Here is a 72,089-nt window from a genome sequence, read left to right on the forward strand (position 1 = left end):
TTGTTATGACGACTTAATAATATCAAATTTTTCGCCGGGCCTGAGGAGTGTGCAAAGTTCGGTGAGTTTTCGTGAATGTTTAGGTACCCAAAATCGCGATCGTTTGCGGAGAATAAAGAAGAAGAATAATAATAATAATAATAATAATAATAATAATAATAATAATAATAATTTTTACAAAAACAATAGGGACCTCGCAGCGGTCGCTGCTCGGGCCCTAATAATAATAATAATAATAATAATAATAATAATTTTTACAAAAACAATAGGGACCTCGCAGCGGTCGCTGCTCGGGCCCTAACTAGAGCTGCGAGCAGCTATAAAGGGCCCTCGCAGCCCGGGCCACGTTGGGGTCCTTGCACGTTGTGGTACTTGCATGTTGGGGTACTGGCACATTGGGGTACTGGCATATTGGAAGCAAAATTTCTTTGAAAATGGCATAATAAACGTTTACATGTAGAATATTTTTTTGCCAGTGTGTGTGTCAAGCTCAACGGGTTTTGGTGATTGTTAAGACCTGCAAAAATCAGCGTCCTTTTTTATTTTTAGGCAATGAGTTGCCCTGATTGGTATTTTTTTGTAAAAGTGTATATACACATCATCGCTCGTTGTACTCATTGCACAATGTTACTTTTATTGTCCAAAGGGGCAATCAAAAATGAATAAAACAAAATGGAAACGTACATACGTTTGGATCGGTGTCAAGCCAGTGAACAATTTGAGTGGTGGAAACTAAAAGAATATTCATAAATGACTTAGTTATCACACTTAGAATGAGTGTACATTTTTTGTACAAAATACCGTATGTGGGGTATTTTTATTTTTTTTTATATAAGCCTCAAGGGCTAGGTGGCGCTGTATTTATAACTGAATGTTGTCATAGAGATACCTTCAGGCCTTGATTATAAGCATACATGTCAAGTGTGGGATTTTTTTTGGAGCATGTACCGTGTAGTTATTAAGCATATCCTTCATTCACGATATTGCTTTTAATGTCCATAGAGGCTATCAAAAATAAATAAAAATATATATATGTTTGGATAAGTCTGATGCCAGTGAACATTTTGAGTGGTGGAAACTAAAAGAATATTCAGAAATGACTTCGTTATCACACTTAGAATGAGTGTACATTTTTTGTACAAAATACCGTATGTGGGGTATTTTTTTTTATTCCTCAAGGGCTAGGTGGCGCTGCATATATAACTGAATGTTGTCACAGAGATAACTTCAGGCCTTGACGATAAACATACATGTCAAGTTTGGGATTTTTTGGAGCATGTACCGGGGAGTTATCAAGCATATCCTTTTTCATTGCGAAACACAAAATTTGATGCCCCGCCCTCATCATATAGTATTTCGAAAAGTCAAAATTTTTCCCCCTGTCGTTGGCTCAGGTCTTGACATGGTCCAGGCCAAGTCTTAACTCAGTCGGATGAAACGTGTAGGAGAAGTGGGCAAAAGTCTGCCCCCTGTGAATGTGCAAAAATCGTAAAAAATGGGACATTCAAAAATTCATAGGTCACTTCCTGTTCATTTTAGCATATGGGTCCAAGAGACTTTTTTGTAGGACTTGGGCTCCCTCATACACCTAAAAATATTCGTCGTTCTTGCTTAAACGTACAACCGGGGCTGCTTTGTTAAAAACTTCTAGGGGGCGCTATTGAGTCAATTTTGTAAAAAATAGCACAATCAACAATAAAATATGGCTCATTTTACCAGGCCAGATGTGTGTGCCAGGTTTCATGAGTTTCTGTGCATGTTTAGACCCTCAAAACTGGCGTTGTTTTCTTGGCGAACAGCGCTTAGCCACGCCTACAGCAATTCGCGAAAACTCACAAACTTCGTGTTGTGACATCATGAAGGCCGAAACCCTCATCTGAGCAAATATGAGGTAGGTCCAGTTAACGTGTTTGGAGAAAAACGTAGAAGAAAATTCGTAAGAAAAAAAATTGCCACTAGGTGGCGCTATCAGTTAGATGAAATATAAGTCAGTAGATGTCTTTAGGGCTGGACTCTCATCAAATGTGTGAAATTTTGAGAAGATAGGATCATCTCGGTCAAGTTAATGCAGCTTTTATTTTCACGAAAAATCTTTAGATTTTGCGGCACCGTAGCGGCCACGCCCTTTGGCGAAAAGTTACAATATTCGGTGTGGGGAGTGATCAACATCTTAAGGCTTTTCTGACCAATTTTCAAATGGATCCCTTCAACAAGCTCAGCACAGTAGCTAAAAACGTAAAGTATGACATTTATTGTAACCACTAGGTGGCGCTATATGTATAACTGAATTTTATCATATAGATGTTTTCAGGCCGTGACTATTACGTTGCCTGAGAAGTTTGAGATTTTTTGGAGCTTGAACATGGGAGTTATTAAGCATTTGCTCTTTCTGGACAAATGAAATTTTAAAGGCAATATTTGATGCCCCGCCCCCGTCATATAGTATTTCAAAAAGGCAAGATGTTTTGCCCAGTTGTTCTCTCAGGTCTTGAGATGATAAATGCCAAGTTTGAAGTCAATTGGATGAAAAATGTTTGCAAAGGGGGAAAAAGCATGACCACAGTGAATGTGCCAAAATAGGCCAAAATTGGACATAAAAAAATTCATAGCTCACTTCCTGTACATTTTAGCTACATGGTCCCAATAGACTTTTTTGTGCGTCTCGGGGTGCTACACGTGCCTGCCAATTTTTGTTGCTCTAGCTCAAACGTGCCGGGCTTGGTTTTTATTTTTCTATGCTAGGGGGCGCTATCGAGTCGCATTGTTATGACGACTTAATAATATCAAATTTTTCGCCGGGCCTGAGGAGTGTGCAAAGTTCGGTGAGTTTTCGTGAATGTTTAGGTACCCAAAATCGCGATCGTTTGCGGAGAATAAATAATAATAATAATAATAATAATAATAATAATAATAATAATAATAACTAGAGCTGCGAGCAGCTATAAAGGGCCCTCGCAGCCCGGGCCACGTTGGGGTCCTTGCACGTTGGGGTACTTGCACGTTGGGGTACTGGCACGTTGGGGTACTGGCATATTGGAAGCAAAATTTCTTTGAAAATGGCATAATAAACGTTTACATGGAGAATATTTTTTTTGCCAGTGTCTGTCAAGCTCAACGGATTTTGGTGATTGTTAAGACCTGCAAAAATCAGCGTCCTTATTTATTTTTAGGCAATGAGTTGCCCTGATTGGTATTTTTTTTGTAAAAGTGTATATACACATCATCGCTCGTTGTACTCATTGCACAATGTTTACTTTTATTGTCCAAAGGGGCAATCAAAAATGAATAAAACAAAATGGAAACGTACATACGTTTGGATCGGTGTGAAGCCAGTGAACAATTTGAGTGGTGGAAACTAAAAGAATATTCATAAATGACTTAGTTATCACACTTAGAATGAGTGTACATTTTTTGTACAAAATACCGTATGTGGGGTATTTTTTTAATTTTTTTTTATATAAGCCTCAACGGCTAGGTGGCGCTGTATTTATAACTGAATGTTGTCATAGAGATACCTTCAGGCCTTGATTATAAGCATACATGTCAAGTGTGGGATTTTTTTTGGAGCATGTACCGTGGAGTTATTAAGCATATCCTTCATTCACGATATTGCTTTTAATGTCCATAGAGGCTATCAAAAATAAATAAAAATATATATATGTTTGGATAAGTCTGATGCCAGTGAACATTTTGAGTGGTGGAAACTAAAAGAATATTCATAAATGACTGAGTTATCACACTTAGAATGAGTTTACATTTTTTGTACAAAATACCGTATGTGGGGTATTTTATTTTCATGCCTCAAGGGCTAGGTGGCGCTGCATATATAACTGAATGTTGTCATAGAGATAACTTCAGGCCTTGACGATAAACATACATGTCAAGTTTGGGATTTTTTGGAGCATGTACCGGGGAGTTATCAAGCATATCCTTTTTCATTGCGAAACACAAATTTTGATGCCACGCCCTCATCATATAGTATTTCGAAAAGTCAAGATTTTCCCCCCTGTCGTTGGCTCAGGTCTTGACATTGTCCAGGTCAAGTCTTAACTCAGTCGGATGAAACGTGGAGAAGAAGTGGGCAAAAGTATGCCCCCTGTGAATGTGCAAAAATCGTCAAAAATGGGACATTCAAAAATTCGTAGCTCACTTCCTGTTCATTTTAGCATATGGGTACAAGAGACTTTTTTGTAGGTCTTGGGCTAAGTAAATCAAAATGGCGGACGTCCTGTTAGGTTTAGCATATGGTTCAAAAAGAGTTTTTTGTACCTCGAGGGCTGTTATACACCTCTACAAATGTTGGTAACTCTATGTGAAACGTACAGCCGGGTATGCTTTGTTAAAGAGGAGTTTTTTAGCTCAAAATGTGATGCCCGGCCCCTGGGGGACTTCCTGTTGGGTTTAGCACAGGGCACCAAGAGACTTTTTTGTACATCTTGGGCTGTTACATATGTCTACAAATTTTCGTAGCTCTAGCTGCTTCGTACAAATGGGAATGCTTCTTTAAGGATATTTTTTTTCCTTTAAAAACAGTGCATGCCATGACAACAGTGTGCGACGAAATACAAAGCTTTCAATAACTTTTCATCTTCAACATCTTAAGATGAATCACACCAAGTTTGAAGATGATCGGATAAACACTGTAGGAGGAGTTCGTTAAAATAAGACCCCAATGAAATGGCCAAAAAAATGGCAACACGTTCCAAAATAAATCAAAATGGTGGACTTCCTGTTAGGTTTAGCATATGGTTCAAAAAGAGTTTTTTGTAGGTCATAGCCTGTTACATATGTGTACCAATTTTCGTAGCTCTAGATTAAACGTACAACCGGCAATGCTTCGTGAAGTAAGAATTTTTAAACTCTAAATTTGATGCGCCGCCACCGTCATATAGTATATCAAAAACTTTTCATTTTTCACAATGATGTTGTCCCAGGTGTTGAGATGGTACATCCCAAGTTTGAAGTCAATCGGGTTAACCGTGTAGGAGAAGCGGGCAAAAGTATGACCCCTGTAAATGTGCAAAAATTGGCAAAAATTGGACATTTAAATACTCATACCTCACTTTCTGTCTATTTTAGGGTACACACTTCAAAGAGGTTTTTGTTCATTGGGATGTGCTACAGGTGCCACACAATTTTCATAGCCGTCGGACAATCGTAGCGGGACAGGGATCCGTTTAACCTATGTAGGGGGCGCTAAGGAGCCATTTTTCTGTTATCATGTATGGCGACTTTAAAATATCAAATTTTTCGCCAGGCCTGATGTGCGTGTAAAGTTTGGTGAGTTTTCGTTCACGTTTAGTGTCTCAAAAATGCGATTGTTTGCGGAGAAGAAAAAGAAGAATAATAAGAAGAATTCCTACAAAAACAATAGGGCCTCGCAGCGGCACCGCCGCCGCCGCTGCTCGGGCCCTAATAATAATAATAATAATAATAATAATAATAATAATAATTTTTACAAAAACAATAGGGACCTCGCAGCGGTCGCTGCTCGGGCCCTAATAATAATAATAATAATAATAATAATAATTCGAACGAAAAACAATAGGGACCTCGCAGCGGTCGCTGCTCGGGCCCTAATAATAATAATAATAATAATAATAATAATAATAATAATTTTTACAAAAACAATAGGGACCTCGCAGCGGTCGCTGCTCGGGCCCTAAATATATATATGTTTGGATAAGTCTGATGCCAGTGAACATTTTGAGTGGTGGAAACTAAAAAAATATTCATAAATGACTTAGTTATCACACTTAGAATGAGTGTACATTTTTTGTACAAAATACCGTATGTGGGGTATTTTTTTTCATGCCTCAAGGGCTAGGTGGCGCTGCATATATAACTGAATGTTTTAATAGAGATAACTTCAGGCCTTGACGATAAACATACATGTCAAGTTTGGGATTTTTTGGAGCATGTACCGGGGAGTTATCAAGCATATCCTTTTTCATTGTGAAACACAAATTTTGATGCCCCGCCCTCATCATATAGTATTTCGAAAAGTCAAAATTTTTCCCCCTGTCGTTGGCTCAGGTCTTGACATGGTCCAGGCCAAGTCTTAACTCAGTCGGATGAAACGTGTAGGAGAAGTGGGCAAAAGTCTGCCCCCTGTGAATGTGCAAAAATCGTCAAAAATGGGACATTCAAAAATTCGTAGCTCACTTCCTGTTCATTTTAGCATATGGGTACAAGAGACTTTTTTGTAGGTCTTGGGCTCCCTCATACACTTAAAAATATTCGGCATTCTTGCTTAAACGTACAACCGGGGCTGCTTCGTTAAAAATTTCGAGGGGGCGCTATTGAGTCATTTTTGTAAAAATAGCACAATCAACAATAAAATATTGCTAATTTTACCAGGCCAGATGTGTGTGCCAAGTTTCAGGAGTTTCTGTGCATGTTTAGACCCTCAAAACCGGCGTTGTTTTCTTGGCGAACAGCGCTTAGCCACGCCTACAGCAATTCGCAAAAACTCACAAACTTCGTGTTGTGACATCATGAAGGCCGAAACCCTCATCTGAGCAAATCTGAGGTAGGTCCAGTTAACGTGTTTGGACAAAAACGTAGAAGAAAATTCGTAAGAAAAAAAAAATGCCACTAGGTGGCGCTATCAGTAAGATTAAATATAAGTTCGTAGATGTCTTTAGAGCTGGACTCTCATCAAATGTGTGAAATTTTGAGAAGATAGGATCATCTCGGTCAAGTTAATGCAGCTTTTATTTTCACGAAAAATCTTCAGACTTTGCGTCACCGTAGCGGCCACGCCCTTTGGCGAAAAGGTACAATATTCGGTGTGGGGCATGATCAACATCTTAAGGCTTTTCTGACCAATTTTCAACTGGATCCCTTCAACGAGCTCAGCACTGTAGCTAAAAACGTAAAGTATGACATTTATTGTTACCACTAGGTGGCGCTATATGTATAACTGAATTTTATCATATAGATGTTTTCAGGCCGTGACTATTACGTTGCCTGAGAAGTTTGAGATTTTTCGGAGCTTGAACATGGGAGTTATTAAGCATTTGCTCTTTCTGGACAAATGAAATTTTAAAGGCAATATTTGATGCTCCGCCTCCGTCGTATAGTATTTCGAAAAGGCAAGATGTTTTGCCCAGCTGTTCTCTTAGGTCTTGAGATGATAAATGCCAAGTTTGAAGTCAATTGGATGAAAAATGTTTGCAAAGGGGGAAAAAGCATGACCACAGTGAATGTGCCAAAATAGGCCAAAATTGGACATTAAAAAATTCATAGCTCACTTCCTGTACATTTTAGCTACATGGTCCCAATAGACTTTTTTGTGCGTCTCGGGGTGCTACACGTGCCTGCCAATTTTCGTTGCTCTAGCTCAAACGTGTCGGGCTTGGTTTTTATTTTTCTACGCTAGGGGGCGCTATAGAGTCGCGTTGTTATGACGCCTTCATAATATCAAATTTTTCGCCGGACCTGAGGAGTGTGCAAAGTTTGGTGAGTTTTCGTGAATATTTAGGTACCCAAAATCGCGATTGTTTGCGGAGAATAAAGAAGAAGAAGAAGAATAACTAGAGCTGCGAGCAGCTATAAAGGGCCCTCGCAGCCCGGGCCACGTTGGGGTACTTGCACGTTGGGGAACTTGCACGTTGGGGTAGTCGCACGTTGGGGTACTGGCACATTATGAGCAAAATTTCTTTGAACATGGCATGACAAACCTTTACATGTGATTTTTTTTTTGCCAGGTGTGATGTGTGTGACAAGCTCAATGTGTTTTGGTGATTGTCAAGATGTGCAAAAATCAGCTTCATTTTTTATTTTTAGGGAATGAGTTGACCTGACTGTTTTTTTTTTTGCAAAAGTATGTATACCCATCATCGCTTGTACTCATTGCACAATGTTGCTTTTATTGTCCATAGAGGCGATCAAAAAAAATGAAACTGAATAAAAAAACTACTGTTGTTTGGATCGGTCTGATACCAGTGAACATCTTGAGTAGTGGAAAGTAAAAGAATATTCATAAATGACTTAGTTATAACACTTACGAGTTCACAAATTTTGTTCAAAATACCGTGTGTTTTTTTTTTTTTTAATGCCTCAAGGACTAGGTGGCGCAGTATTTATCACTGAATTTTGTCATAGAGATACCTTCAGGCCTTGACTATAAATATACATGTTAAGTGTGGGATTTTTTGGAGCATGTACCGGGGAGTTATTCAGCATATCCTTCATTCACGTTACTGCTTTTAACGTCAATAGAGGCTATCAAAAATAAATAAAACTAAATAAAAAATACGTATGTTTGGATAGGTCTGATGCTAGTGAAAATTTTGAGTGGTGGAAAGTAAAAGAATATTCATAAATGACTTAGTTATCACACTTAGAATGAGTTTACATTTTTTGTACAAAATACCGTATGTGGGGTATTTTTTTGTTTTGCCTCAAGGGCTAGGTGGCGCTGCATATATAACTGAATGGTGTCATAGAGATACCTTCAGGCCTTGACTATGAGCATACATGTCAAGTTTGGGATTTTTTGGAGGATGTACTGGGAAGTTATTAAGCATATCCTTTTTCAGTTCGAAACACAAAGTATGATGTCCCGCCTTCATCATATAGTATTTCGAAAAGTCAAGATTTTCCCCCCTGTCGTTGGCTCAGGTCTTGACATGGTCCAGGTCAAGTCTGAAGTCAGTCGGATGAAACGTGTAGGAGAAGTGGGCAAAAGTATGCCCCCTGTAAATGTGCAAATATCGTCAAAAATGGGACATTCAAAAATTCGTAGCTCACTTCCTGTTCATTTTAGCATGTAGGCCCAAGAGACTTTTTTGTAGGTCTTGGGCTCCCTCATACACCTAAAAATATTCGTCGTTCTTGCTTAAACGTACAACCGGGGCTGCTTCGTTAAAAATTTCTAGGGGGCGCTATTGAGTCATTTTTGTAAAAATAGCACAATCAACAATAAAATATTGCTCATTTTACCAGGCCAGATGTGTGTGCCAAGTTTCATGAGTTTCTGTGCATGTTTAGACCCTCAAAACTGGCGTTGTTTTCTTGGCGAACAGCGCTTAGCCACGCCCACAGCAATTCGCGAAAACTCACAAACTTCGTGTTGTGACATCATGAAGGCCGAAACCCTCAACATTTGTCACACTTAGAATGAGTGTACATTTTTTGTACAAAATACCGTATGTGGGGTATTATTTTTTATATATATATATATATATATATATATATATATATATATATATGCCTCAAGGGCTAGGTGGCGCTGTATTTATAACTGAATTTTGTCATAGAGATACCTTCACGCCTTGACTATAAATATACATGTCAAGTTTGGGATTTTTTGAAGCATGCACCGGGGAGTTATTAAGCATATCCTTCATTCACGATATTGCTTTTAATGTCCACAGAGGCTATCAAAAATAAATAAAAATATATATATGTTTGGATAAGTCTGATGCCAGTGAACATTTTGAGTGGTGGAAACTAAAAGAATATTCATAAATGACTTAGTTATCACACTTAGAATGAGTTTACATTTTTTGTACAAAATACCGTATGTGGGGTATTTTTTTTTTATGCCTCAAGGGCTAGGTGGCGCTGCATATATAACTGAATGTTGTCATAGAGATACTTTCAGGCCTTGATGATAAACATACATGTCAAGTTTGGGATTTTTTGGAGCATGTACCGGGGAGTTATTAAGCATATCCTTTTTCAGTGCGAAACACAAATTTTGATGCCCCGCCTTCATCATATAGTATTTCGAAAAGTCAAGATTTTTCCCCCTGTCGTTGGCTCAGGTCTTGACATGGTCCAGGTCAAGTCTGAAGTCAGTCGGATGAAACGTGTAGGAGAAGTGGGCAAAAGTATGCCCCCTGTAAATGTGCAAAAATCGTCAAAAATGGGACATTCAAAAATTCGTAGCTCACTTCCTGTTCCTTTTAGCATATGGGTCCAAGTGACTTTTTTGTAGGTCTTGGGCTTCCTAATACACCTAAAAGATTTTGTAGCTCTTGCTTAAACGTACAACTGGGGCTGTTTCGTTAAAGATTTCTAGGGGGCGCTATTGAGTCATTTTTGTAAAAATAGCACAATCAACAATAAAATATTGCTCATTTTACCAGGCCAGATGTGTGTGCCAAGTTTCATGAGTTTCTGTGCATGTTTAGACCCTCAAAACTGGCGTTGTTTTCTTGGCGAACAGCGCTTAGCCACGCCCACAGCAATTCGCGAAAACTCACAAACTTCGTGTTGTGACATCATGAAGGCCGAAACCCTCAACATTTGTCACACTTAGAATGAGTGTACATTTTTTGTACAAAATACCGTATGTGGGGTATTATTTTTTTTATATATATATATATATATATATATATATATATATATGCCTCAAGGGCTAGGTGGCGCTGTATTTATAACTGAATTTTGTCATAGAGATACCTTCACGCCTTGACTATAAATATACATGTCAAGTTTGGGATTTTTTGAAGCATGCACCGGGGAGTTATTAAGCATATCCTTCATTCACGATATTGCTTTTAATGTCCACAGAGGCTATCAAAAATAAATAAAAATATATATATGTTTGGATAAGTCTGATGCCAGTGAACATTTTGAGTGGTGGAAACTAAAAGAATATTCATAAATGACTTAGTTATCACACTTAGAATGAGTTTACATTTTTTGTACAAAATACCGTATGTGGGGTATTTTTTTTTTATGCCTCAAGGGCTAGGTGGCGCTGCATATATAACTGAATGTTGTCATAGAGATACTTTCAGGCCTTGATGATAAACATACATGTCAAGTTTGGGATTTTTTGGAGCATGTACCGGGGAGTTATTAAGCATATCCTTTTTCAGTGCGAAACACAAATTTTGATGCCCCGCCTTCATCATATAGTATTTCGAAAAGTCAAGATTTTTCCCCCTGTCGTTGGCTCAGGTCTTGACATGGTCCAGGTCAAGTCTGAAGTCAGTCGGATGAAACGTGTAGGAGAAGTGGGCAAAAGTATGCCCCCTGTAAATGTGCAAAAATCGTCAAAAATGGGACATTCAAAAATTCGTAGCTCACTTCCTGTTCCTTTTAGCATATGGGTCCAAGTGACTTTTTTGTAGGTCTTGGGCTTCCTAATACACCTAAAAGATTTTGTAGCTCTTGCTTAAACGTACAACTGGGGCTGTTTCGTTAAAGATTCCTAGGGGGCGCTATTGAGTCATTTTTGTAAAAATAGCACAATCGACGATAAAAAATTGCTCATTTTGCCAGGCCAGCTGTGTGTGCCAGGTTTCGTGTGTTTCTGTGGCAGTTTAGGCCCTCAAAATTGGCGTTAAAGGGGCAATCAAAAATGAATAAAACAAAATGGAAACGTACATACGTTTGGATCGGTGTGAAGCCAGTGAACAATTTGAGTGGTGGAAACTAAAAGAATATTCATAAATGACTTAGTTATCACACTTAGAATGAGTGTACATTTTTTGTACAAAATACCGTATGTGGGGTATTTTTTTTTTCATGCCTCAAGGGCTAGGTGGCGCTGCATATATAACTGAATGTTGTCATAGAGATAACTTCAGGCCTTGACGATAAACATACATGTCAAGTTTGGGATTTTTTGGAGCATGTACCGGGGAGTTATCAAGCATATCCTTTTTCATTGCGAAACACACATTTTGATGCCCCGCCCTCATCATATAGTATTTCGAAAAGTCAAAATTTTTCCCCCTGTCGTTGGCTCAGGTCTTGACATGGTCCAGGCCAAGTCTTAACTCAGTCGGATGAAACGTGTAGGAGAAGTGGGCAAAAGTCTGCCCCCTGTGAATTTGCAAAAATCGTCAAAAATGGGACATTCAAAAATTCGTAGCTCACTACCTGTTCATTTTAGCATATGGGTACAAGAGACCTTTTTGTAGGTCTTGAGCTCCCACATACACCTAAAAATATTCGTCGTTCTTGCTTAAACGTACAACCGGGGCTGCTTCGTTAAAAACTTCTAGGGGGCGCTATTGAGTCATTTTTTTAAAAATAGGACAATACATGATAAAATATTGCTCATTTTGCCAGGCCAGATGTGTGTGCCAAGTTTCATGAGTTTCTGCGCATGTTTAGACCATCAAAACTGGCGTTGTTTTCTTGGCGAACAGTGCTTAGCCACGCCCACAGTGATTCGCGAAAACTCACAAACTTCGTGTTGTGACATCATGAAGGCCGAAACCCTCATCTGAGCAAATATGAGGTTGGTCCAGTTAACGTGTTTGGAGAAAAAATGTACAAGAAAATTCGTAAGAAAAAAAATTGCCACTAGGTGGCGCTATCAGTAAGATGAAATATAAGTTCGTAGATGTCTTTAGGGCTGGACTCTCATCATATGTGTGAAATTTTGAGAAGATAGGATCACCTCGGTCAAGTTCATGCAGCTTTTATTGTCACGAAAAATCTTCAGACTTTGCGGCACCGTAGCGGCCACGCCCTTTGGCGAAAAGTTACAATATTCGGTGTGGGGCATGATCAACATCTTAAGGCTTTTCTGACCAATTTTCAACTGGATCCCTACAACGAGCTCAGCGCAGTAGCTAAAAACGTAAAGTATGACATTTATTGTTACCACTAGGTGGTGCTATATGCATAACTGAATTTTATCATACAGATGTTTTCAGGCCGTGACTATTACGTTGCCTGAGAAGTTTGAGATTTTTTGGAGCTTGAACATGGGAGTTATTAAGCATTTGCTCTTTCTGGACAAATGAAATTTTAAAGACAATATTTGATGCCCCGCCCCCATCATATAGTATTTCTAAAAGGCAAGACTTTTTGCCCAGTTGTTCTCTCAGGTCTTGAGATGATAAATGCCAAGTTTGATATGAATTGGATGAAAAATGTTTGCAGAGGGGGAAAAAGCATGACCACAGTGAATGTGCCAAAATAGGCCAAAATTGGACATAAAAAAATTCATAGCTCATTTCCTGTACATTTTAGCTACATGGTCCCAATAGACTTTTTTGTGCGTCTCGGGGTGCTACACGTGCCTGCCAATTTTCGTTGCTCTAGCTCAAACGTGCCAGGCTTGGTTTTTATTTTTCTACGCTAGGGGGCGCTATAGAGTCGCGTTGTTATGACGACTTCATAATATAAAATTTTTCGCCGGGCCTGAGGAGTGTGCAAAGTTTGGTGAGTTTTCGTGAATGTTTAGGTCCTCAAAAATGCGATCGTTTACGGAGAAGAAGAAGAAGAAGAATAATAATAACTAGAGCTGCGAGCAGCTATAAAGGGCCCTCGCAGCCCGGGCCACGTTGGGGTACTTGCACGTTGGGGTACTTGCACGTTGGGGTACTGGCACGTTGGGGTACTGGCAAGTTTAGGTACGGCACATTGGAAGCAGAATTTCTTTGAAAATGGCATGATAAACCTTGACATGTGGATTTTTTTTTTTTTTGTAAAAATACCGTTAAGTTGGTGTATTTTTTTTTTATGCCTCTAGGGCTAGGTGGCGCTGTATATATAATGGAATGTTGTCATAGGGATACCTTCAAGCCTTGACTCTAAACATACATGTCAAGTGTGGGATTTTTTTGGAGCATGTACCGTGGAGTTATTAAGCATATCCTTCATTCACGATATTGCTTTTAATGTCCATTAGAGGCTATCAAAAATAAATAAAAAAGTACATGTTTGGATAAGTCTAATGCCAGTGAACATTTTGAGTGGTGGAAAGTAAAAGAATATTCATAAATGACTTAGTTATCACACTTAGAATGAGTTTACATTTTTTGTACAAAATACCGTATGTGGGGTATTTTTTTGTTTTGCCTCAAGGGCGAGGTGGCGCTGCATATATAACTGAATGTTGTCATAGAGATACCTTCAGGCCTTGACGATAAACATACATGTCAAGTTTGGGATTTTTTGGAGCATGTATCGGGGAGTTATTAAGCATATCCTTTTTCAGTGCGAAACACAAATTTTGATGCCCCGCGCTCATCATATAGTATTTCCAAAAGTCAAGATTTTTCCGTCTGTTGTTGGCTCAGGTCTTGGCATGGTCCAGGTCAAGTCATAAGTCAGTCGGATAAAACATGTAGGAGAAGTGGGCAAAAGTATGCCCCCTGAAAATGTGCAAAAATCGTCAAAAATGGGACATTCAAAAATTCGTACCTCACTTCCTGTTCATTTTAGCATATGGGTCCAAGAGACTTTTTTGTAGGTCTTTGGCTCCCTCATACACGTAAAAATTTTCGTAGATCTTGCTTAAACGTAGAATCGGGGCTGCTTCGTTAAAAATTTCTAGGGGGCGCTATTGAGTCATTTTTGTAAAAATAGTACAATCAACAATAAAATATTGTTCATTTTACCAGGCCAGATGTGTGTGCCAAGTTTCATGAGTTTCTGCGCATGTTTAGACCCTCAAAACTGGCGTTGTTTTCTTGGCGAACAGTGCTTAGCCACGCCCACAGCGATTCGCGAAAACTCACAAACTTCGAGTTGTGACATCATGAAGGCCGAAACTAGGGGTGTTAAAAAAAAATCGATTCGGCGATATATCGCGATACTACATCGCGCGATTCTCGAATCGATTCAATAATCGGCAGAATCGATTTTTTTTTTTTTTTTTTTTTTTTTTTTTTTTTTTTTTTTTTTTTTAGGATTCACACCTTGAGCATGGAAGAATGTTATATGAACGGCACATTAAGCCTTAATATTTTTATTTTAATGCTGTTCAAATGTGAAACAGATTGCAAACTGTTTGTGTACAGTAGCTCACGGTTATAAGCCTCAAGTTTTAGATGAATATATTCATACAAATCTTACAGTGTACATGTACAAATTTACTGATAGTATTTTCTAAATTTGAATGGAAAAAAATCGCAACAATCGACTTATAAATTCGTATCGGGATTAATCGGTATCGAATCGTGACCATTCGTATCGGGATTAATCGGTATCGAATCGAATCGTGACCTGTGAATCGTGATACGAATCGAATCGTCAGGTACTAGGCAATTCACACCCCTAGCCGAAACCCTCATCTGAGCAAATATGAGGTTGGTCCAGTTAACGTGTTTGGAGAAAAATGTACAAGAAAATTCGTAAGAAAAAAAATTGCCACTAGGTGGCGCTATCAGTAAGATGAAATATAAGTTCGTAGATGTCTTAAGGGCTGGACTCTCATCAAATGTGTGAAATTTTGAGAAGATAGGATCATCTCGGTCAAGTTCATGCAGCTTTTATTGTCACGAAAAATTTTCGGACTTTGCGTCACCGTAGCGGCCACGCCCTTTGGCGAAAAGGTACAATATTCGGTGTGGGGCATGATCAACATCTTAAGGCTTTTCTGACCAATTTTCAACTGGATCCCTTCAACGAGCTCGGCACAGTAGCTAAAAACGTAAAGTATGACATTTATTGTTACCACTAGGTGGCGCTATATGTATAACTGAATTTTATCACATAGATGCTTTCAGGCCGTGACTATTACGTTGCCTGAGAAGTTTGAGATTTTTTGGAGCTTGAACATGGGAGTTATCACACTTAGAATGAGTTGACATTTTTTGTACAAAATACCGTATGTGGGGTATTTTTTTTTCACGCCTGAAGGGCGAGGTGGCGCTGCATATATAACTGAATTTTGTCATAGAGATACCTTCAGGCTTTGACTATAAACATACATGTCAAGTTTGGGATTTTTTGGAGCATGTACCGGGGAGTTATTAAGCATATCCTTTTTCAGTGCGAAACACAAAATTTGATGCCCCGCCCTCATCATATAGTATTTCCAAAAGTCAAGATTTTTCTGCCTGTAGTTGGCTCAGGTCTTGACATGGTCCAGGTCAAGTCTAAAGTCAGTCGGATGAAATGTGTAGGAGAAGTGGGCAAAAGTATGCCCCCTGAAAATGTGCAAAAATCGTCAAAAATGGGACATTCAAAAATTCATAGCTCACTTCCTGTTCATTTTAGCACATGGGTCCAAGAGACTTTTTTGTAGGTCTTGGACTCCCTCATACACATAAAAATTTTCGTAGATCTTGCTTAAACGTACAATCGGGGCTGCTTCGTTAAAAATTTCTAGGGGGCGCTATTGAGTCATTTTTGTAAAAATAGGACAATACATGATAAAATATTGCTCATTTTGCCAGGCCAGATGTGTGTGCCAAGTTTCATGAGTTTCTGCGCATGTTTAGACCATCAAAACTAGCGTTGTTTTCTTGGCGAACAGTGCTTAGCCACGCCCACAGCGATTCGCGAAAACTCACAAACTTCGTGTTGTGACATCATGAAGGCCGAAACCCCCATCTGAGCAAATATGAGGTTGGTCCAGTTAACGTGTTTGGAGAAAAATGTACAAGAAAATTCGTAAGAAAAAAAATTGCCACTAGGTGGCGCTATCAGTTAGATGAAATATAAGTTCGTAGATGTCTTAAGGGCTGGACTCTCATCAAATGTGTGAAATTTTGAGAAGATAGGATCATCTCGGTCAAGTTCATGCAGCTTTTATTGTCACGAAAAATCTTCAGACTTTGCGTCACCGTAGCGGCCACGCCCTTTGGCGAAAAGTTACAATATTCGGTGTGGGGCATCATCAACATCTTAAGGCTTTTCTGACCAATTTTCAACTGGATCCCTTCAACGAGCTCAGCACAGTAGCTAAAAACGTAAAGTATGACATTTATTGTAACCACTAGGTGGCGCTATATGTATAACTGAATTTTTTCATATAGGTGTTTTCAGGCCGTGACTATTACGTTGCCTGAGAAGTTTGAGATTTTTTGGAGCTTGTACATGGGAGTTATTCAGCATTTGCTCTTTCTGGACAAATGAAATTTTAAAGGCAATATTTGATGCCCCGCCCCCGTCATATAGTATTTCGAAAAGGCAAGATTTTTTGCCCAGCTGTTCTCTTAGGTCTTGAAATGATAAATGCCAAGTTTGAAGTCAATGGGATGAAAAATGTTTGCATAGGGGGGAAAAGCATGACCACAGTGAATGTGCCAAAATAGGCCAAAATTGGACATTAAAAAATTCATAGCTCACTTCCTGTACATTTTAGGAAATGGCTTCCACTGACTTTTTTGTGCGTCTCGGAGTGCTACACGTGCCTGCCAATTTTCGTAGCTCTAGCTCAAACGGGCCGGGATTGGTTTTTATTTTTCTACGCTAGGTGGCGCTATAGAGTCGCGTTGTTATGACAACTACATAATATCAAATTTTTCGCCGGGCCCGAAGAGACTGCAAAGTTTGGTGAGTTTTCGTAAATGTTTAGGCCCTCAAAAATGCGATCGTTTGCGGAGAATAAAGAAGAAGAAGAAGAAGAAGAAGAAGAAGAATAATTCTTACAAAAACAAGAGGGACCTCGCAGCGGTCGCTGCTCGGGCCCTAATAATAATAATAATTTTTACAAAAACAATAGGGACCTCGCAGCGGTCGCTGCTCGGGCCCTAACTAGAGCTGCGAGCAGCTATAAAGGGCCCTCCCAGCCCGGGCCACGTTGGGGTCCTTGCACGTTGGGGTACTTGCACGTTAGGGTACTGGCACGTTGGGGTACTGGCATATTGGAAGCAAAATTTCTTTGAAAATGGCATAATAAACGTTTACATGTAGAATATTTTTTTTGCCAGTGTGTGTCAAGCTCAACGGGTTTTGGTGCTTGTTAAGACCTGCAAAAATCAGCGTCCTTATTTATTTTTAGGCAATGAGTTGCCCTGATTGGTATTTTTTGTAAAAGTGTATATATACATCATCGCTCGTTGTACTCATTGCACAATGTTACTTTTATTGTCCAAAGGGGCAATCAAAAATGAATAAAACAAAATGGAAAGGTACATACGTTTGGATCTGTGTGAAGCCAGTGAACAATTTGAGTGGTGGAAACTAAAAGAATATTCATAAATGACTTAGTCATCACACTTAGAATGAGTTTACATTTTTTGTACAAAATACCGTATGTGTTTTTTTTATTTTTTATATAAGCCTCAAGGCTAGGTGGCGCTGTATTTATAACTGAATGTTGTCATAGAGATACCTTCAGGCCTTGATTATAAGCATACATGTCAAGTGTGGGATTTTTTTTGGAGCATGTACCGTGGAGTTATTATGCATATCCTTCATTCGCGATATTGCTTTTAATGTCCACAGAGGCTATCAAAAATAAATAAAAATATATATATGTTTGGATAAGTCTGATGCCAGTGAACATTTTGAGTGGTGGAAACTAAAAGAATATTCAGAAATGACTTAGTTATCACACTTAGAATGAGTTTACATTTTTTGTACAAAATACCGTATGTGGGGTATTTTTTTTTAATGCCTCAAGGGCTAGGTGACGCTGCATATATAACTGAATGTTGTCATAGAGATAGCTTCAGGCCTTGACGATAAACATACATGTCAAGTTTGGGATTTTTTGGAGCATGTACTGGGGAGTTATTAAGCATATCCTTTTTCAGTGCGAAACACAAAATTTGATGCCCCGCCTTCATCATATAGTATTTTGAAAAGTCAAGATTTTTCCCCCTGTCGTTGGCTGAGGTCTTGACATGGTCCAGGTCAAGTCTTAACTCAGTCAGATGAAACGTGTAGGAGAAGTGGGCAAAAGTCTGCCCCTTGTGAATGTGCAAAAATCGTCAAAAATTGGACATTCAAAAATTCGTAGCTCACTTCCTGTTCATTTTAGCATATGGGTCCAATAGACTTTTTTGTAGGTCTTGGGCTCCCTCATACACCTAAAAATTTTCGTAGATCTTGCTTAAACGTACAACCGGGGCTGCTTCATTAAAAATTCCTAGGGGGCGCTATTGAGTCAGTTTTGTAAAAATAGCACAATCAACAATAGAATATTGTTCATTTTACCAGGCCAGATGTGTGTGCCAAGTTTCATGAGTTTCTGTGCATGTTTAGACCCTCAAAACTGGCGTTGTTTTCTTGGCGAACAGTGCTTAGCCACGCCCACAGCAATTCGCGAAAACTCACAAACTTCGTGTTGTGACATCATGAAGGCCAAAACCCTCATCTGAGCAAATATGCGGTAGGTCCAGTTGACGTGTTTGGAGAAAAACGTAGAAGAAAATTCGTAAGAAAAAAAATTGCCACTAGGTGGCGCTATCAGTTAGATGAAATATAAGTCAGTAGATGTCTTTAGGGCTGGACTCTCATCAAATGTGTGAAATTTTGAGAAGATAGGATCATCTCGGTCAAGTTAATGCAGCTTTTATTTTCACGAAAAATCTTCAGATTTTGCGTCACCGTAGCGGCCATGCCCTTTGGCGAAAAGTTACAATATTCGGTGTGGGGCATGATCAACATCTTAAGGCTTTTCTGACCAATTTTCAAATGGATCCCTTCAACAAGCTCAGCACAGTAGCTAAAAACGTAAAGTATGACATTTATTGTAACCACTAGGTGGCGCTATATGTATAACTGAATTTTATCATATAGATGTTTTCAGGCCGTGACTATTACGTTGCCTGAGAAGTTTGAGATTTTTTGGAGCTTGAACATGGGAGTTATTAAGCATTTGCTCTTTCTGGACAAATGAAATTTTAAAGGCAATATTTGATGCCCCGCCCTCGTCATATAGTATTTCAAAAAGGCAAGATGTTTTGCCCAGTTGTTCTCTCAGGTCTTGAGATGATAAATGCCAAGTTTGAAGTCAATTGGATGAAAAATGTTTGCAAAGGGGGGAAAAGCATGACCACAGTGAATGTGCCAAAATAGGCCAAAATTGGACATTAAAAAATTCATAGCTCACTTCCTGTACATTTTAGCTACATGGTCCCAATAGACTTTTTTGTGCGTCTCGGGGTGCTACACGTGGCTGCCAATTTTTGTTGCTCTAGCTCAAACGTGCCGGGCTTGGTTTTTATTTTTCTACGCTAGGGGGCGCTATCGAGTCGAATTGTTATGACGACTTAATAATATCAAATTTTTCGCCGGGCCTGAGGAGTGTGCAAAGTTCGGTGAGTTTTCGTGAATGTTTAGGTACCCAAAATCGCGATCGTTTGCGGAGAATAAAGAAGAAGAATAATAATAATAATAATAATAATAATAATAATTTTTACAAAAACAATAGGGACCTCGCAGCGGTCGCTGCTCGGGCCCTAATAATAATAATAATAATAATAATAATAATAATTCGAACGAAAAACAATAGGGACCTCGCAGCGGTCGCTGCTCGGGCCCTAACTAGAGCTGCGAGCAGCTATAAAGGGCCCTCGCAGCCCGGGCCACGTTGGGGTCCTTGCACGTTGGGGTACTTGCACGTTGGGGTACTGGCACGTTGGGGTACTGGCATATTGGAAGCAAAATTTCTTTGAAAATGGCATAATGAACGTTTACATGTAGAATATTTTTTTGCCAGTGTGTGTGTCAAGCTCAACGGGTTTTGGTGATTGTTAAGACCTGCAAAAATCAGCGTCCTTTTTTATTTTTAGGCAATGAGTTGCCCTGATTGGTATTTTTTTGTAAAAGTGTATATACACATCATCGCTCGTTGTACTCATTGCACAATGTTACTTTTATTGTCCAAAGGGGCAATCAAAAATGAATAAAACAAAATGGAAACGTACATACGTTTGGATCGGTGTGAAGCCAGTGAACAATTTGAGTGGTGGAAACTAAAAGAATATTCATAAATGACTAAGTTATCACACTTAGAATGAGTGTACATTTTTTGTACAAAATACCGTATGTGGGGTATTTTTTTTTTTTTATATATAAGCCTCAAGGGCTAGGTGGCGCTGTATTTATAACTGAATGTTGTCATCGAGATACCTTCAGGCCTTGATTATAAGCATACATGTCAAGTGTGGGATTTTTTTTGGAGCATGTACCGTGGAGTTATTAAGCATATCCTTCATTCACGATATTGCTTTTAATGTCCACAGAGGCTATCAAAAATAAATAAAAATATATATATGTTTGGATAAGTCTGATGCCAGTGAACATTTTGAGTGGTGGAAACTAAAAGAATATTCATAAATGACTTAGTTATCACACTTAGAATGAGTTTACATTTTTTGTACAAAATACCGTATGTGGGGTATTTTTTTTTATGCCTCAAGGGCTAGGTGACGCTGCATATATAACTGAATGTTGTCATAGAGATAGCTTCAGGCCTTGACGATAAACATACATGTCAAGTTTGGGATTTTTTGGAGCATGTACCGGGGAGTTATTAAGCATATCCTTTTTCAGTGCGAAACACACATTTTGATGCCCCGCCTTCATCATATAGTATTTCGAAAGGTCAAGATTTTTCCCCCTGTCGTTGGCTCAGGTCTTGACATGGTCCAGGTCAAGTCTTAACTCAGTCAGATGAAACGTGTAGGAGAAGTGGGCAAAAGTCTGCCCCCTGTGAATGTGCAAAAATTGTCAAAAATGGGACATTCAAAAATTCGTAGCTCACTTCCTGTTCATTTTAGCATATGGGTCCAAGAGACTTTTTTGTAGGTCTTGGGCTCCCTCATACACCTAAAAATATTCGTCATTCTTGCTTAAACGTACAACCGGGGCTGCTTCGTTAAAAACTTCTAGGGGGCGCTATTGAGTCATTTTTGTAAAAATAGCACAATCAACAATAAAATGTTGCTCATTTTACCAGGCCAGATGTGTGTGCCAAGTTTCATGAGTTTCTGTGCATGTTTAGACCCTCAAAACTGGCGTTGTTTTCTTGGCGAACAGCGCTTAGCCACACCCACAGCAATTCGCGAAAACTCACAAACTTCGTGTTGTGACATCATGAAGGCCGAAACCCTCATCTGAGCAAATATGAGGTAGGTCCAGTTAACGTGTTTGGAGAAAAATGTAGAAGAAAATTCGTAATAAAAAAATTGCCACTAGGTGGCGCTATCAGTTAGATGAAATATAAGTCAGTAGATGTCTTTAGGGCTGGACTCTCATCAAATGTGTGAAATTTTGAGAAGATAGGATCATCTCGGTCAAGTTAATGCAGCTTTTATTTTCACGAAAAATCTTCAGACTTTGCGTCACCGTAGCGGCCACGCCCTTTGGCGAAAAGTTACAATATTCGGTGTGGGGCATGATCAACATCTTAAGCCTTTTTTGACCAATTTTCAAATGGATCCCTTCAACAAGCTCAGCACAGTAGCTAAAAACGTAAAGTATGACATTTATTGTAACCACTAGGTGGCGCTATATGTATAACTGAATTTTATCATATAGATGTTTTCAGGCCGTGACTATTACGTTGCCTGAGAAGTTTGAGATTTTTTGGAGCTTGAACATGGGAGTTATTAAGCATTTGCTCTTTCTGGACAAATGAAATTTTAAAGGCAATATTTGATGCCCCGCCCCCGTCATATAGTATTTCAAAAAGGCAAGATGTTTTGCCCAGTTTTTCTCTCAGGTCTTGAGATGATAAATGCCAAGTTTGAAGTCAATTGGATGAAAAATGTTTGCAAAGGGGGAAAAAGCATGACCACAGTGAATGTGCCAAAATAGGCCAAAATTGGACATAAAAAAATTCATAGCTCACTTCCTGTACATTTTAGCTACATAGTCCCAATAGACTTTTTTGTGCGTCTCGGGGTGCTACACGTGCCTGCCAATTTTTGTTGCTCTAGCTCAAACGTGCCGGGCTTGGTTTTTATTTTTCTACGGTAGGGGGCGCTATCGAGTCGCATTATTATGACGACTTAATAATATCAAATTTTTCGCCGGGCCTGAGGAGTGTGCAAAGTTCGGTGAGTTTTCGTGAATGTTTAGGTACCCAAAATCGCGATCGTTTGCGGAGAATAAAGAATAATAATAATAATAATAATAATAATAATTTTTACAAAAACAATAGGGACCTCGCAGCGGTCGCTGCTCGGGCCCTAATAATAATAATAATAATAATAATAATAATAATAATTTTTACAAAAACAATAGGGACCTCGCAGCGGTCGCTGCTCGGGCCCTAACTAGAGCTGCGAGCAGCTATAAAGGGCCCTCGCAGCCCGGGCCACGTTGGGGTCCTTGCACGTTGGGGTACTTGCACGTTGGGGTACTGGCACGTTGGGGTACTGGCATATTGGAAGCAAAATTTCTTTGAAAATGGCATAATAAACGTTTACATGTAGAATATTTTTTTGCCAGTGTGTGTGTCAAGCTCAACGGGTTTTGGTGATTGTTAAGACCTGCAAAAATCAGCGTCCTTTTTTATTTTTAGGCAATGAGTTGCCCTGATTGGTATTTTTTGTAAAAGTGTATATACACATCATCGCTCGTTGTACTCATTGCACAATGTTACTTTTATTGTCCAAAGGGGCAATCAAAAATGAATAAAACAAAATGGAAACGTACATACGTTTGGATCGGTGTGAAGCCAGTGAACAATTTGAGTGGTGGAAACTAAAAGAATATTCATAAATGACTTAGTTATCACACTTAGAATGAGTGTACATTTTTTGTACAAAATACCGTATGTGGGGTATTTTTTATTTTTTTATATAAGCCTCAAGGGCTAGGTGGCGCTGTATTTATAACTGAATGTTGTCATAGAGATACCTTCAGGCCTTGATTATAAGCATACATGTCAAGTGTGGGATTTTTTTTGGAGCATGTACCGTGGAGTTATTAAGCATAGCCTTCATTCACGATATTGCTTTTAATGTCCATAGAGGCTATCAAAAATAAATAAAAATATATATATGTTTGGATAAGTCTGATGCCAGTGAACATTTTGAGTGGTGGAAACTAAAAGAATATTCATAAATGACTTCGTTATCACACTTAGAATGAGTTTACATTTTTTGTACAAAATACCGTATGTGGGGTATTTTTTTTTCATGCCTCAAGGGCTAGGTGGCGCTGCATATATAACTGAATGTTGTCATAGAGATAACTTCAGGCCTTGACGATAAACATACATGTCAAGTTTGGGATTTTTTGGAGCATGTCCCGGGGAGTTATCAAGCATATCCTTTTACATTGCGAAACACAAATTTTGATGCCCCGCCCTCATCATATAGTATTTCGAAAAGTCAAAATTTTTCCCCCTGTCGTTGGCTCAGGTCTTGACATGGTCCAGGCCAAGTCTTAACTCAGTCGGATGAAACGTGTAGGAGAAGTGGGCAAAAGTCTGCCCCCTGTGAATGTGCAAAAATCGTCAAAAATGGGACATTCAAAAATTCGTAGCTCACTTCCTGTTCATTTTAGCATATGGGTACAAGAGACTTTTTTATAGGTCTTGGGCTCCCATACACCTAAAAATATTAGTCGTTCTTGCTTAAACGTACAACCGGGGCTGCTAAGTTAAAAATTTCGAGGGGGCGCTATTGAGTCATTTTTGTAAAAATAGCACAATCAACAATAAAATATTGCTCATTTTACCAGGCCAGATGTGTGTGCCAAGTTTCAGGAGTTTTTGTGCCAGTTTAGGCCCTCAAAATTGGTGTTGTTTTCTTGGCGAACAGCGCTTAGCCACGCCCACAGCGATTCGCGAAAACTCACAAACTTCGTATTGTGACATCATGAAGACCGAAACCCTCATCTGAGCAAATATGAGGTAGGCGCAGTTAATGGGGTTGGAGAAAAACATTGAAGAAAAATCGTAAGAAAAAAAATTGCCAGTAGGTGGCGCTATCAGTAAGATGAAATATAAGTACGTAGATGTCTTAAGGGCTGGACTCTCATCAAATGTGTGAAATTTTGAGAAGATCATCTGGGTCAAGTTAAAGCAGCTTTTATTGCCACGAAAAATTACCAGATTTTGCGGCACCGTAGCGGCCACGCCCTTTGGCGAAAAGTTACAATATTCGGTGTAGGGCATGATCAACATCTTAAGGCTTGTCTGACCAATTTTCAACTGGATCCCTTCAAAGAGCTTGGCACAGTAGCTAAAAACGTAAAGTATGACATTTATTGTCACCACTAGGTGGTGCTATATATATAACAGAATTTTATCATATAGATGTCTTCAGGCCGTGACTATTAAGTTGCATGAGAAGTTTGAGATTTTTTGGAGCTTGTACATGGGAGTTATTCAGCATTTTGTCTTTCTGGACAAATGAAATTTTAAAGGCAATATTTGATGCCCCGCCCCCATCATATAGTATTTCAAAAAGTCAAGATATTTTGCCCAGTTGTTGTCTCAGGTCTTGAAATGATACATGGCAAGTTTGAAGTCAACTGGCTGAAAAATATTTGCAAAGGGGGAAAAAGTATGACCACAGTGAATGTGCCAAAATGGGCCAAAATTGGACATTCAAAAATTCATAGCTCACTTCCTGTACATTTTAGGAAATGGCTTCCACTGACTTTTTTGTGCGTCTCGGGGTGCTACACGTGCCTGCCAATTTTCGTAGCTCTAGCTCAAACGGGCCGGGATTGGTTTTTATTTTTCTACGCTAGGTGGCGCTATAGAGTTGCGTTGTTATGACAACTACATAATATCAAATTTTTCACCGGGCACGAAGAGACTGCAAAGTTTGGTGAGTTTTCGTAAATGTTTAGGCCCTCAAAAATGAGATCGTTTACGGAGAAGAAGAAGAAGAAGAAGAAGAAGAAGAAGAAGAAGAAGAAGAAGAAGAAGAAGAAGAAGAAGAAGAAGAAGAATAACTAGAGCTGCGAGCAGCTATAAAGGGCCCTCGCAGCCCGGGCCACGTTGGGGTCCTTGCACGTTGGGGTACTTGCACGTTGGGGTACTGGCACATTGGGGTACTGGCATATTGGAAGCAAAATTTCTTTGAAAATGGCATAATAAACGTTTACATTTAGAATATTTTTTTGCCAGTGTGTGTATCAAGCTCAACGGGTTTTGGTGATTGTTAAGACCTGCAAAAATCAGCGTCCTTTTTTATTTTTAGGCAATGAGTTGCCCTGATTGGTATTTTTTTGTAAAAGTGTATATACACATCATCGCTCGTTGTACTCATTGCACAATGTTACTTTTATTGTCCAAAGGGGCAATCAAAAATGAATAAAACAAAATGGAAACGTACATACGTTTGGATCGGTGTGAAGCCAGTGAACAATTTGAGTGGTGGAAACTAAAAAAAATATTCATAAATGACTTAGTTATCACACTTAGAATGAGTGTACATTTTTTGTACAAAATACCGTATGTGGGGTATTTTTTTTTCATGCCTCAAGGGCTAGGTGGCGCTGCATATATAACTGAATGTTGTCATAGAGATAACTTCAGGCCTTGACGATAAACATACATGTCAAGTTTGGGATTTTTTGGAGCATGTACCGGGGAGTTATCAAGCATATCCTTTTTCATTGTGAAACACAAATTTTGATGCCCCGCCCTCATCATATAGTATTTCGAAAAGTCAAAATTTTTCCCCCTGTCGTTGGCTCAGGTCTTGACATGGTCCAGGCCAAGTCTTAACTCAGTCGGATGAAACGTGTAGGAGAAGTGGGCAAAAGTCTGCCCCCTGTGAATGTGCAAAAATCGTCAAAAATGGGACATTCAAAAATTCGTAGCTCACTTCCTGTTCATTTTAGCATATGGGTACAAGAGACTTTTTTGTAGGTCTTGGGCTCCCTCATACACCTAAAAATATTCGGCGTTCTTGCTTAAACGTACAACCGGGGCTGCTTCGTTAAAAATTTCGAGGGGGCGCTATTGAGTCATTTTTGTAAAAATAGCACAATCAACAATAAAATATTGCTCATTTTACCAGGCCAGATGTGTGTGCCAAGTTTCAGGAGTTTCTGTGCATGTTTAGACCCTCAAAACTGGCGTTGTTTTCTTGGCGAACAGCGCTTAGCCACGCCTACAGCAATTCGCGAAAACTCACAAACTTCGTGTTGTGACATCATGAAGGCCGAAACCCTCCTCTGAGCAAATATGAGGTAGGTCCAGTTAACGTGTTTGGAGAAAAACGTAGAAGAAAATTCGTAAGAAAAAAAATTGCCACTAGGTGGCGCTATCAGTTAGATGAAATGTAAGTTAGTATATGTCTTTAGAGCTGGACTCTCATCAAATGTGTGAAATTTTGAGAAGATAGGATCATCTCGGTCAAGTTAATGCAGCTTTTATTTTCACGAAAAATTTTCAGATTTTGCGTCACCGTAGCGGCCACGCCCTTTGACGAAAAGTTACAATATTCGGTGTGGGGCATGATCAACATCTTAAGGCTTTTCTGACCAATTTTCAAATGGATCCCTTCAACAAGCTCAGCACAGTAGCTAAAAACGTAAAGTATGACATTTATTGTAACCACTAGGTGGCGCTATATGTATAACTGAATTTTGTCATATAGATGTTTTCAGGCTGTGACTATTACGTTGCCTGAGAAGTTTGAGATTTTTTGGAGCTTGAACATGGGAGTTATTAAAGGAAGGCTCCTTTAATTTTACATGTATGGCTTGATTGGCAGTAAATAGTTAGTATAGCTACGAAACATGCATAAGAGCTGAAGAATACACTCCTATATTGATTTATTTAACTTTTTTCAACATAGAAGTACTTCCGTGTTGCAACGCCCCCAAGTGGTGACGTCACTAGTGTGTATACTCGCTTGGGGAACAGTAGTTCACGCAGACATAACAACGAGGAAGACACAAACGTCAGTTATGCCTTACTGTATTGCAAAATTTTGCAAGGCGTCGGCAAGGAAAAACCCGCGAGACCCCCCCCCCCCCCCAAAAAAAAAAAAAAAAAAAAAAAAAAAGCTACTTGAGTAGACAATGGTTTGTTTGCTAAGTGCTGTCAACCTCCCGAAGGACAAGCAGGCGTGCGCGCAGCGAACATTTCAGGCATGAGGACTTCGAATATATGTTACAATTTGAGATGGGGTACGCCACACGCCTAATACTAAAGCCCAACGCAGTACCGAGTATCTTTAAAGAACCAGACGTGGGAAATAATCAAGCCGATGGAGGAGCCGCAACTGCTAGCAACACGGAGCCTTCACTCTCACAACAGCCGGCACAAATCGAGGTCTTACTACGGCCACTGAAAGATCTCGGAGAAGCGAAGCAAATTTAAAGCGAAAGGTAGGCATGTTTCGGGGGTGGGGGGGGCATTGGTTATTATACTGCACGGACTGTTTTATTTCATAATTCATTTGAAGGTGGCCAACGCAGGGGCACGTCGGCACGTTACCGTAATGCACAGTATTAACAATCGTTGGGGCGGCTGGCTTGACTTCGTCTTTTCGAGTGGCGGCTGGCCTGACCGCAGTGGGACGCTACGCAAAAAAGAAAAAAAAAACAGCTAGGGGAGGTTGGGTGCTGTAACGACGATACATTTAATTTTACTATTTTTTCTTTTTCCTGAAATATTTCGTCAGTTCCACACGTTTTGCATTGCTCGTACTGTGTGTCACTTTACCTGTTGGATATTTGCTCCTCCAAGACTTTTCTTCTTCACATCTTTCATCGCAACCAAAGCTATCCTGAGAATGTCTATTTAGTATTGCCATGTTGAATGTCTGATGTTCCAGGATGCAGTTGAGATTGTCCGCAAGGAACCGATCCTCGAGTTCTTTCATTTCCAGACAGCACACATTCATTAGCGGATTGTCCATTCCTGCAGCTCCCGCACGAGCACCACTCACCCCCCGCCTGATTCACTCGTTCGTCAAAGTTTATTTTGTGCCCGAAAAGACCATCTGGCGCCACAACTTTCACATCCAAGGCAGACTTTCCTTCGGTAGTGTTATTTTGTCGTGTTGGCTCGAAGCGATAAGGTTTAATCCTTCCGGGTTTGACGCTAGATGCACGGCTGCGTTGCATAGTGCTTCCATAGTGTAGCGTTTACACACTAGTGACGTAAACATCCGGGTTATTTAGTCACGTGTAACAAACATGCCGGCGTTCGATTCATTTTAACAATGGTTTAAAAGTTATTAAATGTACATAAAAAAATAATCACGTCACCAAATTAATTATTGAAAAAGTAGCAACTTTTTGCTGCTAAAAATGGATCAATAAGTAAAGTGTCCCTTTAAGCATTTGCTCTTTCTGGACAAATGACATTTTAAAGGCAATATTTGATGCTCCGCCCCCGTCGTATAGTATTTCGAAAAGGCAAGATGTTTTGCCCAGCTGTTCTCTTCGGTCTTGAGATGATAAATGCCAAGTTTGAAGTCAATTGGATGAAAAATGTTTGCAAAGGGGGAAAAAGCATGACCACAGTGAATGTGCCAAAATAGGCCAAAATTGGACATTAAAAAATTCATAGCTCACTTCCTGTACATTTTAGCTACATGGTCCCAATAGACTTTTTTGTGCGTCTCGGGGTGCTACACGTGCCTGCCAATTTTCGTTGCTCTAGCTCAAACGTGTCGGGCTTGGTTTTTATTTTTCTACGCTAGGGGGCGCTATAGAGTCGCGTTGTTATAACGACTTCATAATATCAAATTTTTCGCCGGACCTGAGGAGTGTGCAAAGTTTGGTGAGTTTTCGTGAATATTTAGGTACCCAAAATCGCGATTGTTTGCGGAGAATAAAGAAGAAGAAGAAGAAGAATAACTAGAGCTGCGAGCAGCTATAAAGGGCCCTCGCAGCCCGGGCCACGTTGGAGTCCTTGCGCGTTGGGGTACTTGCACGTTAGGGTACTGGCACGTTGGGGTACTGGCATATTGGAAGCAAAATTTCTTTGAAAATGGCATAATAAACGTTTACATGTAGAATATTTTTTTTGCCAGTGTGTATCAAGCTCAACGGGTTTTGGGGATTGTTAAGACCTGCAAAAATCTGCGTCCTTTTTTATTTTTAGGCAATGAGTTGCCCTGATTGGTATTTTTTGTAAAAGTGTATATATACATCATCGCTCGTTGTACTCATTGCACAATGTTACTTTTATTGTCCAAAGGGGCAATCAAAAATGTATAAAACAAAATGGAAACGTACATACGTTTGGATCGGTGTGAAGCCAGTGAACAATTTGAGTGGTGGAAACTAAAAGAATATTCATAAATGACTTAGTCATCACACTTAGAATGAGTTTACATTTTTTGTACAAAATACCGTATGTGTTTTTTTTTTTTTTTATATAAGCCTCAAGGGCTAGGTGGCGCTGTATTTATAACTGAATGTTGTCATCGAGATACCTTCAGGCCTTGATTATAAGCATACATGTCAAGTGTGGGATTTTTTTTGGAGCATGTACCGTGGAGTTATTAAGCATATCCTTCATTCACGATATTGCTTTTAATGTCCACAGAGGCTATCAAAAATAAATAAAAATATATATATGTTTGGATAAGTCTGATGCCAGTGAACATTTTGAGTGGTGGAAACTAAAAGAATATTCATAAATGACTTAGTTATCACACTTAGAATTAGTTTACATTTTTTGTACAAAATACCGTATGTGGGGTATTTTTTTTTTTATGCCTCAAGGGCTAGGTGGCGCTGCATATATAACTGAATGTTGTCATAGAGATAGCTTCAGGCCTTGACGATAAACATACATGTCAAGTTTGGGATTTTTTGGAGCATGTACCGGGGAGTTATTAAGCATATCCTTTTTCAGTGCGAAACACAAATTTTGATGCCCCGCCTTCATCATATAGTATTTCGAAAGGTCAAGATTTTTCCCCCTGTCGTTGGCTCAGGTCTTGACATGGTCCAGGTCAAGTCTTAACTCAGTCAGATGAAACGTGTAGGAGAAGTGGGCAAAAGTCTGCCCCCTGTGAATGTGCAAAAATAGTCAAAAATGGGACATTCAAAAATTCGTAGCTAACTTCCTGTTCATTTTAGCATATGGGTCCAAGAGACTTTTTTGTAGGTCTTGGGCTCCCTCATACACCTAAAAATATTCGTCATTCTTGCTTAAACGTACAACCGGGGCTGCTTCGTTAAAAACTTCTCGGGGGCGCTATTGAGTCATTTTTGTAAAAATAGCAATCAACAATAAAATATTGCTCATTTTACCAGGCCAGATGTGTGTGCCAAGTTTCATGAGTTTCTGTGCATGTTTAGACCCTCAAAACTGGCGTTGATTTCTTGGCGAACAGCGCTTAGCCACACCCACAGCAATTCGCGAAAACTCACAAACTTCATGTTGTGACATCATGAAGGCCGAAACCCTCATCTGAGCAAATATGAGGTAGGCCCAGTTAACGTGTTTGGAGAAAAACATAGAAGAAAATTCTTAAGAAAAAAAATTGCCACTAGGTGGCGCTATCAGTTAGATGAAATATAAGTCAGTAGATGTCTTTAGGGCTGGACTCTCATCAAATGTGTGAAATTTTGAGAAGATAGGATCATCTCGGTCAAGTTAATGCAGCTTTTATTTTCACGAAAAATCTTCAGACTTTGCGTCACCGTAGCGGCCACGCCCTTTGGCGAAAAGTTACAATATTCGGTGTGGGGCATGATCAACATCTTAAGGCTTTTCTGACCAATTTTCAAATGGATCCCTTCAACGAGCTCAGCACAGTAGCTAAAAACGTAAAGTATGACATTTATTGTAACCACTAGGTGGCGCTATATGTATAACTGAATTTTATCATATAGATGTTTTCAGGCCGTGACTATTACGTTGCCTGAGAAGTTTGAGATTTTTTGGAGCTTGAACATGGGAGTTATAAAGCATTTGCTCTTTCTGGACAAATGAAATTTTAAAGACAATATTTGATGCCCCGCCCCCATCATATAGTATTTCGAAAAGGCAAGACTTTTTGCCCAGTTGTTCTCTCAGGTCTTGAGATGATAAATGCCAAGTTTGATGTGAATTGGATGAAAAATGTTTGCAGAGGGGGGAAAAGCATGACCACAGTGAATGTGCCAAAATAGGCCAAAATTGGACATTAAAAAATTCATAGCTCACTTCCTGTACATTTTAGCTACATGGTCCCAATAGACTTTTTTGTGCGTCTCAGGGTGCTACACGTGCCTGCCAATTTTCGTTGCTCTAGCTCAAACGTGCCGGGCTTGGTTTTTATTTTTCTATGCTAGGGGGCGGTATAGAGTCGCGTTGTTATAACGACTTCATAATATCAAATTTTTCGCCGGACCTGAGGAGTGTGCAAAGTTCGGTGAGTTTTCGTGAATATTTAGGTACCCAAAATCGCGATTGTTTGCGGAGAATAAAGAATAATAATAACTAGAGCTGCGAGCAGCTATAAAGGGCCCTCGCAGCCCGGGCCACGTTGGGGTCCTTGCACGTTGGGGTACTGGCATATTGGAAGCAAAATTTCTTTGAAAATGGCATAATAAACGTTTAGAATATTTTTTTTCCAGTGTGTGTGTCAAGCTCAACGGGTTTTGGTGATTGTTAAGTCCTGCAAAAATCAGCGTCCTTTTTTATTTTTAGGCAATGAGTTGCCCTGATTGGTATTTTTTTGTAAAAGTGTATATACACATCATCGCTCGTTGTACTCATTGCACAATGTTACTTTTATTGTCTAAAGGGGCAATAAAAAATGAATAAAACAAAATGGAAACGTACATACGTTTGGATCGGTGTGAAGCCAGTGAACAATTTGAGTGGTGGAAACTAAAAGAATATTCATAAATGACTTAGTTATCACACTTAGAATGAGTGTACATTTTTTGTACAAAATACCGTATGTGGGGTATTTTTTTTTCATGCCTCAAGGGCTAGGTGGCGCTGCATATATAACTGAATGTTGTCATAGAGATAACTTCAGGCCTTGACGATAAACATACATGTCAAGTTTGGGATTTTTTGGAGCATGTACCGGGGAGTTATCAAGCATATCCTTTTTCATTGCGAAACACAAATTTTGATGCCCCGCCCTCATCATATAGTATTTCGAAAAGTCAAAATTTTTCCCCCTGTCGTTGGCTCAGGTCTTGACATGGTCCAGGCCAAGTCTTAACTCAGTCGGATAAAACGTGTAGGAGAGGTGGGCAAAAGTCTGCCCCCTGTGAATGTGCAAAAATCGTCAAAAATGGGACATTCAAAAATTCGTAGCTCACTTCCTGTTCATTTTAGCATATGGGTACAAGAGACTTTTTTTGTAGGTCTTGGGCTCCCTCATACACCTGAAAATATTCGTCGTTCTTGCTTAAACGTACAACCGGGGCTGCTTCGTTAAAAATTTCGAGGGGGCGCTATTGAGTCATTTTTGTAAAAATAGCACAATCAACAATAAAATATTGTTCATTTTACCAGGCCAGATGTGTGTGCCAAGTTTCAGGAGTTTCTGTGCATGTTTAGACCCTCAAAACTGGCGTTGTTTTTTTGGCGAACAGCGCTTAGCCACGCCCACAGCAATTCGCGAAAACTCACAAACTTCGTGTTGTGACATCATGAAGGCCGAAACCCTCAACATTTGTCACACTTAGAATGAGTGTACATTTTTTGTACAAAATACCGTATGTGGGGTATTATTATTTTTTTTATATATATATATATATATGCCTCAAGGGCTAGGTGGCGCTGTATTTATAACTGAATTTTGTCATAGAGATACCTTCACGCCTTGACTATAAATATACATGTCAAGTTTGGGATTTTTTGAAGCATGCACCGGGGAGTTATTAAGCATATCCTTCATTCACGATATTGCTTTTAATGTCCACAGAGGCTATCAAAAATAAATAAAAATATATATATGTTTGGATAAGTCTGATGCCAGTGAACATTTTGAGTGGTGGAAACTAAAAGAATATTCATAAATGACTTAGTTATCACACTTAGAATGAGTTTACATTTTTTGTACAAAATACCGTATGTGGGGTATTTTTTTTTTTATGCCTCAAGGGCTAGGTGGCGCTGCATATATAACTGAATGTTGTCATAGAGATACTTTCAGGCCTTGATGATAAACATACATGTCAAGTTTGGGATTTTTTGGAGCATGTACCGGGGAGTTATTAAGCATATCCTTTTTCAGTGCGAAACACAAATTTTGATGCCCCGCCTTCATCATATAGTATTTCGAAAAGTCAAGATTTTTCCCCCTGTCGTTGGCTCAGGTCTTGACATGGTCCAGGTCAAGTCTGAAGTCAGTCGGATGAAACGTGTAGGAGAAGTGGGCAAAAGTATGCCCCCTGTAAATGTGCAAAAATCGTCAAAAATGGGACATTCAAAAATTCGTAGCTCACTTCCTGTTCATTTTAGCATATGGGTCCAAGTGACTTTTTTGTAGGTCTTGGGCTTCCTAATACACCTAAAAAAATTTGTAGCTCTTGCTTAAACGTACAACTGGGGCTGTTTCGTTAAAGATTTCTAGGGGGCGCTATTGAGTCATTTTTGTAAAAATAGCACAATCGACGATAAAAAATTGCTCATTTTGCCAGGCCAGCTGTGTGTGCCAAGTTTCGTGTGTTTCTGTGGCAGTTTAGGCCCTCAAAATTGGCGTTGTTTTCTTGGCGAACAGCGCTTAGCCACGCCCACAGCGATTCGCGAAAACTCACAAACTTCATGTTGTGACAGCATGAAGGCCGACACCCTCATCTCAGCAAATATGAGGTAGGTCCAGTTAACATGGTTGGAGAAAAACATTGAAGAAAAATCGTGAGAAAAAAAATTGCCAGTAGGTGGCGCTATCAGTAAGATGAAATATAAGTTTGTAGATGTCTTTAGGGCTGGACTCACATCAATTGTGTAAAATTTTGAGAAGATAGCATCATCTCGGTCAAGTTAATGCAGCTTTTGTTGTCACGAGAAATCTTCAGACTTTGCGGCACCGTAGCGGCCACGCCCTTTGGCGAAAAGTTACAATATTCGGTGTGGGGCATGATCAACATCTTAAGGCTTTTCTGACCAATTTTCAACTGGATCCCTTCAACGAGCTCAGCACAGTAGCTAAAAACGTAAAGTATGACAATTATTGTTACCACTAGGTGGCGCTACATGGATAACTGAATTTTATCATATAGATGTTTTCAGGCCGTGACTATTAAGTTGCCTGATAAGTTTGAGATTTTTTGGAGCTTGAACATGGGAGTTATTAAGCATTTGCTCTTTCTGGACAAATGAAATTTTAAAGGCAATATTTGATGCCCCGCCCCCGTCGTATAGTATTTCGAAAAGGCAAGATGTTTTGCCCAGCTGTTCTCTTCGGTCTTGAGATGATAAATGCCAAGTTTGAAGTCAATTGGATGAAAAATGTTTGCAAAGGGGGAAAAAGCATGACCACAGTGAATGTGCCAAAATAGGCCAAAATTGGACATTAAAAAATTCATAGCTCACTTCCTGTACATTTTAGCTACATGGTCCCAATAGACTTTTTTGTGCGTCTCGGGGTGCTACACGTGCCTGCCAATTTTCGTTGCTCTAGCTCAAACGTGTCGGGCTTGGTTTTTATTTTTCTACGCTAGGGGGCGCTATAGAGTCGCGTTGTTATAACGACTTCATAATATCAAATTTTTCGCCGGACCTGAGGAGTGTGCAAAGTTTGGTGAGTTTTCGTGAATATTTAGGTACCCAAAATCGCGATTGTTTGCGGAGAATAAAGAAGAAGAAGAAGAAGAATAACTAGAGCTGCGAGCAGCTATAAAGGGCCCTCGCAGCCCGGGCCACGTTGGAGTCCTTGCGCGTTGGGGTACTTGCACGTTAGGGTACTGGCACGTTGGGGTACTGGCATATTGGAAGCAAAATTTCTTTGAAAATGGCATAATAAACGTTTACATGTAGAATATTTTTTTTGCCAGTGTGTATCAAGCTCAACGGGTTTTGGGGATTGTTAAGACCTGCAAAAATCTGCGTCCTTTTTTATTTTTAGGCAATGAGTTGCCCTGATTGGTATTTTTTGTAAAAGTGTATATATACATCATCGCTCGTTGTACTCATTGCACAATGTTACTTTTATTGTCCAAAGGGGCAATCAAAAATGTATAAAACAAAATGGAAACGTACATACGTTTGGATCGGTGTGAAGCCAGTGAACAATTTGAGTGGTGGAAACTAAAAGAATATTCATAAATGACTTAGTCATCACACTTAGAATGAGTTTACATTTTTTGTACAAAATACCGTATGTGTTTTTTTTTTTTTTTATATAAGCCTCAAGGGCTAGGTGGCGCTGTATTTATAACTGAATGTTGTCATCGAGATACCTTCAGGCCTTGATTATAAGCATACATGTCAAGTGTGGGATTTTTTTTGGAGCATGTACCGTGGAGTTATTAAGCATATCCTTCATTCACGATATTGCTTTTAATGTCCACAGAGGCTATCAAAAATAAATAAAAATATATATATGTTTGGATAAGTCTGATGCCAGTGAACATTTTGAGTGGTGGAAACTAAAAGAATATTCATAAATGACTTAGTTATCACACTTAGAATTAGTTTACATTTTTTGTACAAAATACCGTATGTGGGGTATTTTTTTTTTTATGCCTCAAGGGCTAGGTGGCGCTGCATATATAACTGAATGTTGTCATAGAGATAGCTTCAGGCCTTGACGATAAACATACATGTCAAGTTTGGGATTTTTTGGAGCATGTACCGGGGAGTTATTAAGCATATCCTTTTTCAGTGCGAAACACAAATTTTGATGCCCCGCCTTCATCATATAGTATTTCGAAAGGTCAAGATTTTTCCCCCTGTCGTTGGCTCAGGTCTTGACATGGTCCAGGTCAAGTCTTAACTCAGTCAGATGAAACGTGTAGGAGAAGTGGGCAAAAGTCTGCCCCCTGTGAATGTGCAAAAATAGTCAAAAATGGGACATTCAAAAATTCGTAGCTAACTTCCTGTTCATTTTAGCATATGGGTCCAAGAGACTTTTTTGTAGGTCTTGGGCTCCCTCATACACCTAAAAATATTCGTCATTCTTGCTTAAACGTACAACCGGGGCTGCTTCGTTAAAAACTTCTCGGGGGCGCTATTGAGTCATTTTTGTAAAAATAGCAATCAACAATAAAATATTGCTCATTTTACCAGGCCAGATGTGTGTGCCAAGTTTCATGAGTTTCTGTGCATGTTTAGACCCTCAAAACTGGCGTTGATTTCTTGGCGAACAGCGCTTAGCCACACCCACAGCAATTCGCGAAAACTCACAAACTTCATGTTGTGACATCATGAAGGCCGAAACCCTCATCTGAGCAAATATGAGGTAGGCCCAGTTAACGTGTTTGGAGAAAAACATAGAAGAAAATTCTTAAGAAAAAAAATTGCCACTAGGTGGCGCTATCAGTTAGATGAAATATAAGTCAGTAGATGTCTTTAGGGCTGGACTCTCATCAAATGTGTGAAATTTTGAGAAGATAGGATCATCTCGGTCAAGTTAATGCAGCTTTTATTTTCACGAAAAATCTTCAGACTTTGCGTCACCGTAGCGGCCACGCCCTTTGGCGAAAAGTTACAATATTCGGTGTGGGGCATGATCAACATCTTAAGGCTTTTCTGACCAATTTTCAAATGGATCCCTTCAACGAGCTCAGCACAGTAGCTAAAAACGTAAAGTATGACATTTATTGTAACCACTAGGTGGCGCTATATGTATAACTGAATTTTATCATATAGATGTTTTCAGGCCGTGACTATTACGTTGCCTGAGAAGTTTGAGATTTTTTGGAGCTTGAACATGGGAGTTATAAAGCATTTGCTCTTTCTGGACAAATGAAATTTTAAAGACAATATTTGATGCCCCGCCCCCATCATATAGTATTTCGAAAAGGCAAGACTTTTTGCCCAGTTGTTCTCTCAGGTCTTGAGATGATAAATGCCAAGTTTGATGTGAATTGGATGAAAAATGTTTGCAGAGGGGGGAAAAGCATGACCACAGTGAATGTGCCAAAATAGGCCAAAATTGGACATTAAAAAATTCATAGCTCACTTCCTGTACATTTTAGCTACATGGTCCCAATAGACTTTTTTGTGCGTCTCAGGGTGCTACACGTGCCTGCCAATTTTCGTTGCTCTAGCTCAAACGTGCCGGGCTTGGTTTTTATTTTTCTATGCTAGGGGGCGGTATAGAGTCGCGTTGTTATAACGACTTCATAATATCAAATTTTTCGCCGGACCTGAGGAGTGTGCAAAGTTCGGTGAGTTTTCGTGAATATTTAGGTACCCAAAATCGCGATTGTTTGCGGAGAATAAAGAATAATAATAACTAGAGCTGCGAGCAGCTATAAAGGGCCCTCGCAGCCCGGGCCACGTTGGGGTCCTTGCACGTTGGGGTACTGGCATATTGGAAGCAAAATTTCTTTGAAAATGGCATAATAAACGTTTAGAATATTTTTTTTCCAGTGTGTGTGTCAAGCTCAACGGGTTTTGGTGATTGTTAAGTCCTGCAAAAATCAGCGTCCTTTTTTATTTTTAGGCAATGAGTTGCCCTGATTGGTATTTTTTTGTAAAAGTGTATATACACATCATCGCTCGTTGTACTCATTGCACAATGTTACTTTTATTGTCTAAAGGGGCAATAAAAAATGAATAAAACAAAATGGAAACGTACATACGTTTGGATCGGTGTGAAGCCAGTGAACAATTTGAGTGGTGGAAACTAAAAGAATATTCATAAATGACTTAGTTATCACACTTAGAATGAGTGTACATTTTTTGTACAAAATACCGTATGTGGGGTATTTTTTTTTCATGCCTCAAGGGCTAGGTGGCGCTGCATATATAACTGAATGTTGTCATAGAGATAACTTCAGGCCTTGACGATAAACATACATGTCAAGTTTGGGATTTTTTGGAGCATGTACCGGGGAGTTATCAAGCATATCCTTTTTCATTGCGAAACACAAATTTTGATGCCCCGCCCTCATCATATAGTATTTCGAAAAGTCAAAATTTTTCCCCCTGTCGTTGGCTCAGGTCTTGACATGGTCCAGGCCAAGTCTTAACTCAGTCGGATAAAACGTGTAGGAGAGGTGGGCAAAAGTCTGCCCCCTGTGAATGTGCAAAAATCGTCAAAAATGGGACATTCAAAAATTCGTAGCTCACTTCCTGTTCATTTTAGCATATGGGTACAAGAGACTTTTTTTGTAGGTCTTGGGCTCCCTCATACACCTGAAAATATTCGTCGTTCTTGCTTAAACGTACAACCGGGGCTGCTTCGTTAAAAATTTCGAGGGGGCGCTATTGAGTCATTTTTGTAAAAATAGCACAATCAACAATAAAATATTGTTCATTTTACCAGGCCAGATGTGTGTGCCAAGTTTCAGGAGTTTCTGTGCATGTTTAGACCCTCAAAACTGGCGTTGTTTTTTTGGCGAACAGCGCTTAGCCACGCCCACAGCAATTCGCGAAAACTCACAAACTTCGTGTTGTGACATCATGAAGGCCGAAACCCTCAACATTTGTCACACTTAGAATGAGTGTACATTTTTTGTACAAAATACCGTATGTGGGGTATTATTATTTTTTTTATATATATATATATATATGCCTCAAGGGCTAGGTGGCGCTGTATTTATAACTGAATTTTGTCATAGAGATACCTTCACGCCTTGACTATAAATATACATGTCAAGTTTGGGATTTTTTGAAGCATGCACCGGGGAGTTATTAAGCATATCCTTCATTCACGATATTGCTTTTAATGTCCACAGAGGCTATCAAAAATAAATAAAAATATATATATGTTTGGATAAGTCTGATGCCAGTGAACATTTTGAGTGGTGGAAACTAAAAGAATATTCATAAATGACTTAGTTATCACACTTAGAATGAGTTTACATTTTTTGTACAAAATACCGTATGTGGGGTATTTTTTTTTTTATGCCTCAAGGGCTAGGTGGCGCTGCATATATAACTGAATGTTGTCATAGAGATACTTTCAGGCCTTGATGATAAACATACATGTCAAGTTTGGGATTTTTTGGAGCATGTACCGGGGAGTTATTAAGCATATCCTTTTTCAGTGCGAAACACAAATTTTGATGCCCCGCCTTCATCATATAGTATTTCGAAAAGTCAAGATTTTTCCCCCTGTCGTTGGCTCAGGTCTTGACATGGTCCAGGTCAAGTCTGAAGTCAGTCGGATGAAACGTGTAGGAGAAGTGGGCAAAAGTATGCCCCCTGTAAATGTGCAAAAATCGTCAAAAATGGGACATTCAAAAATTCGTAGCTCACTTCCTGTTCATTTTAGCATATGGGTCCAAGTGACTTTTTTGTAGGTCTTGGGCTTCCTAATACACCTAAAAAATTTTGTAGCTCTTGCTTAAACGTACAACTGGGGCTGTTTCGTTAAAGATTTCTAGGGGGCGCTATTGAGTCATTTTTGTAAAAATAGCACAATCGACGATAAAAAATTGCTCATTTTGCCAGGCCAGCTGTGTGTGCCAAGTTTCGTGTGTTTCTGTGGCAGTTTAGGCCCTCAAAATTGGCGTTGTTTTCTTGGCGAACAGCGCTTAGCCACGCCCACAGCGATTCGCGAAAACTCACAAACTTCATGTTGTGACAGCATGAAGGCCGACACCCTCATCTCAGCAAATATGAGGTAGGTCCAGTTAACATGGTTGGAGAAAAACATTGAAGAAAAATCGTGAGAAAAAAAATTGCCAGTAGGTGGCGCTATCAGTAAGATGAAATATAAGTTTGTAGATGTCTTTAGGGCTGGACTCACATCAATTGTGTAAAATTTTGAGAAGATAGCATCATCTCGGTCAAGTTAATGCAGCTTTTGTTGTCACGAGAAATCTTCAGACTTTGCGGCACCGTAGCGGCCACGCCCTTTGGCGAAAAGTTACAATATTCGGTGTGGGGCATGATCAACATCTTAAGGCTTTTCTGACCAATTTTCAACTGGATCCCTTCAACGAGCTCAGCACAGTAGCTAAAAACGTAAAGTATGACAATTATTGTTACCACTAGGTGGCGCTACATGGATAACTGAATTTTATCATATAGATGTTTTCAGGCCGTGACTATTAAGTTGCCTGATAAGTTTGAGATTTTTTGGAGCTTGAACATGGGAGTTATTAAGCATTTGCTCTTTCTGGACAAATGAAATTTTAAAGGCAATATTTGATGCCCCGCCCCCGTCATATAGTATTTCGAAAAGGCAAGATGTTTTCCCCAGTTGTTCTCTCAGGTCTTGAGATGATAAATGCCAAGTTTGAAGTCAATTGGATGAAAAATGTTTACAAAGGGGTCAAAAGCATGACCACAGTGAATGTGCCAAAATAGGCCAAAATTGGACATTAAAAAATTCATAGCTCACTTCCTGTACATTTTAGCTACATGGTCCCAATAGACTTTTTTGTGCGTCTCGGGGTGCTACACGTGCCTGCCAATTTTCGTTGCTCTAGCTCAAACATGCCGGGCTTGGTTTTTATTTTTCTATGCTAGGGGGCGCTATAGAGTCGCGTTGTTATGACGACTTCATAATATCAAATTTTTCGCCGGGCCTGAGGAGTGTGCAAAGTTTGGTGAGTTTTCGTAAATGTTTAGGTACCCAAAATCGTGATCGTTTACGGAGAAGAATAATAATAATAATAATAATAATAATAATAATAATAATAATAATAATCCGATCGAAAAACAATAGGGACCTCGCAGCGGTAGCTGCTCGGGCCCTAATAACTAGAGCTGCGAGCAGCTATAAAGGGCCCTCGCAGCCCGGGCCACGTTGGGGTACTTGCACGTTGGGGTACTGGCAAGTTTAGGTACGGCACATTGGAAGCAGAATTTCTTTGAAAATGGCATGATAAACCTTGACATGTGGATTTTTTTTTTTTTTTGTAAAAATACCGTTAAGTTGGTGTATTTTTTTTTATGCCTCTAGGGCTAGGTGGCGCTGTATATATAATGGAATGTTGTCATAGGGATACCTTCAAGCCTTGACTCTAAACATACATGTCAAGTGTGGGATTTTTTTGGAGCATGTACCGTGGAGTTATTAAGCATATCCTTCATTCACGATATTGCTTTTAATGTCCATTAGAGGCTATCAAAAATAAATTAAAAAAAAGTACATGTTTGGATAAGTCTAATGCCAGTGAACATTTTGAGTGGTGGAAAGTAAAAGAATATTCATAAATGACTTAGTTATCACACTTAGAATGAGTTTACATTTTTTGTACAAAATACCGTATGTGGGGTATTTTTTTGTTTTGCCTCAAGGGCGAGGTGGCGCTGCATATATAACTGAATGTTGTCATAGAGATACCTTCAGGCCTTGACGATAAACATACATGTCAAGTTTGGGATTTTTTGGAGCATGTATCGGGGAGTTATTAAGCATATCCTTTTTCAGTGCGAAACACAAATTTTGATGCCCCGCGCTCATCATATAGTATTTCCAAAAGTCAAGATTTTTCCGTCTGTTGTTGGCTCAGGTCTTGGCATGGTCCAGGTCAAGTCATAAGTCAGTCGGATAAAACATGTAGGAGAAGTGGGCAAAAGTATGCCCCCTGAAAATGTGCAAAAATCGTCAAAAATGGGACATTCAAAAATTCGTACCTCACTTCCTGTTCATTTTAGCATATGGGTCCAAGAGACTTTTTTGTAGGTCTTTGGCTCCCTCATACACGTAAAAATTTTCGTAGATCTTGCTTAAACGTAGAATCGGGGCTGCTTCGTTAAAAATTTCTAGGGGGCGCTATTGAGTCATTTTTGTAAAAATAGTACAATCAACAATAAAATATTGTTCATTTTACCAGGCCAGATGTGTGTGCCAAGTTTCATGAGTTTCTGCGCATGTTTAGACCCTCAAAACTGGCGTTGTTTTCTTGGCGAACAGTGCTTAGCCACGCCCACAGCGATTCGCGAAAACTCACAAACTTCGTGTTGTGACATCATGAAGGCCGAAACCCTCATCTGAGCAAATATGAGGTTGGTCCAGTTAACGTGTTTGGAGAAAAATGTACAAGAAAATTCGTAAGAAAAAAAATTGCCACTAGGTGGCGCTATCAGTAAGATGAAATATAAGTTCGTAGATGTCTTAAGGGCTGGACTCTCATCAAATGTGTGAAATTTTGAGAAGATAGGATCATCTCGGTCAAGTTCATGCAGCTTTTATTGTCACGAAAAATTTTCGGATTTTGCGTCACCGTAGCGGCCACGCCCTTTGGCGAAAAGTTACAATATTCGGTGTGGGGCATGATCAACATCTTAAGGCTTTTCTGACCAATTTTCAACTGGATCCCTTCAACGAGCTCGGCACAGTAGCTAAAAACGTAAAGTATGACATTTATTGTTACCACTAGGTGGCGCTATATGTATAACTGAATTTTATCATATAGATGCTTTCAGGCCGTGACTATTACGTTGCCTGAGAAGTTTGAGATTTTTTGGAGCTTGAACATGGGAGTTATCACACTTAGAATGAGTTGACATTTTTTGTACAAAATACCGTATGTGGGGTATTTTTTTTTCACGCCTGAAGGGCTAGGTGGCGCTGCATATATAACTGAATTTTGTCATAGAGATACCTTCAGGCTTTGACTATAAACATACATGTCAAGTTTGGGATTTTTTGGAGCATGTACCGGGGAGTTATTAAGCATATCCTTTTTCAGTGCGAAACACAAAATTTGATGCCCCGCCCTCATCATATAGTATTTCCAAAAGTCAAGATTTTTCTGCCTGTAGTTGGCTCAGGTCTTGACATGGTCCAGGTCTAGTCTAAAGTCAGTCGGATGAAATGTGTAGGAGAAGTGGGCAAAAGTATGCCCCCTGAAAATGTGCAAAAATCGTCAAAAATGGGACATTCAAAAATTCATAGCTCACTTCCTGTTCATTTTAGCACATGGGTCCAAGAGACTTTTTTGTAGGTCTTGGACTCCCTCATACACCTAAAAATTTTCGTAGATCTTGCTTAAACGTACAATCGGGGCTGCTTCGTTAAAAATTTCTAGGGGGCGCTATTGAGTCATTTTTGTAAAAATAGGACAATACATGATAAAATATTGCTCATTTTGCCAGGCCAGATGTGTGTGCCAAGTTTCATGAGTTTCTGCGCATGTTTAGACCATCAAAACTAGCGTTGTTTTCTTGGCGAACAGTGCTTAGCCACGCCCACAGCGATTCGCGAAAACTCACAAACTTCGTGTTGTGACATCATGAAGGCCGAAACCCCCATCTGAGCAAATATGAGGTTGGTCCAGTTAACGTGTTTGGAGAAAAATGTACAAGAAAATTCGTAAGAAAAAAAATTGCCACTAGGTGGCGCTATCAGTTAGATGAAATATAAGTTCGTAGATGTCTTTAGGGCTGGACTCTCATCAAATGTGTGAAATTTTGAGAAGATAGGATCATCTCGGTCAAGTTCATGCAGCTTTTATTGTCACGAAAAATCTTCAGACTTTGCGTCACCGTAGCGGCCACGCCCTTTGGCGAAAAGTTACAATATTCGGTGTGGGGCATGATCAACATCTTAAGGCTTTTCTGACCAATTTTCAACTGGATCCCTTCAACGAGCTCAGCACAGTAGCTAAAAACGTAAAGTATGACAATTATTGTTACCACTAGGTGGCGCTACATGGATAACTGAATTTTATCATATAGATGTTTTCAGGCCGTGACTATTAAGTTGCCTGATAAGTTTGAGATTTTTTGGAGCTTGAACATGGGAGTTATTAAGCATTTGCTCTTTCTGGACAAATGAAATTTTAAAGGCAATATTTGATGCCCCGCCCCCGTCATATAGTATTTCGAAAAGGCAAGATTTTTTCCCCAGTTGTTCTCTCAGGTCTTGAGATGATAAATGCCAAGTTTGAAGTCAATTGGATGAAAAATGTTTGCAAAGGGGGAAAAAGCATGACCACAGTGAATGTGCCAAAATAGGCCAAAATTGGACATAAAAAAATTCATAGCTCACTTCCTGTACATTTTAGCTACATGGTCCCAATAGACTTTTTTGTGCGTCTCGGGGTGCTACACGTGCCTGCCAATTTTCGTTGCTCTAGCTCAAACATGCCGGGCTTGGTTTTTATTTTTCTATGCTAGGGGGCGCTATAGAGTCGCGTTGTTATGACGACTTCATAATATCAAATTTTTCGCCGGGCCTGAGGAGTGTGCAAAGTTTGGTGAGTTTTCGTAAATGTTTAGGTACCCAAAATCGTGATCGTTTACGGAGAAAAAGAATAATAATAATAACTAGAGCTGCGAGCAGCTATAAAGGGCCCTCGCAGCCCGGGCCACGTTGGGGTCCTTGCACGTTGGGGTACTTGTACGTTAGGGTACTGGCACGTTGGGGTACTGGCATATTGGAAGCAAAATTTCTTTGAAAATGGCATAATAAACGTTTACATGTAGAATATTTTTTTTGCCAGTGTGTGTCAAGCTCAACGGGTTTTGGTGATTGTTAAGACCTGCAAAAATCAGCGTCCTTTTTTATTTTTAGGCAATGAGTTGCCCTGATTGGTATTTTTTGTAAAAGTGTATATAGACATCATCGCTCGTTATACTCATTGCACAATGTTACTTTTATTGTCCAAAGGGGCAATCAAAAATGAATAAAACAAAATGGAAACATACATACGTTTGGATCGGTGTGAAGCCAGTGAACAATTTGAGTAGTGGAAACTAAAAGAATATTAATAAATGACTTAGTTATCACACTTAGAATGAGTTTACATTTTTTGTACAAAATACCGTATGTGTTTTTTTTTTTTATGCCTCAAGGGCTAGATGGCGCTTTATTTATAACTGAATGTTTTCATAGAGATACCTTCAGGCCTTGATTATAAGCATACATGTCCAGTGTGGGATTTTTTTTGGAGCATGTACCGTGGAGTTATTAAGCATATCCTTCATTCACGATATTGCTTTTAATGTCCATAGAGGCGATAAAAAATAAATAAAAATATATATATGTTTGGATAAGTCTGATGCCAGTGAACATTTTGAGTGGTGGAAACTAAAAGAATATTCATAAATGACTTAGTTATCACACTTAGAATGAGTTTACATTTTTTGGACAAAATACCGTATGTGGGGTATTTTATTTTATGCCTCAAGGGCGAGGTGGCGCTGTATATATAACTGAATATTGTCATAGAGATACCTTCAGGCCTTGACGATAAACATACATGTCAAGTTTGGGATTTTTTGGAGCATGTACCGGGGAGTTATCAAGCATATCCTTTTTCATTGTGAAACACAAATTTTGATGCCCCGCCCTCATCATATAGTATTTCGAAAAGTCAAGATTTTCCCCCCTGTCGTTGGCTCAGGTCTTGACATGGTCCAGGTCAAGTCTTAACTCAGTTGGATGAAACGTGGAGAAGAAGTGGGCAAAAGTATGCCCCCTGTAAATGTGCAAAAATCATCAAAAATGGGACAATCGGGTTGTGGGGTACTGGCATATTGGAAGCAAAATTTCTTTGAAAATGGCATAATAAACCTTTACATGTAGAATATTTTTTTTGCCAGTGTGTGTCAAGCTCAACGGGTTTTGGTGATTGTTAAGACCTGCAAAAATCAGCGTCCTTTTTTATTTTTAGGCAATGAGTTGCCCTGATTGGTATTTTTTGTAAAAGTGTATATATACATCATCGCTCGTTGTACTCATTGCACAATGTTACTTTTATTGTCCAAAGGGGCAATCAAAAATGAATAAAACAAAATGGAAACGTACATACGTTTGGATCGGTGTGAAGCCAGTGAAAAATTTGAGTGGTGGAAACTAAAAGAATATTCATAAATGACTTAGTCATCACACTTAGAATGAGTTTACATTTTTTTGTACAAAATACCGTATGTGTTTTTTTTTTTTTTTATATAAGCCTCAAGGGCTAGGTGGCGCTGTATTTATAACTGAATGTTGTCATCGAGATACCTTCAAGCCTTGATTATAAGCATACATGTCAAGTGTGGGATTTTTTTTGGAGCATGTACCGTGGAGTTATTAAGCATATCCTTCATTCACGATATTGCTTTTAATGTCCACAGAGGCTATCAAAAATAAATAAAAATATATATATGTTTGGATAAGTCTGATGCCAGTGAACATTTTGAGTGGTGGAAACTAAAAGAATATTCATAAATGACTTAGTTATCACACTTAGAATGAGTTTACATTTTTTGGACAAAATACCGTATGTGGGGTATTTTTTTTTTATGCCTCAAGGGCTAGGTGGCGCTGCATATATAACTGAATGTTGTCATAGAGATAGCTTCAGGCCTTGACGATAAACATACATGTCAAGTTTGGGATTTTTTGGAGCATGTACCGGGGAGTTATTAAGCATATCCTTTTTCAGTGCGAAACACAAATTTTGATGCCCCGCCTTCATCATATAGTATTTCGAAAGGTCAAGATTTTTCCCCCTGTCGTTGGCTCAGGTCTTGACATGGTCCAGGTCAAGTCTTAACTCAGTCAGATGAAACGTGTAGGAGAAGTGGGCAAAAGTCTGCCCCCTGTGAATGTGCAAAAATTGTCAAAAATGGGACATTCAAAAATTCGTAGCTGACTTCCTGTTCATTTTAGCATATGGGTCCAAGAGACTTTTTTTGTAGGACTTGGGCTCCCTCATACACCTAAAAATATTCGTCGTTCTTGCTTAAACGTACAACTGGGGCTGTTTCGTTAAAGATTTCTAGGGGGCGCTATTGAGTCATTTTTGTAAAAATAGCACAATCGCCGATAAAAAATTGCTCATTTTGCCAGGCCAGCTGTGTGTGCCAAGTTTCGTGTGTTTCTGTGCCAGTTTAGGCCCTCAAAATTGGCGTTGTTTTCTTGGCGAACAGCGCTTAGCCACGCCCACAGCGACTCGCGAAAACTCACAAACTTCGTGTTGTGACAGCATGAAGGCCGACACCCTCATCTGAGCAAATATGAGGTAGGTCCAGTTAACATGGTTGGAGAAAAACATTGAAGAAAAATCGTAAGAAAAAAAATTGCCAGTAGGTGGCGCTATCAGTAAGATGAAATATAAGTTTGTAGATGTCTTTAGGGCTGGACTCTCATCAATTGTGTACAATTTTGAGAAGATAGCATCATCTCGGTCAAGTTAATGCAGCTTTTGTTGTCACGAGAAATCTTCAGACTTTGCGGCACAGTAGCGGCCACGCCCTTTGGCGAAAAGTTACAATATTCGGTGTGGGGCATGATCAACATCTTAAGGCTTTTCTGACCAATTTTCAACTGGATCCCTTCAACGAGCTCAGCACAGTAGCTAAAAACGTAAAGTATGACAATTATTGTTACCACTAGGTGGCGCTACATGGATAACTGAATTTTATCATATAGATGTTTTTAGGCCGTGACTATTAAGTTGCCTGAGAAGTTTGAGATTTTTTGGAGCTTGAACATGGGAGTTATTAAGCATTTGCTCTTTCTGGACAAATGAAATTTTAAAGGCAATATTTGATGCCCCGCCCCCGTCATATAGTATTTCGAAAAGGCAAGATTTTTTCCCCAGTTGTTCTCTCAGGTCTTGAGATGATAAATGCCAAGTTTGAAGTCAATTGGATGAAAAATGTTTGCAAAGGGGGAAAAAGCATGACCACAGTGAATGTGCCAAAATAGGCCAAAATTGGACATTAAAAAATTCATAGCTCACTTCCTGTACATTTTAGCTACATGGTCCCAATAGACTTTTTTGTGCGTCTCGGCGTGCTACACGTGCCTGCCAATTTTCGTTGCTCTAGCTCAAACATGCCGGGCTTGGTTTTTATTTTTCTATGCTAGGGGGCGCTATAGAGTCGCGTTGTTATGACGACTTCATAATATCAAATTTTTCGCCGGGCCTGAGGAGTGTGCAAAGTTTGGTGAGTTTTCGTAAATGTTTAGGTACCCAAAATCGTGATCGTTTACGGAGAAGAAGAAGAAGAATAATAATAATAATAATAACTAGAGCTGCGAGCAGCTATAAAGGGCCCTCGCAGCCCGGGCCACGTTGGGGTCCTTGCACGTTGGGGTACTTGCACGTTGGGGTACTGGCACGTTGGGGTACTGGCATATTGGAAGCAAAATTTCTTTGAAAATGGCATAATAAACGTTTACATGTAGAATATTTTTTTGCCAGTGTGTGTGTCAAGCTCAACGGGTTTTGGTGATTGTTAAGACCTGCAAAAATCAGCGTCCTTTTTTATTTTTAGGCAATGAGTTGCCCTGATTGGTATTTTTTTGTAAAAGTGTATATACACATCATCGCTCGTTGTACTCATTGCACAATGTTACTTTTATTGTCCAAAGGGGCAATCAAAAATGAATAAAACAAAATGGAAACGTACATACGTTTGGATCGGTGTGAAGCCAGTGAACAATTTGAGTGGTGGAAACTAAAAGAATATTCATAAATGACTTAGTTATCACACTTAGAATGAGTGTACATTTTTTGTACAAAATACCGTATGTGGGGTATTTTTTTTATTTTTTATATAAGCCTCAAGGGCTAGGTGGCGCTGTATTTATAACTGAATGTTGTCATAGAGATACCTTCAGGCCTTGATTATAAGCATACATGTCAAGTGTGGGATTTTTTTTGTGGAGCATGTACCGTGGAGTTATTAAGCATATCCTTCATTCACGATATTGCTTTTAATGTCCATAGAGGCTATCAAAAATAAATAAAAATATATATATGTTTGGATAAGTCTGATGCCAGTGAACATTTTGAGTGGTGGAAACTAAAAAAATATTCATAAATTACTTAGTTATCACACTTAGAATGAGTGTACATTTTTTGTACAAAATACCGTATGTGGGGTATTTTTTTTTCATGCCTCAAGGGCTAGGTGGCGCTGCATATATAACTGAATGTTGTCATAGAGATAACTTCAGGCCTTGACGATAAACATACATGTCAAGTTTGGGATTTTTTGGAGCATGTACAGGGGAGTTATCAAGCATATCCTTTTTCATTGTGAAACACAAATTTTGATGCCCCGCCCTCATCATATAGTATTTCGAAAAGTCAAAATTTTTCCCCCTGTCGTTGGCTCAGGTCTTGACATGGTCCAGGCCAAGTCTTAACTCAGTCGGATGAAACGTGTAGGAGAAGTGGGCAAAAGTCTGCCCCCTGTGAATGTGCAAAAATCGTCAAAAATGGGACATTCAAAAATTCGTAGCTCACTTCCTGTTCATTTTAGCATATGGGTACAAGAGACGTTTTTGTAGGTCTTGGGCTCCCTCATACACCTAAAAATATTCGGCGTTTTTGCTTAAACGTACAACCGGGGCTGCTTCGTTAAAAATTTCGAGGGGGCGCTATTGAGTCATTTTTGTAAAAATAGCACAATCAACAATAAAATATTGCTCATTTTACCAGGCCAGATATGTGTGCCAAGTTTCAGGAGTTTCTGTGCATGTTTAGACCCTCAAAACTGGCGTTGTTTTCTTGGCGAACAGCGCTTAGCCACGCCTACAGCAATTCGCGAAAACTCACAAACTTCGTGTTGTGACATCATGAAGGCCGAAACCCTCCTCTGAGCAAATATGAGGTAGGTCCAGTTAACGTGTTTGGAGAAAAACGTAGAAGAAAATTCGTAAGAAAAAAAATTGCCACTAGGTGGCGCTATCAGTTAGATGAAATGTAAGTTAGTAGATGTCTTTAGAGCTGGACTCTCATCAAATGTGTGAAATTTTGAGAAGATAGGATCATCTCGGTCAAGTTAATGCAGCTTTTATTTTCACGAAAAATCTTCAGATTTTGCGTCACCGTAGCGGCCACGCCCTTTGATGAAAAGTTACAATATTCGGTGTGGGGCATGATCAACATCTTAAGGCTTTTCTGACCAATTTTCAAATGGATCCCTTCAACAAGCTCAGCACAGTAGCGAAAAACGTAAAGTATGACATTTATTGTAACCACTAGGTGGCGCTATATGTATAACTGAATTTTGTCATATAGATGTTTTCAGGCTGTGACTATTACGTTGCCTGAGAAGTTTGAGATTTTTTGGAGCTTGAACATGGGAGTTATTAAGCATTTGCTCTTTCTGGACAAATGAAATTTTAAAGGCAATATTTGATGCTCCGCCCCCGTCGTATAGTATTTCGAAAAGGCAAGATGTTTTGCCCAGCTGTTCTCTTAGGTCTTGAGATGATAAATGCCAAGTTTGAAGTCAATTGGATGAAAAATGTTTGCAAAGGGGGAAAAAGCATGACCACAGTGAATGTGCCAAAATAGGCCAAAATTGGACATTAAAAAATTCATAGCTCACTTCCTGTACATTTTAGCTACATGGTCCCAATAGACGTTTTTGTGCGTCTCGGGATGCTACACGTGCCTGCCAATTTTCGTTGCTCTAGCTCAAACGTGTCGGGCTTGGTTTTTATTTTTCTACGCTAGGGGGCGCTATAGAGCCGCGTTGTTATAACGACTTCATAATATCAAATTTTTCGCCGGACCTGAGGAGTGTGCAAAGTTTGGTGAGTTTTCGTGAATATTTAGGTACCCAAAATCGCGATTGTTTGCGGAGAATAAAGAAGAAGAAGAAGAAGAAGAAGAACTAGAGCTGCGAGCAGCTATAAAGGGCCCTCGCAGCCCGGGCCACGTTGGGGTCCTTGCACGTTGGGCTACTGGCATATTGGAAGCAAAATTTCTTTGAAAATGGCATAATAAACGTTTACATGTAGAATATTTTTTTTTGCCAGTGTGTGTCAAGCTCAATGGGTTTTGGTGGTTGTTAAGACCTGCAAAAATCAGCGTCCTTTTTTATTTTTAGGCAATGAGTTGCCCTGATTGGTATTTTTTGTAAAAGTGTATATACAAATCATCGCTCGTTGTACTCATTGCACAATGTTACTTTTATTGTCCAAAGGGGCAATCAAAAATGAATAAAACAAAATGGAAACGTGCATACGTTTGGATCGGTGTGAAGCCAGTGAACAATTTGAGTGGTGGAAACTAAAAGAATATTCATAAATGACTTAGTTATCACACTTAGAATGAGTGTACATTTTTTGTACAAAACACCGTATGTGGGTTTATATATATACATATATATATATATATATATATATATATATATATATATATATATATATATATATATATATATATATATATATATAAATGCCTCAAGGGCTAGGTGGCGCTGTATTTATAACTGAATGTTGTCATAGAGATACCTTCAGGCCTTGATTATAAGCATACATGTCAAGTGTGGGATTTTTTTTGGAGCATGTACCGTGGAGTTATTAAGCATATCCTTCATTCACGATATTGCTTTTAATGTCCACAGAGGCTATCAAAAATAAATAAAAATATATATATGTTTGGATAAGTCTGATGCCAGTGAACATTTTGAGTGGTGGAAACTAAAAGAATATTCATAAATGACTTAGTTATCACACTCAGAATGAGTTGACATTTTTTGTACAAAATACCGTATGTGGGGTATTTTTTTTTTATGCCTCAAGGGCTAGGTGGCGCTGCATATATAACTGAATGTTGTCATAGAGATAGCTTCAGGCCTTGACGATAAACATACATGTCAAGTTTGGGATTTTTTGGAGCATGTACCGGGGAGTTATTAAGCATATCCTTTTTCAGTGCGAAACACAAATTTTGATGCCCCGCCTTCATCATATAGTATTTCGAAAGGTCAAGATTTTTCCCCCTGTCGTTGGCTCAGGACTTGACATGGTCCAGGTCAAGTCTTAACTCAGTCAGATGAAACGTGTAGGAGAAGTGGGCAAAAGTCTGCCCCCTGTGAATGTGCAAAAATTGTCAAAAATGGGACATTCAAAAATTCGTAGCTCACTTCCTGTTCATTTTAGCATATGGGTCCAAGAGACTTTTTTGTAGGTCTTGGGCTCCCTCATACACCTAAAAATATTCGTCGTTCTTGCTTAAACGTACAACCGGGGCTGCTTCGTTAAAAACTTCTAGGGGGCGCTATTGAGTCATTTTTGTAAAAATAGCACAATCAACAATAAAATATTGCTAATTTTACCAGGCCAGATGTGTGTGCCAAGTTTCATGAGTTTCTGTGCATGTTTAGACCCTCAAAACTGGCGTTATTTTCTTGGCGAACAGCGCTTAGCCACACCCACAGCAATTCGCGAAAACTCACAAACTTCGTGTTGTGACATCATGAAGGCCGAAACCCTCATCTGAGCAAATATGAGGTAGGTCCAGTTAACGTGTTTGGAGAAAAACGTAGAAGAAAATTCGTAAGAAAAAAAATTGCCACTAGGTGGCGCTATCAGTTAGATGAAATATAAGTCAGTAGATGTCTTTAGGGCTGGACTCTCATCAAATGTGTGAAATTTTGAGAAGATAGGATCATCTCGGTCAAGTTAATGCAGCTTTTATTTTCACGAAAAATCTTCAGACTTTGCGTCACCGTAGCGGCCACGCCCTTTGGCGAAAAGTTACAATATTCGGTGTGGGGCATGATCAACATCTTAAGGCCTTTCTGACCAATTTTCAAATGGATCCCTTCAACAAGCTCAGCACAGTAGCTAAAAACGTAAAGTATGACATTTATTGTAACCACTAGGTGGCGCTATATGTATAACTGAATTTTATCATATAGATGTTTTCAGGCCGTGACTATTACGTTGCCTGAGAAGTTTGAGATTTTTTGGAGCTTGAACATGGGAGTTATTAAGCATTTGCTCTTTCTGGACAAATGAAATTTTAAAGGCAATATTTGATGCCCCGCCCCCGTCATATAGTATTTCAAAAAGGCAAGATGTTTTGCCCAGTTTTTCTCTCAGGTCTTGAGATGATAAATGCCAAGTTTGAAGTCAATTGGATGAAAAATGTTTGCAAAGGGGGAAAAAGCATGACCACAGTGAATGTGCCAAAATAGGCCAAAATTGGACATAAAAAAATTCATAGCTCACTTCCTGTACATTTTAGCTACATGGTCCCAATAGACTTTTTTGTGCGTCTCGGGGTGCTACACGTGCCTGCCAATTTTCGTTGCTCTAGCTCAAACGTGCCGGGCTTGGTTTTTATTTTTCTATGCTAGGGGGCGCTATAGAGTCGCGTTGTTATGACGACTTCATAATATCAAATTTTTCGCCGGGCCTGAGGAGTGTGCAAAGTTTGGTGAGTTTTCGTAAATGTTTAGGTACCCAAAATCGTGATCGTTTACGGAGAAGAAGAAGAAGAAGAAGAAGAATAATAATAATAATAATAATAATCCGATCGAAAAACAATAGGGACCTCGCAGCGGTAGCTGCTCGGGCCCTAACTAGAGCTGCGAGCAGCTATAAAGGGCCCTCGCAGCCCGGGCCACGTTGGAGTCCTTGCACGTTGGGGTACTTGCACGTTAGGGTACTGGCACGTTGGGGTACTGGCACGTTGGGGTACTGGCATATTGGAAGCAAAATTTCTTTGAAAATGGCATAATAAACGTTTACATGTAGAATATTTTTTTTGCCAGTGTGTGTCAAGCTCAACGGGTTTTGGTGATTGTTAAGACCTGCAAAAATCAGCGTCCTTTTTTATTTTTAGGCAATGAGTTGCCCTGATTGATATTTTTTGTAAAAGTGTATATATACATCATCGCTCGTTGTACTCATTGCACAATGTTACTTTTATTGTCCAAAGGGGCAATCAAAAATGAATAAAACAAAATGGAAACGTACATACGTTTGGATCGGTGTGAAGCCAGTGAACAATTTGAGTGGTGGAAACTAAAAGAATATTCAGAAATGACTTAGTCATCACACTTAGAATGAGTTTAAATTTTTTTGTACAAAATACCGTATGTGGTTTTTTTTTTTTTATATAAGCCTCAAGGGCTAGGTGGCGCTGTATTTATAACTGAATGTTGTCATCGAGATACCTTCAGGCCTTGATTATAAGCATACATGTCAAGTGTGGGATTTTTTTTGGAGCATGTACCGTGGAGTTATTAAGCATATCCTTCATTCACGATATTGCTTTTAATGTGCACAGAGGCTATCAAAAATAAATAAAAATATATATATGTTTGGATAAGTCTGATGCCAGTGAACATTTTGAGTGGTGGAAACTAAAAGAATATTCATAAATGACTTAGTTATCACACTCAGAATGAGTTGACATTTTTTGTACAAAATACCGTATGTGGGGTATTTTTTTTTTATGCCTCAAGGGCTAGGTGGCGCTGCATATATAACTGAATGTTGTCATAGAGATAGCTTCAGGCCTTGACGATAAACATACATGTCAAGTTTGGGATTTTTTGGAGCATGTACCGGGGAGTTATTAAGCATATCCTTTTTCAGTGCGAAACACAAATTTTGATGCCCCGCCTTCATCATATAGTATTTCGAAAGGTCAAGATTTTTCCCCCTGTCGTTGGCTCAGGACTTGACATGGTCCAGGTCAAGTCTTAACTCAGTCAGATGAAACGTGTAGGAGAAGTGGGCAAAAGTCTGCCCCCTGTGAATGTGCAAAAATTGTCAAAAATGGGACATTCAAAAATTCGTAGCTCACTTCCTGTTCATTTTAGCATATGGGTCCAAGAGACTTTTTTGTAGGTCTTGGGCTCCCTCATACACCTAAAAATATTCGTCGTTCTTGCTTAAACGTACAACCGGGGCTGCTTCGTTAAAAACTTCTAGGGGGCGCTATTGAGTCATTTTTGTAAAAATAGCACAATCAACAATAAAATATTGCTAATTTTACCAGGCCAGATGTGTGTGCCAAGTTTCATGAGTTTCTGTGCATGTTTAGACCCTCAAAACTGGCGTTATTTTCTTGGCGAACAGCGCTTAGCCACACCCACAGCAATTCGCGAAAACTCACAAACTTCGTGTTGTGACATCATGAAGGCCGAAACCCTCATCTGAGCAAATATGAGGTAGGTCCAGTTAACGTGTTTGGAGAAAAACGTAGAAGAAAATTCGTAAGAAAAAAAATTGCCACTAGGTGGCGCTATCAGTTAGATGAAATATAAGTCAGTAGATGTCTTTAGGGCTGGACTCTCATCAAATGTGTGAAATTTTGAGAAGATAGGATCATCTCGGTCAAGTTAATGCAGCTTTTATTGTCACGAAAAATCTTCAGACTTTGCGTCACCGTAGCGGCCACGCCCTTTGGCGAAAAGTTACAATATTCGGTGTGGGGCATGATCAACATCTTAAGGCTTTTCTGACCAATTTTCAAATGGATCCCTTCAACAAGCTCAGCACAGTAGCTAAAAACGTAAAGTATGACATTTATTGTAACCACTAGGTGGCGCTATATGTATAACTGAATTTTATCATATAGATGTTTTCAGGCCGTGACTATTACGTTGCCTGAGAAGTTTGAGATTTTTTGGAGCTTGAACATGGGAGTTATTAAGCATTTGCTCTTTCTGGACAAATGAAATTTTAAAGGCAATATTTGATGCCCCGCCCCCGTCATATAGTATTTCAAAAAGGCAAGATGTTTTGCCCAGTTGTTCTCTCAGGTCTTGAGATGATAAATGCCAAGTTTGAAGTCAATTGGATGAAAAATGTTTGCAAAGGGGGAAAAAGCATGACCACAGTGAATGTGCCAAAATAGGCCAAAATTGGACATAAAAAAATTCATAGCTCACTTCCTATACATTTTAGCTACATGGTCCCAATATACTTTTTTGTGCGTCTCGGGGTGCTACACGTGCCTGCCAATTTTTGTTGCTCTAGCTCAAACGTGCCGGGCTTGGTTTTTATTTTTCTACGCTAGGGGGCGCTATCGAGTCGCATTGTTATGACGACTTAATAATATCAAATTTTTCGCCGGGCCTGAGGAGTGTGCAAAGTTCGGTGAGTTTTCGTGAATGTTTAGGTACCCAAAATCGCGATCGTTTGCGGAGAATAAAGAAGAAGAAGAAGAAGAAGAAGAAGAATAATAATAATAATAATAATAATTTTTACAAAAACAATAGGGACCTCGCAGCGGTCGCTGCTCGGGCCCTAATAATAATAACTAGAGCTGCGAGCAGCTATAAAGGGCCCTCGCAGCCCGGGCCACGTTGGAGTCCTTGCACGTTGGGGTACTTGCACGTTAGGGTACTGGCACGTTGGGGTACTGGCATATTGGAAGCAAAATTTCTTTGAAAATGGCATAATAAACGTTTACATGTAGAATATTTTTTTTTGCCAGTGTGTGTCAAGCTCAACGGGTTTTGGGGATTGTTAAGACCTGCAAAAATCTGCGTCCTTTTTTATTTTTAGGCAATGAGTTGCCCTGATTGGTATTTTTTGTAAAAGTGTATATATACATCATCGCTCGTTGTACTCATTGCACAATGTTACTTTTATTGTCCAAAGGGGCAATCAAAAACGAATAAAACAAAATGGAAACGTACATATGTTTGGATCGGTGTGAAGCCAGTGAACAATTTGAGTGGTGGAAACTAAAAGAATATTCAGAAATGACTTAGTCATCACACTTAGAATGAGTTTACATTTTTTTGTACAAAATACCGTATGTGTTTTTTTTTTTTATATAAGCCTCAAGGGCTAGGTGGCGCTGTATTTATAACTGAATGTTGCCATCGAGATACCTTCAGGACTTGATTATAAGCATACATGTCAAGTGTGGGATTTTTTTTGGAGCATGTACCGTGGAGTTATTAAGCATATCCTTCATTCACGATATTGCTTTTAATGTCCACAGAGGCTATCAAAAATAAATAAAAATATATATATGTTTGGATAAGTCTGATGCCAGTGAACATTTTGAGTGGTGGAAACTAAAAGAATATTCATAAATGACTTAGTTATCACACTTAGAATGAGTTTACATTTTTTGTACAAAATACCGTATGTGGGGTATTTTTTTTTATGCCTCAAGGGCTAGGTGGCGCTGCATATATAACTGAATGTTGTCATAGAGATAGCTTCAGGCCTTGACGATAAACATACATGTCAAGTTTGGGATTTTTTGGAGCATGTACCGGGGAGTTATTAAGCATATCCTTTTTCAGTGCGAAACACAAATTTTGATGCCCCGCCTTCATCATATAGTATTTCGAAAGGTCAAGATTTTTCCCCCTGTCGTTGGCTCAGGTCTTGACATGGTCCAGGTCAAGTCTTAACTCAGTCAGATGAAACGTGTAGGAGAAGTGGGCAAAAGTCTGCCCCCTGTGAATGTGCAAAAATTGTCAAAAATGGGACATTCAAAAATTCGTAGCTCACTTCCTGTTCATTTTAGCATATGGGTCCAAGAGACTTTTTTGTAGGTCTTGGGCTCCCTCATACACCTAAAAATATTCGTCGTTCTTGCTTAAACGTACAACCGGGGCTGCTTCGTTAAAAACCTCTAGGGGGCGCTATTGAGTCATTTTTGTAAAAATAGCACAATCAACAATAAAATATTGCTCATTTTACCAGGCCAGATGTGTGTGTCAAGTTTCATGAGTTTCTGTGCATGTTTAGACCCTCAAAACTGGCGTTGTTTTCTTGGCGAACAGCGCTTAGCCACACCCACAGCAATTCGTGAAAACTCACAAACTTCGTGTTGTGACATCATGAAGGCCGAAACCCTCATCTGAGCAAATATGAGGTAGGTCCAGTTAACGTGTTTGGAGAAAAACGTAGAAGAAAATTCGTAATAAAAAAAATTGCCACTAGGTGGCGCTATCAGTTAGATGAAATATAAGTCAGTAGATGTCTGTAGGGCTGGACTCTCATCAAATGTGTGAAATTTTGAGAAGATAGGATCATCTCGGTCAAGTTAATGCAGCTTTTATTTTCACGAAAAATCTTCAGACTTTGCGTCACCGTAGCGGCCACGCCCTTTGGCGAAAAGTTACAATATTCGGTGTGGGGCATGATCAACATCTTAAGGCTTTTCTGACCAATTTTCAAATGGATCCCTTCAACAAGCTCAGCACAGTAGCTAAAAACGTAAAGTATGACATTTATTGTAACCACTAGGTGGCGCTATATGTATAACTGAATTTTATCATATAGATGTTTTCAGGCCGTGACTATTACGTTGCCTGAGAAGTTTGAGATTTTTTGGAGCTTGTACATGGGAGTTATTCAGCATTTGCTCTTTCTGGACAAATGACATTTTAAAGGCAATATTTGATGCCCCGCCCCCGTCATATAGTATTTCGAAAAGGCAAGACTTTTTGCCCAGCTGTTCTCTTAGGTCTTGAGATGATAAATGCCAAGTTTGAAGTCAATGGGATGAAAAATGTTTGCATAGGGGGAAAAAGCATGACCACAGTGAATGTGCCAAAATAGGCCAAAATTGGACATTAAAAAATTCATAGCTCACTTCCTGTACATTTTAGCTACATGGTCCCAATAGACTTTTTTGTGCGTCTCGGGGTGCTACACGTGCCTGCCAATTTTCGTTGCTCTAGCTCAAACGTGCCGGGCTTGGTTTTTATTTTTCTATGCTAGGGGGCGCTATAGAGTCGCGTTGTTATAACGACTTCATAATATCAAATTTTTCGCCGGACCTGAGGAGTGTGCAAAGTTCGGTGAGTTTTCGTGAATATTTAGGTACCCAAAATCGTGATTGTTTGCGGAGAATAAAGAAGAAGAAGAAGAAGAATAATAATAACTAGAGCTGCGAGCAGCTATAAAGGGCCCTCGCAGCCCGGGCCACGTTGGGGTCCTTGCACGTTGGGGTACTTGCACGTTGGGGTACTGGCACGTTGGGGTACTGGCATATTGGAAGCAAAATTTCTTTGAAAATGGCATAATAAACGTTTACATGTAGAATATTTTTTTGCCAGTGTGTGTGTCAAGCTCAACGGGTTTTGGTGATTGTTAAGACCTGCAAAAATCAGCGTCCTTTTTTAATTTTAGGCAATGAGTTGCCCTGATTGGTATTTTTTGTAAAAGTGTATATACACATCATCGCTCGTTGTACTCATTGCACAATGTTTACTTTTATTGTCCAAAGGGGCAATCAAAAATGAATAAAACAAAATGGAAACGTACATACGTTTGGATCGGTGTGAAGCCAGTGAACAATTTGAGTGGTGGAAACTAAAAGAATATTCATAAATGACTTAGTTATCACACTTAGAATGAGTGTACATTTTTTGTACAAAATACCGTATGTGGGGTATTTTTTTTATTTTTTTTTATATAAGCCTCAACGGCTAGGTGGCGCTGTATTTATAACTGAATGTTGTCATCGAGATACCTTCAGGCCTTGATTATAAGCATACATGTCAAGTGTGGGATTTTTTTTGTAGCATGTACCGTGGAGTTATTAAGCATATCCTTCATTCACGATATTGCTTTTAATGTCCACAGAGGCTATCAAAAATAAATAAAAATATATATATGTTTGGATAAGTCTGATGCCAGTGAACATTTTGAGTGGTGGAAACTAAAAGAATATTCATAAATGACTTAGTTATCACACTTAGAATGAGTTTACATTTTTTGTACAAAATACCGTATGTGGGGTATTTTTTTTTTATGCCTCAAGGGCTAGGTGGCGCTGCATATATAACTGAATGTTGTCATAGAGATAGCTTCAGGCCTTGACGATAAACATACATGTCAAGTTTGGGATTTTTTGGAGCATGTACCGGGGAGTTATTAAGCATATCCTTTTTCAGTGCGAAACACAAATTTTGATGCCCCGCCTTCATCATATAGTATTTCGAAAGGTCAAGATTTTTCCCCCTGTCGTTGGCTCAGGTCTTGACATGGTCCAGGTCAAGTCTTAACTCAGTCAGATGAAACGTGTAGGAGAAGTGGGCAAAAGTCTGCCCCCTGTGAATGTGCAAAAATTGTCAAAAATGGGACATTAAAAAATTCGTAGCTCACTTCCTGTTCATTTTAGCATATGGGTCCAAGAGACTTTTTTGTAGGTCTTGGGCTCCCTCATACACCTAAAAATATTTGTCGTTCTTGCTGAAACATACAACTGGGGCTGCTTCGTTAAAAACTTCTAGGGGGCGCTATTGAGTCATTTTTGTAAAAATAGCACAATCAACAATAAAATGTTGCTCATTTTACCAGGCCAGATGTGTGTGCCAAGTTTCATGAGTTTCTGTGCATGTTTAGACCCTCAAAACTGGCGTTGTTTTCTTGGCGAACAGCGCTTAGCCACACCCACAGCAATTCGCGAAAACTCACAAACTTCGTGTTGTGACATCATGAAGGCCGAAACCCTCATCTGAGCAAATATGAGGTAGGTCCAGTTAACGTGTTTGGAGAAAAACGTAGAAGAAAATTCGTAAGAAAAAAAATTGCCATAGGTGGCGCGATCAGTTAGATGAAATATAAGTTCATAGATGTCTTTAGGGCTGGACTCTCATCAAATGTGTGAAATTTTGAGAAGATAGGATCATCTCGGTCAAGTTAATGCAGCTTTTATTTTCACGAAAAATCTTCAGACTTTGCGTCACCGTAGCGGCCACGCCCTTTGGCGAAAAGTTACAATATTCGGTGTGGGGCATAATCAACATCTTAAGGCTTTTCTGACCAATTTTCAAATGGATCCCTTCAACAAGCTCAGCACAGTAGCTAAAAACGTAAAGTATGACATTTATTGTAACCACTAGGTGGCGCTATATGTATAACTGAATTTGATCATATAGATGTTTTCAGGCCGTGACTATTACGTTGCCTGAGAAGTTTGAGATTTTTTGGAGCTTGAACATGGGAGTTATTAAGCATTTGCTCTTTCTGGACAAATGAAATTTTAAAGGCAATATTTGATGCCCCGCCCCCGTCATATAGTATTTCAAAAAGACAAGATGTTTTGCCCAGTTGTTCTCTCAGGTCTTGAGATGATAAATGCCAAGTTTGAAGTCAATTGGATGAAAAATGTTTGCAAAGGGGGAAAAAGCATGACCACAGTGAATGTGCCAAAATAGGCCAAAATTGGACATAAAAAAATTCATAGCTCACTTCCTGTACATTTTAGCGACATGGTCCCAATAGACTTTTTTTTGCGTCTCGGGGTGCTACACGTGCCTGCCAATTTTTGTTGCTCTAGCTCAAACGTGCCGGGCTTGGTTTATATTTTTCTACGCTAGGGGGCGCTATCGAGTCGCATTGTTATGACGACTTAATAATATCAAATTTTTCGCCGGGCCTGAGGAGTGTGCAAAGTTCGGTGAGTTTTCGTGAATGTTTAGGTACCCAAAATCGCGATCGTTTGCGGAGAATAAAGAAGAATAATAATAATAATAATAATAATAATAATAATAATAATAATAATAATAATAATAATTTTTACAAAAACAATAGGGACCTCGCAGCGGTCGCTGCTCGGGCCCTAATAATAATAATAATTTTTACAAAAACAATAGGGACCTCGCAGCGGTCGCTGCTCGGGCCCTAATAATAATAATAATAATAATAATAACTAGAGCTGCAAGCAGCTATAAAGGGCCCTCGCAGCCCAGGCCACGTTGGGGTACTTGCACGTTGGGGAACTTGCACATTGGGGTACTGGCACATTGGAAGCAGAATTTCTTTGAAAATGGCATGATAAACATGTGGATTTTTTATTTTTTTTTTGCCAGGTGTGATGAGTGTGACAAGCTCAATGGGTTTTGGTGATGATCTGCAAAAATCAGCGTCTTTTTTTTTTTATTTTTAGGCAATGAGTTGCCCTGATTGGTATTTTTCGTAAAAGTATATATACACACATCATCGCTCGTACTCATTGCACAATGTTGCTTTTATTGTCCATAGAGGCGATCAAAAAATAAATAAAACTAAATAAAAAATACGTATGTTTGGATCGGTCTGATGCCAGTGAACATATTGAGTGGTGGAAAGTAAAAGAATATTCATAAATGACTTAGTTATCACACTTACAATGAGTTTACAATTTTTGCAAAAATACCGTAAGTGAGGCATTTTTTTTTATGCCTCAAGGACTAGGTGGCGCTGTATTTATAACTGAATTTTGTCATAGAGATATCTTGAGGCCTTGACGATAAATATACATTTCAAGTATGGGATTTTTTGGAGCATGTACCTGGGAGTTATTAAGCATAGCCTTCATTCACGATATTGCTTTTAATGTCCATAGAGGCTATCAAAAATACATAAAACTAAATAAAAATATGTATGTTTGGTTAGGTCTGATGCCAGTGAATATTTTGAGTGGTGGAAAGTAAAAGAATATTCCTAAATGACTTAGTTATCACCCTTAGAATGGGTTTACATTTTTTGTACAAAATACCGTAAGTGGGGTATTTTTTTTTCATGCCTCAAGGGCTAGGTGGCGCTGCATATATAACTAAATGTTGTCATAGAGATAGCTTCAGGCCTTGACGATAAACATACATGTCAAGTTTGGGATTTTTTGGAGCATGTACCGGGGAGTTATTAAGCATATCCTTTTTCAGTGCGAAACACAAATTTTGATGCCCCGCCTTCATCATATAGTATTTCCAAAAGTCAAGATTTTTCCGTCTGTTGTTGGCTCAGGTCTTGGCATGGTCCAGGTCAAGTCATACGTCAGTCGGATAAAACGTGTAGGAGAAGTGGGCAAAAGTCTGCGCCCTGTGAATGTGCAAAAATTGTCAAAAATGGGACATTCAAAAATTCGTAGCTCACTTCCTGTTCATTTTAGCACATGGGTCCAAGAGACTTTTTTGTAGGTCTTTGTCTCCCTCATACACCTAAAAATTTTCGTAGATCTTGCTTAAACGTACAATCGGGGCTGCTTCGTTAAAAATTTCTAGGGGGCGCTATTGAGTCATTTTTGTAAAAATAGGACAATACATGATAAAATATTGCTCATTTTGCCAGGCCAGATGTGTGTGCCAAGTTTCATGAGTTTCTGTGCATGTTTAGACCCTCAAAACTGGCGTTGTTTTCTTGGCGAACAGTGCTTAGCCACGCCCACAGCGATTCGCGAAAACTCACAAACTTCGTGTTGTGACATCATGAAGGCCGAAACCCTCATCTGAGCAAATATGAGGTAGGTCCAGTTAACGTGTTTGGAGAAAAACGTAGAAGAAAATTCGTAAGAAAAAAAATTGCCACTAGGTGGCGCTATCAGTAAGATGAAATATAAGTTCGTAGATGTCTTTCGGGCTGGACTCTCATCAAATGTGTGAAATTTTGAGAAGATAGGATCATCTCGGTCAAGTTCATGCAGCTTTTATTTTCACAAAAAATCTTCAGACTTTGCGGCACCGTAGCGGCCACGCCCTTTGGCGAAAAGTTACAATATTCGGTGTGGGGCATGATCAACATCTTAAGCCTTTTCTGACCAATTTTCAAATGGATCCCTTCAACAAGCTCAGCACAGTAGCTAAAAACGTAAAGTATGACATTTATTGTAACCACTAGGTGGCGCTATATGTATAACTGAATTTTATCATATAGATGTTTTCAGGCCGTGACTATTACGTTGCCTGAGAAGTTTGAGATTTTTTGGAGCTTGAACATGGGAGTTATTAAGCATTTGCTCTTTCTGGACAAATGAAATTTTAAAGGCAATATTTGATGCCCCGCCCCCGTCATATAGTATTTCAAAAAGGCAAGATGTTTTGCCCAGTTGTTCTCTCAGGTCTTGAGATGATAAATGCCAAGTTTGAAGTCAATTGGATGAAAAATGTTTGCAAAGGGGGAAAAAGCATGACCACAGTGAATGTGCCAAAATAGGCCAAAATTGGACATAAAAAAATTCATAGCTCACTTCCTGTACATTTTAGCTACATGGTCCCAATAGACTTTTTTGTGCGTCTCGGGGTGCTACACGTGCCTGCCAATTTTTGTTGCTCTAGCTCAAACGTGCCGGGCTTGGTTTTTATTTTTCTACGCTAGGGGGCGCTATCGAGTCGCATTGTTATGACAACTTAATAATATCAAATTTTTCGCCGGGCCTGAGGAGTGTGCAAAGTTCGGTGAGTTTTCGTGAATGTTTAGGTACCCAAAATCGCGATCGTTTGCGGAGAATAAAGAAGAAGAAGAAGAATAATAATAACTAGAGCTGCGAGCAGCTATAAAGGGCCCTCGCAGCCCGGGCCACGTTGGGGTCCTTGCACGTTGGGGTACTTGCACGTTGGGGTACTGGCACATTGGGGTACTGGCATATTGGAAGCAAAATTTCTTTGAAAATGGCATAATAAACGTTTACATGTAGAATATTTTTTTGCCAGTGTGTGTATCAAGCTCAACGGGTTTTGGTGATTGTTAAGACCTGCAAAAATCAGCGTCCTTTTTTATTTTTAGGCAATGAGTTGCCCTGATTGGTATTTTTTTGTAAAAGTGTATATACACATCATCGCTCGTTGTACTCATTGCACAATGTTACTTTTATTGTCCAAAGGGGCAATCAAAAATGAATAAAACAAAATGGAAACGTACATACGTTTGGATCGGTGTGAAGCCAGTGAACAATTTGAGTGGTGGAAACTAAAAGAATATTCATAAATGACTTAGTTATCACACTTAGAATGAGTGTACATTTTTTGTACAAAATACCGTATGTGGGGTATTTTTTTTTTTTTTCATATAAGCCTCAAGGGCTAGGTGGCGCTGTATTTATAACTGAATGTTGTCATAGAGATACCTTCAGGCTTTGATTATAAGCATACATGTCAAGTGTGGGATTTTTTTGGAGCATGTACCGTGGAGTTATTAAGCATATCCTACATTCACGATATTGCTTTTAATGTCCACAGAGGCTATCAAAAATAAATAAAAATATATATATGTTTGGATAAGTCTGATGCCAGTGAACATTTTGAGTGTTGGAAACTAAAAGAATATTCATAAATGACTTAGTTATCACACTTAGAATGAGTTTACATTTTTTGTACAAAATACCGTATGTGGGGGATTTTTTTTTTATGCCTCAAGGGCTAGGTGGCGCTGCATATATAACTGAATGTTGTCATAGAGATAGCTTCAGGCCTTGATGATAAACATACATGTCAAGTTTGGGATTTTTTGGAGCATGTACCGGGGAGTTATTAAGCATATCCTTTTTCAGTGCGAAACACAAATTTTGATGCCCCGCCTTCATCATATAGTATTTCGAAAGGTCAAGATTTTTCCCCCTGTCGTTGGCTCAGGTCTTGACATGGTCCAGGTCAAGTCTTAACTCAGTCAGATGAAACGTGTAGGAGAAGTGGGCAAAAGTCTGCCCCCTGTGAATGTGCAAAAATCGTCAAAAATGGGACATTCAAAAATTCGTAGCTCACTTCCTGTTCATTTTAGCATATGGGTCCAAGAGACTTTTTTGTAGGTCTTGGGCTCCCTCATACACCTAAAAATATTTGTCGTTCTTGCTTAAACGTACAACCGGGGCTGCTTCGTTAAAAACTTCTAGGGGGCGCTATTGAGTCATTTTTGTAAAAATAGCACAATCAACAATAAAATATTGCTCATTTTACCAGGCCAGATGTGTGTGCCAAGTTTCATGAGTTTCTGTGCATGTTTAGACCCTCAAAACTGGCGTTGTTTTCTTGGCGAACAGCGCTTAGCCACACCCACAGCAATTCGCGAAAACTCACAAACTTCGTGTTGTGACATCATGAAGGCCGAAACCCTCATCTGAGCAAATATGAGGTAGGTCCAGTTAACGTGTTTGGAGAAAAACGTAGAAGAAAATTCGTAAGAAAAAAAATTGCCACTAGGTGGCGCTATCAGTTAGATGAAATATAAGTCAGTAGATGTCTTTAGGGCTGGACTCTCATCAAATGTGTGAAATTTTGAGAAGATAGGATCATCTCGGTCAAGTTAATGCAGCTTTTATTTTCACGAAAAATCTTCAGACTTTGCGTCACCGTAGCGGCCACGCCCTTTGGCGAAAAGTTACAATATTCGGTGTGGGGCATGATCAACATCTTAAGGCTTTTCTGACCAACTTTCAACTGGATCCCTTCAACGAGCTCAGCGCAGTAGATAAAAACGTAAAGTATGACATTTATTGTCACCACTAGGTGGCGCTATATGTATAACTGAATTTTATCATATAGATGTTTTCAGGCCGTGACTATTACGTTGCCTGAGAAGTTTGAGATTTTTTGGAGCTTGAACATGGGAGTTATTAAGCATTTGCTCTTTCTGGACAAATGAAATTTTAAAGGCAATATTTGATGCCCCGCCCCCGTCATATAGTATTTCAAAAAGGCAAGATGTTTTGCCCAGTTGTTCTCTCAGGTCTTGAGATGATAAATGCCAAGTTTGAAGTCAATTGGATGAAAAATGTTTGCAAAGGGGGAAAAAGCATGACCACAGTGAATGTGCCAAAATAGGCCAAAATTGGACATTAAAAAATTCATAGCTCACTTCCTGTACATTTTAGCTACATGGTCCCAATAGACTTTTTTGTGCGTCTCGGGGTGCTACACGTGCCTGCCAATTTTTGTTGCTCTAGCTCAAACGTGCCGGGCTTGGTTTTTATTTTTCTACGCTAGGGGGCGCTATCGAGTCACATTGTTATGACGACTTAATAATATCAAATTTTTCGCCGGGCCTGAGGAGTGTGCAAAGTTCGGTGAGTTTTCGTGAATGTTTAGGTACCCAAAATCGCGATCGTTTGCGGAGAATAAAGAAGAAGAAGAAGAAGAAGAAGAAGAATAATAATAACTAGAGCTGCGAGCAGCTATAAAGGGCCCTCGCAGCCCGGGCCACGTTGGGGTCCTTGCACGTTGGGCTACTGGCATATTGGAAGCAAAATTTCTTTGAAAATGGCATAATAAACGTTTACATGTTTACATTGCCAGTGTGTGTCAAGCTCAACGGGTTTTGGTGGTTGTTAAGACCTGCAAAAATCAGCGTCCTTTTTTATTTTTAGGCAATGAGTTGCCCTGATTGGTATTTTTTGTAAAAGTGTATATACACATCATCGCTCGTTGTACTCATTGCACAATGTTACTTTTATTGTCCAAAGGGGCAATCAAAAATGAATAAAACAAAATGGAAACGTGCATACGTTTGGATCGGTGTGAAGCCAGTGAACAATTTGAGTGGTGGAAACTAAAAGAATATTCATAAATGACTTAGTTATCACACTTAGAATGAGTGTACATTTTTTGTACAAAACATCGTATGTGGGTTTATATATATATATATATATATATATATATATATATATATATATATATATATATATATAAATGCCTCAAGGGCTAGGTGGCGCTGTATTTATAACTGAATGTTGTCATAGAGATACCTTCAGGCCTTGATTATAAGCATACATGTCAAGTGTGGGATTTTTTTTGGAGCATGTACCGTGGAGTTATTAAGCATATCCTTCATTCACGATATTGCTTTTAATGTCCACAGAGGCTATCAAAAATAAATAAAAATATATATATGTTTGGATAAGTCTGATGCCAGTGAACATTTTGAGTGGTGGAAACTAAAAGAATATTCATAAATGACTTAGTTATCACACTCAGAATGAGTTGACATTTTTTGTACAAAATACCGTATGTGGGGTATTTTTTTTTTATGCCTCAAGGGCTAGGTGGCGCTGCATATATAACTGAATGTTGTCATAGAGATAGCTTCAGGCCTTGACGATAAACATACATGTCAAGTTTGGGATTTTTTGGAGCATGTACCGGGGAGTTATTAAGCATATCCTTTTTCAGTGCGAAACACAAATTTTGATGCCCCGCCTTCATCATATAGTATTTCGAAAGGTCAAGATTTTTCCCCCTGTCGTTGGCTCAGGACTTGACATGGTCCAGGTCAAGTCTTAACTCAGTCAGATGAAACGTGTAGGAGAAGTGGGCAAAAGTCTGCCCCCTGTGAATGTGCAAAAATTGTCAAAAATGGGACATTCAAAAATTCGTAGCTCACTTCCTGTTCATTTTAGCATATGGGTCCAAGAGACTTTTTTGTAGGTCTTGGGCTCCCTCATACACCTAAAAATATTCGTCGTTCTTGCTTAAACGTACAACCGGGGCTGCTTCGTTAAAAACTTCTAGGGGGCGCTATTGAGTCATTTTTGTAAAAATAGCACAATCAACAATAAAATATTGCTAATTTTACCAGGCCAGATGTGTGTGCCAAGTTTCATGAGTTTCTGTGCATGTTTAGACCCTCAAAACTGGCGTTATTTTCTTGGCGAACAGCGCTTAGCCACACCCACAGCAATTCGCGAAAACTCACAAACTTCGTGTTGTGACATCATGAAGGCCGAAACCCTCATCTGAGCAAATATGAGGTAGGTCCAGTTAACGTGTTTGGAGAAAAACGTAGAAGAAAATTCGTAAGAAAAAAAATTGCCACTAGGTGGCGCTATCAGTTAGATGAAATATAAGTCAGTAGATGTCTTTAGGGCTGGACTCTCATCAAATGTGTGAAATTTTGAGAAGATAGGATCATCTCGGTCAAGTTAATGCAGCTTTTATTTTCACGAAAAATCTTCAGACTTTGCGTCACCGTAGCGGCCACGCCCTTTGGCGAAAAGTTACAATATTCGGTGTGGGGCATGATCAACATCTTAAGGCCTTTCTGACCAATTTTCAAATGGATCCCTTCAACAAGCTCAGCACAGTAGCTAAAAACGTAAAGTATGACATTTATTGTAACCACTAGGTGGCGCTATATGTATAACTGAATTTTATCATATAGATGTTTTCAGGCCGTGACTATTACGTTGCCTGAGAAGTTTGAGATTTTTTGGAGCTTGAACATGGGAGTTATTAAGCATTTGCTCTTTCTGGACAAATGAAATTTTAAAGGCAATATTTGATGCCCCGCCCCCGTCATATAGTATTTCAAAAAGGCAAGATGTTTTGCCCAGTTTTTCTCTCAGGTCTTGAGATGATAAATGCCAAGTTTGAAGTCAATTGGATGAAAAATGTTTGCAAAGGGGGAAAAAGCATGACCACAGTGAATGTGCCAAAATAGGCCAAAATTGGACATAAAAAAATTCATAGCTCACTTCCTGTACATTTTAGCTACATGGTCCCAATAGACTTTTTTGTGCGTCTCGGGGTGCTACACGTGCCTGCCAATTTTCGTTGCTCTAGCTCAAACGTGCCGGGCTTGGTTTTTATTTTTCTATGCTAGGGGGCGCTATAGAGTCGCGTTGTTATGACGACTTCATAATATCAAATTTTTCGCCGGGCCTGAGGAGTGTGCAAAGTTTGGTGAGTTTTCGTAAATGTTTAGGTACCCAAAATCGTGATCGTTTACGGAGAAGAAGAAGAAGAAGAAGAAGAAGAAGAATAATAATAATAATAATAATAATCCGATCGAAAAACAATAGGGACCTCGCAGCGGTAGCTGCTCGGGCCCTAACTAGAGCTGCGAGCAGCTATAAAGGGCCCTCGCAGCCCGGGCCACGTTGGGGTCCTTGCACGTTGGGGTACTTGCACGTTGGGGTACTGGCATATTGGAAGCAAAATTTCTTTGAAAATGGCATAATAAACGTTTACATGTAGAATATTTTTTTGCCAGTGTGTGTGTCAAGCTCAACGGGTTTTGGTGATTGTTAAGACCTGCAAAAATCAGCGTCCTTTTTTATTTTTAGGCAATGAGTTGCCCTGATTGGTATTTTTTTGTAAAAGTGTATATACACATCATCGCTCGTTGTACTCATTGCACAATGTTACTTTTATTGTCCAAAGGGGCAATCAAAAATGAATAAAACAAAATGGAAACGTACATACGTTTGGATCGGTGTGAAGCCAGTGAACAATTTGAGTGGTGGAAACTAAAAGAATATTCATAAATGACTTAGTTATCACACTTAGAATGAGTGTAAATTTTTTGTACAAAATACCGTATGTGGGGTATTTTTATTTTTTTTTTATATAAGCCTCAAGGGCTAGGTGGCGCTGTATTTATAACTGAATGTTGTCATAGAGATACCTTCAGGCCTTGATTATAAGCATACATGTCAAGTGTGGGATTTTTTTTTGGAGCATGTACCGTGGAGTTATTAAGCATATCCTTCATTCACGATATTGCTTTTAATGTCCATAGAGGCTATCAAAAATAAATAAAAATATATATATGTTTGGATAAGTCTGATGCCAGTGAACATTTTGAGTGGTGGAAACTAAAAAAATATTCATAAATGACTTAGTTATCACACTTAGAATGAGTGTACATTTTTTGTACAAAATACCGTATGTGGGGTATTTTTTTTTCATGCCTCAAGGGCTAGGTGGCGCTGCATATATAACTGAATGTTGTCATAGAGATAACTTCAGGCCTTGACGATAAACATACATGTCAAGTTTGGGATTTTTTGGAGCATGTACCGGGGAGTTATCAAGCATATCCTTTTTCATTGTGAAACACAAATTTTGATGCCCCGCCCTCATCATATAGTATTTCGAAAAGTCAAAATTTTTCCCCCTGTCGTTGGCTCAGGTCTTGACATGGTCCAGGCCAAGTCTTAACTCAGTCGGATGAAACGTGTAGGAGAAGTGGGCAAAAGTCTGCCCCCTGTGAATGTGCAAAAATCGTCAAAAATGGGACATTCAAAAATTCGTAGCTCACTTCCTGTTCATTTTAGCATATGGGTACAAGAGACTTTTTTGTAGGTCTTGGGCTCCCTCATACACCTAAAAATATTCGTCGTTCTTGCTTAAACGTACAACTGGGGCTGCTTCGTTAAAAACTTCTAGGGGGCGCTATTGAGTCATTTTTGTAAAAATAGCACAATCAACAATAAAATATTGCTAATTTTACCAGGCCAGATGTGTGTGCCAAGTTTCATGAGTTTCTGTGCATGTTTAGACCCTCAAAACTGGCGTTATTTTCTTGGCGAACAGCGCTTAGCCACACCCACAGCAATTCGCGAAAACTCACAAACTTCGTGTTGTGACATCATGAAGGCCGAAACCCTCATCTGAGCAAATATGAGGTAGGTCCAGTTAACGTGTTTGGAGAAAAACGTAGAAGAAAATTCGTAAGAAAAAAAATTGCCACTAGGTGGCGCTATCAGTTAGAGGAAATATAAGTCAGTAGATGTCTTTAGGGCTGGACTCTCATCAAATGTGTGAAATTTTGAGAAGATAGGATCATCTCGGTCAAGTTAATGCAGCTTTTATTTTCACGAAAAATCTTCAGACTTTGCGTCACCGTAGCGGCAACGCCCTTTGGCGAAAAGTTACAATATTCGGTGTGGGGCATGATCAACATCTTAAGGCTTTTCTGACCAATTTTCAAATGGATCCCTTCAACAAGCTCAGCACAGTAGCTAAAAACGTAAAGTATGACATTTATTGTAACCACTAGGTGGCGCTATATGTATAACTGAATTTTATCATATAGATGTTTTCAGGCCGTGACTATTACGTTGCCTGAGAAGTTTGAGATTTTTTGGAGCTTGTACATGGGAGTTATTCAGCATTTGCTCTTTCTGGACAAATGAAATTTTAAAGGCAATATTTGATGCCCCGCCCCCGTCATATAGTATTTCGAAAAGGCAAGATTTTTTCCCCAGTTGTTCTCTCAGGTCTTGAGATGATAAATGCCAAGTTTGAAGTCAATTGGATGAAAAATGTTTGCAAAGGGGGAAAAAGCATGACCACAGTGAATGTGCCAAAATAGGCCAAAATTGGACATTAAAAAATTCATAGCTCACTTCCTGTACATTTTAGCTAC

Source organism: Festucalex cinctus, chromosome 20 (assembly GCF_051991245.1).
Source record: "Festucalex cinctus isolate MCC-2025b chromosome 20, RoL_Fcin_1.0, whole genome shotgun sequence".
NCBI lineage: Eukaryota > Metazoa > Chordata > Actinopteri > Syngnathiformes > Syngnathidae > Festucalex > Festucalex cinctus.